The following is a 72,089-nucleotide window of genomic DNA, read 5'->3' on the forward strand; positions in this document are numbered from 1 at the left end:
TTTTTTTTTTTATGGTATTAAATAATGTTGTAAACATTGGTATAGAGATAAAATCATTAAGCATTTGGAGAACCCAAAAATCGTAAAAATTGATATTCATAATAAAAATCAGTGAACATCAACTAAATTAAGATGTCATTAAAATATTGGTAAATAAAATCCACCACACAGTTTCATCTGAAAAAAAATTTTTAATATGAATAATTGTGGATATCCGAGAAAAGTCTCAATATGAATAATTGTGGAAATATACACTTTCTCTAACATGCTGGGCCAAAAATTGTGATTTCATGATTTTTCTTCATGATAATGCTGGTGTTAATGCTTGGCCAAAACTTTTGGTCCTTGTAGGATGACTTGCAACTCGTCTTTAAAAAGATTCATCATTAAATCTAGTGTTTTAGTTTTACGTTTTCACATGGTATTAAATAATGTTGTAAGCATTGACATCGAGATAAAATTAGTAAGGATTTGGAGAACCAATAAATCATAAAAAATTGATATCAATCAAAATTGACAAACATCAACTAAAAATTAAGATACCACCAAAATATTAGTAAAAATCGACAAACGTTGGACATGATAAAACATCCTTCACATAGTTTCATCCAAAAAAAAATATCTCAATAAGAATAATTGTGGAAATATACACTATTGGTCCTTGTAGGATGACTCGCAACTTGTCTTTAAAAAGTATTTCCTTGTATGTCTCAGCGTTTGTTGGTTAGATTAGGGAGGAATGCTTGGGGGCACTCCAACATCAATGTACTCATGGAGTTGTTTTTGGTAAAATCAAATTTGGACATAAACCCAAATTTGAGGTCAAGCTACAAGTTTCTTGCAAATCTGTAGCAGATCTAGGTTGTATGTGTTTTGATTGAATATTTTTGTATGTTTTTGTGGGCCTTAGACTAATGCAAGAAGTCAACATGCTGCATAGACTTAATTTTTGACTTGGAACTCACCGCATCTAAATTATTTAGGTGTATATGTGTACCACTAGCTCAACGAGTGTTATATGTGTTCACTAGTACCATTGACTCGACAAGTTCTAAAAGGTCTTAGACATAATTGATGCACCTTGGAAGTTCATCACCCGACCTTGCAACTAAATGGAACTTATTTTTCCAATCAAGTCAGCTCTCATATTTTTAGCTAAAATAGAAGACACGTCATAGGCCTAGAGAACCATTTACCAAATTGGATTGTTAATCATTATTAAAGCAATTTTTTTTCTTTGAATGACATTTTAAACTTCAAAGGTCTATATATTTGTCCACAGTCCAATGCAGTTCTATTCTTTCTTTTGAGAGTTGATTATTTTTTAGGTCCATATATATTTACAAGATGTTACCAAATTTTAGATAGATAGTTGTCCTATATTTTTCCGAGGTGTGCCAAATTTTTATAATAAGGGTTATGCTAATGTGATACATATTGTCATTGGCATTTTGAAGTCATGATGAAAATGTTCAAAACTTTTATAGAAAATGATATGATATGCTAATGGGAGATATATTTTTCATTGGCATTTTGAAGTTTTGGTGATTTCACGATTTTTGTGTGATAACGCTAGTGTTAAAACTTTTGTTGGCCAAAATTTTTGGGAACATGTCCTTGTAGGATGACTTGCAACTTGTCTTTAAAAAGATTCATCATTAAATCTAATGTTTTAGTTTTACTTGTGCCTTTTTCACATGGTATTAAATAATGTTGTAAACATAGGCATCGAGATCAAATCAACAAGGGTTTGGAGAACCAAAAAATTGTAAAAATTGATATCGATAAAATTCGGAAAACATCAACTAAATTAAGATACCACCAAAATATCAATAAAAATCGACAAACGTTAGACAAGATTAAACATCCGTCACACAATTTCATCTTAAAAAAAGCCTCTCAATAAGAATAATTGTGGAAATACTCTCTCTAACATTGGCTAGGCCAAAAATTGTGATTTCGTGATTTTTTTCACGATATTTTTGTATGTTTTTGTGGGTCTTAGACCAATGCAAGAAGTCAACATGTTGTATAGGCTTATTTTTTGACTTGGAACTCACCACATTTAAATTGTTTAAGCGTATATGTGTACCATTGGCTCAACAAGTGTTAAGAGGTTATGTGTTCACTGGTACCATTGATGACAAGTTCTAAGAGGTCCTAGACATGGTTGATGCACCTTAGAAGCTCATCTCTTGACCTTGCAACTAAATGGAACTTATTTAGCTAAAATAGAGTTCTAGAAGACACATGATAAGCCTACAGAACCAATTACCAAATTGAATTGTTAACCATTGAAGCATTTTTTCTTTTCTTTGAAGGACATTTTAAACTTCAAAGGTCCATAAATTTATAATCCAAAGTCCAATGCAGTTATATTCTTTTGAAAATTGATTATTTTTTAGGTCCATATATATTCACGAGTTGTTACCAAATTTTATATAGATAGTTTTCCTATATTTTGCCTAAGTGTTCCAAATTTTTATAGCAAGGGTTATTCTAATGTGAGATATATTGTCATTGGAATTTTGAGGTCAGGATGAAAGTGTGCAAAACTTTTATAGAAAATGATATGATATGCTAATGGGATATATATTTTTCATTGGCATTTTGAAGTTTTGGTGTTTTCACAATTTTTATGCATTTTGTTGGCCAAAACTTTTGGGAACCTTATCCTTGTAGGATGACTTGCAATGTAGAATTTCCCACTATAGATCACCAGATAATGCAATATACTAAAGCAAAATACTTGATCTACTTCTACAAACAAACTTGCGGAAGCTTAATTGATTTTGAGCAAGATCAAATAGAACACATATAACAGAGAATGAGAAATCAATCACACATGAACACAGAATAATACTTTGGGGAAAGCCTCAACTAAAAACCCCAATCTTTGTATTATCATGCAAGTGGAAATATGTCCAGATTACACAAAGCTTTAGCTCACAAGCTATCCAACTCTCAGTACAATCCCTCAATGCTGCTCATAGACTGAATAGGCACAACATATGCCTTCCTCCAGTCCTCCAAGCCTCTTATTTTCTTGCGCAGTTTCCCTAGGTCCTCTGGCTGCCACCTGTGTGAATTTACCTCTCACACAACTCACCAAACTTAGAAGTAACTGCGCAATTTCCAAGGAATGAATCCCTTCTGCATGCAAGAGATATCCTCAATGAAATATTCCTGCAACTGATAGTACATTGTCCCGTCATCTGATCTCAATTGGGTCTCTGACTGAACTGACATGCATGAGTTATTTAGGAGAGAATATTCAGTTATCTGAAGTGCAGTAGTTACATGCATGCATGCATTAACTAACTGAAATCACAATCATTTCCACACACTGTTGGAACTAATCTAACTGGACTTAACTAAGTTAACTGAGCTAACTAATTACAACTCAAAGTACAACTCATCCTGATCTCCTTAATCATGGGATAACTTCCTTAATAAAAGGGGAAACTGTTGCATGTCTTCACATAGATTTCATGTCTGATTTTCTACAACTAATTAACTCAAGATGAATTAATTAATTATTTTTCAAATGGCTGCTAAGATCAAATTCGAATTTTAATTCTCAATTTTAGTTCAGGGACTAACTAAAATTGGAATGTATCCCGAAATGCTATTTATAGCAGTGCTATTTTTAGCATTTCTTGTTGCTATTTTCAACACTCCCTTTCAACAAGAAAGAGATTATCTGTCACCCCAATCCTATCTCTGTGGAACTCGAACTTGCATTTTGACAATGCCTTAGTCAAAATATCTGCATCATGTTCCTCAGTCGAAACATACAACAACAACATGATCCTCTTCACCACACAGTCTTGAAGATGATGATACCGGATATCGATGTGCTTGGACCTGTCATAAAATATTGGATTCTCAGAGAGTTTGATACAACTCTGATTATCGCAATAGATCACAGTTGGATCCATCCTCTTACCAAACAATCCAACTAGAATCTTTCGCATCCAAATGGCCTCACATGCTGCCTGACTGGCAGCCATGTATTCAACCTCTACTGAGCTAAGTTCAACTGACCTCTGTTTCTTGCTGTACCAAGAAACTGCAGCTGAACCAAGGTTGAAGATTCCTCCTGAAGTGCTCTTCCGGTCTGATGGAATCCCTGCCCAATCTGCATCTGTGAAGCCCTGAAGCTTCACTCCCTCTATCCATCTGTACCACAATCCATACTGAGATGTGCCTCTGAGGTATCTCAGTACATGCTTCACTGCTTTCCAAAATAGCTTGGTAGGCTGAACCATAGCTTGACTTAGCTGGTTCACCGCAAAGCACAAATCTGGTCGTGTGTTCACTAGATACATCAATGAACCCACAAGCTGCCAATAAACAGTAGCAACTACTACCTCACCTGAAGTAGCATCCTCCTTCCTCCAGTTACCAGTTAGAGGAGTCTGCATGGGCTTGCACTTCTCCATGTGGAATCGCCTGAGTATCTCATTGGCATACTTGCCTTGAGACACAAACACTTCCCCATCCTTCTGCCACACTTCCATGCCTAGAAAGTAGTGCATAAGAGCCATGTCTTTCATCTTGAACTCTCTTGCAAGGTCCTTCTTGCAATACTTGATGAACTAATCATCACCTATCAATATCAGATCAGCAACATAAAGAACAATGATCAATGGCTTGCCTTCTACCATGATGTGGTAAAGGTTCGCATCTGCTTCACTCTTGGTGAAGCCCAACCCAGTCAAATAGCTGTCGATCCTGGTGTACCAAGAACGAGGTGCTTGCTTCAGCCTGTACAAAGCCCTCTTGAGTCGGCACACATGCGACTCACGATCGAAGGTCTCAAAACCTTCCGGCTGCTCAATGTACACCTCTTCCTCAATCTTGCCATTGAGGAACGCAGTCTTCACATCCATCTGATGGATCTTCCAACCCATCTGAGCTGATAGTGCCAACATCGATTTGATAGATGAGTACCTTGCTACAGGAGCAAAATTCTCATTGTAGTCGATCCCCTGGACTTGTGAGAAACCACGGGCAACAAACCTTGCCTTACGTTTCTCAACACTGCCATCAGTTGCTTACTTTACCTTGTAAAGCCATTGGGAACTCACCACTGATTTGTCCTCCGGTCTTGGGACAACATCCCAAACACAGTTCCGAATGATGGATTCATACTCCTCCACCATAGCATCAACCTAGATTGGTTGCTGCATTGCTTCCTCGAATGAAGAAGGTTCGATCTCTACAGACTCCCCAACCAGGGCCATGTAACCAGTATATCGCTCGGGTGACCTCCTCTGTCTGCGTTGAGAAGATGGATGTCCCACATTCTCTCTCGCATCCAGCATCACCCTATCAGCTTCCCTTGAGCGTTTCCGCCCATCTCTGGAAGACTTTGCATGAGTGGATGTCTCCACTCCCGGATCCTCTGCATGCGGCTGCTCCGCATTAGTCTAAGGCTCCTCCTCCTTAGGAACTAAAAGTTCCTCCTCTACATGCAACTTGAGCTCCCTCTCAAGTGAAACTCGCATGGCTTTCTGCTCGTCAAACTTCAGATCTCTGCGTACCACTGTCCTCTGACTGGTAGGCAAGAACACCCGATAGTTGTGGGGTATATCAGTGTACCCCACAAGTATTCCCAACTCAACTGTTGGATCTAGCTTCTTCCAGGCATCTTTGGTCACATGGCAATAAATCGATGATCCAAAGATCCTGAAGTGACTCACATCTAGTCTCTTCCTGAAAAAAACCTCTATTGGTGTCTTCATTCCCAGTATACGATGCAAGCTTTTGTTCTACAAGTGTACTGCTGTATTGCATGCATCAACCCACAAATGAAGTGGTAGGCTTTGGTCATGCAACATCACCCGAGCTACTCCCACAATCGATCTGTTCTTCATTTCAGCCACCCCATTCTGTTGTGGGTTATGGGGTGCCGTCAACTCCCGTTTAATTCCTTCTGCTACGTAGAAGTATTTAAACTATTGGGAGACATACTCTCCACCATTGTCGCTTCACAAGGCCCTTATTTTATTTCTAGATTCTTTCTCTGCCAAGGCTTTGAACTCACAAAACCTTGAGAAGGTTTGATCCTTCTTCTGCATAAAGTAGATCCAACATCTACGAGAAAAATCATCAATAAAAATAACATAGTACCTTTGTTTGGCGGTGGAGGCTGTAGAGAATAGTCCACACACATCTGTATGAACTCGCTCCAGGATTTCTCCAGCTCTACTGTCTCGATCCTTAAAAGAAGATTTTGCATACTTACCCAAGGTACAACTTTTGCATGTATCCATTTGCTCTAGTTTTCCCTTGGGAAGTCTGGTAGGAATCTACTACATGATCTTCAAGGCCCCATGGTGCAAGTGTCCCAATATTCTATGCCATAGCTCGCCAACATCTTGGCTCTGTGCCAACTCTGCTTTGGAACTCAATGCAGCACAGTTGTCTACCTTCGGCTTGTAGAGATTCTTTACTCGAATCCCAATCCTCTTGGTTTGTCCAGTGCCGATATGCCTTAGGAATGCCTTTCCTTTGCTAAAGACTACATCATAGCCTTTGTCTTCTAGCATAGCGACAGACACAAGATTCTTCTTCAGACCCGACACATACTTTACATCAGTCAGGGTGAGAGGAGCTCCATTCTCCCTCTGAAACACAATCATACCTTCACCTGAAACACGGTACTTTCCATCATCGCCCCCTTGATGCGCATCTGGAGGTCCTTCTCCTCCAAGGTACTGAAAAGATTCTTGTTGCCGGTCATGTGGAATGAAGCTCCACACTCCAGGTACCAAACATACCCCACGATCGATGAAACCATACATGCTATGAGGGTGAAATCTAATTCGAACTGTGAGGCCAGTGCCTCACCATCTGATCCCTTTGAGGATCCCTTCTTGGATTTCCTCTGTGGACAGTTCGTAGCATAATGGCCCACCTCATGATAATGAAAGCATCTCACTTTCGATTTGTCAATCTTCTTCCCACCATGGGAAGAACTGGATTTGGAATGGGACGCCTTCCCTTTCCCTTTCCTCACCTTACTTGCTAAGACTAGATTTTTTTCATCATCTTGTTTTGTTGAAGATCCATCTCTGGTGCTTCTTCTTATCTCCTCCTGCATCAGATCCGACCAAAGTCATTCCCAATTTGGCAGTTTCTCTCTTCCATTTACCAAGCCTGGGTAGCCATGTCAGCTCTTAGGAAGACCGATGAGTGCAAGACTCACCATGTCATCATCGGCTATCGTGATCCCTACACTTCCAAGCTCATCCCTGCAGGTGGTGAGCTTGTTGAGATATGTAGAGATCGTGTCACCCTTTTCACACTTGATTTTCCGAAGCTTGTCTTTCAGTGCCAGCTTCCTCTGATCGTTGTTGTTCTGATATAGATCCTTCAATGTTTTCCACATTGAAAACGATGTCTCCTTCCCATGGAGACTCGAGACTATGTGGTCTCAAACTCCCTCCAGAAGGATTCTCCTCGCTCTAGCCACACATTTCTTCCATTCCTCCAATTCTTAGGCATTAGCAGCTGCTGGCTTCAGGACTTCTTGATCAATGAAGTCCTTCAAACCGTTGTCCTCAAATACCACTTCCATGTGATCCTTCCAGGCTATATAATTCAAGCTACCATGAAGGGCATACTCGAGTCTCAAACCGTTGAATGCCATTGGTGAAATTTTAGATGTGATAAGAATTTGAATTTTATAATCAGGAACTTCAAAATTCGAAATTCTCCCTTCTTTGTATACTGTTCTTTGCTTTGATCACCTTTGCTCTGATACCATGTAGAATTCCCCACTGTAGATCACGAGATAATGCAATATACTAAAGCAAAATACTTGATCTACTTCTACAAACAAACTTGCGGAAGCTTAATCGATTTTGAGCAAGATCAAATAGAACACATATAACAGAGAATGAGAAATCAATCACACATGAACACAAAAGAATACTCTGGGGAAAGCCTCAGCTAAAAACCCTGATCTCTGTATTATCATACAAGTGGAAATATGTCCAAATTACACAAATCTTTAGCTCACAAGCTATCCAACTCTCAGTACAATCCCTCAATGCTGCTCATAGACTGAATAGACACAACATATGCCTTCCTCCAGTCCTCCAAGCCTCCTATTTCCTTGCGCAGTTTCTCCTGGGTCCTCTGGCTGCCACCTGTGTGAATTTACCTCTCACACAACTCACCAAACTTAGAAGTAACTGCGCAATCTCCAAGGAATGAATTCCTTCTGCATGCAAGAGATATACTCAATGGAATATTCTTGCAATTGATAGTACACTGTCCCATCATCTGATCTCAACTGGGTCTTTGACTGAATTGACATGCATGAGTTATTTATGAGAGAATATTCAATTATCTGAAGTGCAGTAGTTACATGCATGCATGCATTAATTAACTGAACTCATAATCAGGTCCACAAACTGTTGGAACTAATCTAACTGGACTTAACTCAGTTAACTAAGCTAACTAATTACAACTCAAAGTACAACTCATCCTGATCTCCTTAATCAAGGGATAACTTCCACAATCAAAGGGGAAATTGTTGCATGTCTTCACATAGACTTCATGTTTGATTTTCTATAACTAATTAACCCAATATGAATTAATTAATCATTTTTCAAACAGTAGCTAAGATCAAATTCGAATTTTAATTCTCAATTTTAGTTCAGGGACTAACTAAAATTGGAATGTATCTCAAAATGCTATTTATAATAGCGCTATTTTTAGCACTTCTATTTTTAGCATTTCTTGTTGCTATTTTCAACATGAAACTTGTCTTTAAAAAAAATTCATCATTGAATCTAGTGTTTTAGTTTTACTTGTGTCTTTTTCACATGGTATTAAATAATGTTGTAAACATTGGCATCGAGATAAAATCAACAAGGGTTTGGAGAACCAAAAAATCGTAAAAATTTATATTGATAAAAATCAGCAAACATCAACTAAATTAAGATACCACCAAAATATCGATGAAAATCAATGCTGGACGGGATTAAACATCCTTTACATAGTTTCATCCGAAAAAAGTCTCTCAATAAGAATAATTGTGGAAAAATACACTCTCTCTAACACTGGCTAGGCCAAATATCATGATTTCATGATTTTTTTCACAATTTTTTCATATGTTTTCGCAATATATGTGTACCATTGGCTCAACAAGTGTTAAGCGGTTATATGTGTTCACTGGTAACATTGACTCAACAAGTTCTAAGAGGTCCTAGACATGGTTGATGCACCTTGGAAGCTCACCTCTTGACCTTGAAACTGAATGACACTTAATTTTCAAAACAATTGGGCTCTTATATTTTTAGCTAAAATAGAGTTCCAGAAGACACATGATAAGCCTAGAGAACCAATTACCAAATTGAATTTTTAATCATTAAAGCAATTTTTTTTCTTTGAATGACATTTTAAACTTAAAAGGTCCATATATTTGTCATCCAAAGTCCAATGTAGTTTTATTCTTTTGAAAGTTGATTAACTTTAGGTCCATATATATTTGCAAGTTGTTACCAAATTTTATGTAGATAGTTGTCCTATATTTTGCTCAAGCGTGCCAATTTTTTATATCAATGGTTATGTTAATGTAAGATATATTGTCATTGGAATTTTGAGGTCATGATGAAAGTGTGAAAACCTTTTATAGAAACTTATATGATATGATAATGGGAGATATATTTTTCATTGGCATTTTGAAGTTTAAAAAGTAAGACATATGGAGGTTTGGGTGGGCCTAATGGTTAGGAGCATGTGTTTCCTCGTAAGAGGCCACATGTTCAAAACCAGACGGGGGTAGAGTATGTATGCCTTCGTAGAATTTAGCTGTCAAATCATTACGTAGAGATGGGACCCTTGTCCCACAAACAAGGGGGTCTCATACACCAATTTGGTGTCTATCTTGGTTGTATCATATATCATATTAAAGAATATGCCAAATAACAAACAAATAATAAAAGGAAGCATGGTGGAGCAAACAAAAATAACTTGTGGCATATATAGGAGTATCGAAGCCCTCTCCTAACTACTTGTAAATCGAATAATAGACAAATAATGAAAAAGGGACAAATATACATGAAACTACCCTTATGCACAAGCATATAAAAAGAATCGAATAATGATTCAAAGGCTAAACAACATTCAAATAAAATATTTGGGAAAAAAGGAAAACGTGTTTCATTCCAATGGAAGGTGAATAAACCATGCCTCGTATCACTTGGTAAGAATACTTGCAGCAAGTGGGCTCCAACTTCCTCACCTTTGTGAATGCTGAATGGAAATCTTTGTTGTGTTTGGATAAAAATGCCTCCTTTGTGGATGCCATTTTGAAGGGAGAGCAAATTGAAAGAGGGTAGAAAAACCAAAATGGATGAGTAAGGATACTCTTCAATATTATTTCTTTAGAATAAATTTGCTTTAAATTCCTTATTTTCAATGCCTAGCCATGGCTTCTATCTATAAAGAAAAAATTAACTTTCATCTTGATGTGAATGTTTCATTCTATTATAGGCAAACATGTGCTTGATGAGACCTCAAGAAAGGCTAAATGATTAAGTGTTTATGAGATGGGAGGATCAACTTGGCCTATACATATCCATTATGTTGTTTTAGTAAGTCCTTGGCCATTTATGAACAATATGATGAGTCCCTCATTGATGAGTAAGGATACTCTTCAATATTATTACTTTATAGTAACTTTTCTTTGAATTCCTTATTTTCAATGCCTGGCCATGGCTTCTATCTATAAAGCAAAAATGAAATTTCATCTTGATGTGAATGTTTCATTCCATTATAGGCAAGCATGTGCTTGATGAGACCTCAAGAAAGGCTAAATGATTGAGTGTTTATGAGATGGGAGGCTCAACTTGGCCTATACATATCCACTATGTTGTTTTAGTAAGTCCTTGGCATTTATGAACAATGTGATGAGTTCCTCATTTGGCATCATTTTGCTCATTAAAACACCTATTTTTGCATACATATCCTTCTTTCTCCATGATCACTTATATCTCTCATTGTTCATGACTACAACAATACATAGATGCATTTGTTTAAGTACTTTATTTGTTGTAAAGAAGTATTTTGATGTGTATGGATAAATAGAAATATATATACATATTCCAAAGGAAAAATAGAACATTTTATTAAGAAAATAAACAGTTACATAAGTAGAAGCATTTACGCATTCCTGAAAAAAACTGTGAATCCACAATGACACAGAAAGAGAAATCACGGTCATCTGAAAAAAATGAAAAAAACCAACACTTGCTCAGAGAAAATAAGCACATATTGTCTAGAATCCATAAACCGATCCTCTCCATGAACAGAGAAAACGCCCACCCATTACAAAAAATAACATGTTTATAGAAAGCAGTCATAAATAACCATATACATAAGCCATGTGAACAAAAAACAAAAAAAATTCTGATGATCATGAGCAGCCAGGAAGGTAAAAGGTTGTAGTAGCATAAATAAAAGAGTATATTATCCATGGTATGGCGTTGATCTGACACACAGATCTGCTCCACCACTGATTCAATTATATGTTAGTTATCTAGAACTTGTTGCATACCCTTTTTAGAAAGGAGATCTGCTTCGACGTTTCGTTCCCTGTATATGTGACAAATAGTAATATCAAAAAAACCATATTTTAAGTAAGAAATTTCGTCTAATATAGGAACCAAAATAATATTTTGACATATTTGCACATTGTTTGTCCAATTTATAACATTCAAAGGGTCACCAAATATCTGAATTGAATCTATCCCCAACTGTCTCAACCAACACAGAAGAAGTTTCAGAGTTTGAAGTTCTGCATAATTGTTTGATCTTGTCCCAATATCCACTGAAGCTTCTAGGAATCTGTGTTCATTAACATGAATGATCAGGCCTTCCCCACATTTGTCCTGAGTATCTGAGGCTCCATCAAAGTATGCCCATGGAATGCAGGGTCTTACATGCTCTTCTCTAATGATCCTGGGAGTCATAGTGTGGGAGATTGAAGGAAGAATTGCATATATGGAGGCACATTCAACCGCAATAGGGTACAAAGTTGTGACAAAGTCCTAGAAGACTCCTTTATTCCTAGCCAACCAGATGCCCCAAGAGATGATCGGGGGAGTGTTCTTTAAATTTTCATCATTGGTAGAGGACCACCAATTTGGTCAGGCTTCCACTAAATTTGTGCCATTCCAATTTAATATGATACCCAAAAGGTTCAACAAAGCCTCCCAATTTTTAATGGTGAAAGGGAAACTTAAGAATAAGTGATATGTAGATTCTTCAGAGTTTTTGCGCAAAGTACACCAATCAAGCCCTTGTTTGTTCCTTTTTCTACAAGTTATCCCACATAGGCACTTTATTCTTTAGGATACAACAGAAGAATAGTCTGGATTTTATTGCACATTTTAATTTCCATAGTGGCTTATGCCACCATGAAAACTTCCCCTCTTTCCCGTTTAACCATTTGGAGATTGTAACCAAATTTTGGAGAATAATGACCACTAGGGGCATGGACCCACCAAAGTTCATCTGCCCTCTCCTTGATCCTAACATTTGATCTTTGTAAATCTTTGATGAAAACTTGCTAGACTTCTCCCAATGATGCTCAAGTTGAAGGTCCTCACACAATTTCCAACCTTGATTCGATATCGATGTAAGATCCTCATTTACAATTTGGTTGAGGAAGTAAATACCTTGTGCATTGAGATGCTCCAAAAGATCCTTTGGAAGAAACAAAACCTCATTACATCCCACCCATGGATCCACACCCACTCTGAGCCTTCTTCCATCCCTGACTTGCCATGAAATACCTTCTGTAGTAAGATCAAAAGAGTCTAACGCAGCCTTCCAAATGACACAAGAATTTTTGAATTTTTTATCAGGAGTTCGCAGCCAACCATCCATAGAAATAAGATCTATATATTTTATTTTATCACCGATGTCCAAAGATTATCCATGGTTAATAAGCGCCACCCTGATTTTTCTGCCAAAGAGTTTGCAAAAGATGGAAGATCCTTTATTCCCCACCCTCCCCAATCTGTTGGGCGAGCAATTTTCTCCCATGCAACCCATGGAAGAACATCATCCACCTTCGATCTAGCCCACAAGAAGCGCCCACATAATTTTCTGATCTAGGCCAGAATACCTTTTGGAATTTTGGTAAGAGAAATCTAGTAAAATGGGATTGCAATTAACACTGATTTGATAAGAACCAACATCCCATCTCTTGATAGCCACTTAAAGCTCTAGTGTTTGATTTGCTTTTCAATTTTTTCTACCATCCATTTCCAATTAATTTTCTTATAGGAATATGGCTTGAGATAGAAGCCCAAGTATTTAAAAATCTTCGTCATTGGTTTACTTTGAAGGGGAAAAAGGATAGGATTCTATTGACCTCCACACTTGAAAGACCATTGTGAACAAAAGTAGATTTTTGGCCATTGATACTCATCCCTGTAGCTTTTAGAATAAATCCAATACTAATTTCAGCTGATGTAAATCACCCCTTAATCCATCGCGGAACCTAAGAATATACTCAACAAAAAGGAGATGAGTAATAAAAATATTTATTTATACTTCAATTCCTTTGAACACTCCCCTTCTATTGGCTGCAAGAATCGGTTGGCTTAGCCCTTCTGCTGTGATGAGGAAAAGTAAGGGAGACAAAAGGCATCCCTGTCTTAGTCCTCGTTGACTATGAAAAAATGGGGAAGCAGCTTCGTTGATGAGAACAACAAAGCTCATGTTTGGTATACATCCCATAACCCAATTTATGAATCCAATGCCAAACCCTAAGTGAGTCAATAGTAAAATTAGATACATCCAGCTAATCTTGTCATAAGCCTTTGACAAATCAATTTTGACGATCATTCCCTTTTTTTTGAGTTTTTTTTATGTTGTGTAGAAATTCCTATGCCATCCCAATGGACTCATGGATCTACCTGCCATCAAGGAAGCCAAAATTTTCATTCAAAATATTTCTAGAGAGGATTGGTTTGAGACGATTTGCTATGATTTTGGTAATGGCTTTATAAGTAAAGTTGCAAACTGAGATAGGTCTGAAGTCATCAAAAATTTGAGGATCATCAATTTTTGGAATTAAATCCAAAAAAGTAGAATTGAGGGGCTCATGAACAAATCATCTAAGACGAGATTCCTCCACCACCCCAGTTAGGTCATCACCTAAAAGGTCAAAAAAGTGTTGAAAAAATTCCGTCGACCATCCATCAGGCCCAGGACTCTTATCTTTCTGCATATATTTGATTACCCCTTCCACTTCCCCTTTTGTGATGCGATCCATGAGTAGATCATTTTCTTCCTTCTCTACATATCTAGGGAAAAATTGGGCCACCCGGATCACTTCAGCTATTGAGGCTTCTGTCCGGGCTTTAAACAAGGTTTTGAAATGCAAGCTTCCTAGGGATGCGAAATCATCAAAGTATTTTTCCACACCACCATCTACTTGTTTAATTTCTCATATAGTATTTACATTCTTCCTTCCCTTAGCATAGTTTTGGAAGAATTTTGAGTTTTCGTCGCTGGCCTCAAGCTAGATTGCCTTACTCTCGAGCCTCCAATGTTTTCAATGCATTTTAGGATCCTTCTTCTATCCAATTCCATTTGTTTTATGATTTCTTTTTTCTCCTCCGTCTCATAACCACCCCCCTTTGGGATTTCCAAAGCTTCCAATTCTACCTCTATATTTTTTAAGACAACTTCATCCCTAATATTCTTTTCCCTTGCCCATAAAATTATTTCATGTTTCAATCTTTTTAAGTTTTCCATAAAGGACTGAGCAAGGGAGGATCCTTGGTTTTTGACATGAGGCCTCCATATATCTTTTAATAACCTATTAAAAATCATATCTTTGAGCCAAGAGGAGTTAAATTTAAGGGAAACTAGGTTTCCTATTGACCCCTTTTAGCTCCAAGAAAATAGGGAAATGATCAAAGTCCCCACCAGTACTGATCCACTGCCTGAAGAAAGGAATTTGGGCAGCAAGATCCTCCTTTAGCAGGAACCAGTCCAATCTCTTAGCCACCCTAGCCTCTCCAACTCGCCTATTCCTCCAGGTGGGCTTGACTTTTATCAAATCAACGTCAATGAACCTTCCCATCCGGATTTTGTTTAAGAAAAAATCAGCCAATGGGTCAGCCTGGGCCAAAGGTCCCCAAGACTCTAACAAACCTAAAGATAAATTGAGATCCCCACCTAGAACAAACTTTTAATTATTCAATGGTGATTTTGAGAATAGATTTTTCCAAAAAAGGGCCCTTTGTTGACACGACCCGTAAATATTGATGAGGGTGAGGTTTGAGCAAAGATCCAAGGAGTATACTTCAGCCCCTAAAACCAAATCTGAGCCCCATGAATTTAGAATTTCAATACTACTATCCCTTAGGCCCATCGCTAACCCCCCATATCTTCCATATGCATCAATAGACACAAAGGACCGTCCTGGCAACAAATTACTCAAATATTTTATCATGGTCTCTCCAAAACCAAGGGTTTCTTGGAACATGATTACATCACAACATACAAACTTGAATAAGTTTTTTAAGGCCACCTTCTTCTAAGTGCTGGAAAAACCTTTACAATTGAAAGTCATAATGATCATTTGGTAACCACCATCGGGGTCTACGCTGCTCTAAGCAACCCTTTTAGGGAGATTTTTTTTCCATCATCTATATCTAGTTTATCTTTTATCTGATCTTTTGAGATATTTGATTTCCTAACTCGGGTTTTGGGTGGAACAAAGGGTTCCTGGATGATCCCAGGGCCACCCACAACTTCATATGGGAAATCATTTTAGTCTCGAGGATGGAGGTTGTAGTGGGGCTTTTTAGAGGGTAAAGGGCACTCAAGACTTGAAGAGGTGAAATTGGCAATATTTAGTCCCGAGATAGAAGTAATTATATTGTCTAAAGTAAGAGAGACAATATTGCAAAGGGGATTTTCTACTAATTTTATCTTGGAGGGACCAGGACTGTGTAAAGCATCCAATAACGATTTCATCAAAATAGATTGAGAGGACAGAGGACGAGAGCATGTACCCGTGGAATGAGGTTTTGGTCTAATGAACTCCACCTCATTCTGCACTTCCCACATCTGATTTATCTTAGGGTGTTTTTGAATCCCAAGCCTCTATATTTGTTCATCTTGTATCTCCATCAACACCAGAATCTCTGCCTGTTGATCCCCTCCCTCCTCCGGTTGCGCGATTCCCTCCTCATCATCTAGCCTCCTCAAAATTTGGTGCCCAACCCACTTGATCAGGTTCACCCCTTTGTCTTCTCCACCTTCTAAACCCCAAAGGAACCTGTATCTGCATGATATTAGCGAAGTGTTCCCTCGGATCCAACCTTACAAGTTTACAAGCTACCTTCCTTCCTTTGTCGCAAGGAAAGACATGTCTGCTTCGAGAAAAGTACCCAATTTATTGCCATTAGCTTTGAATACATTCGCTGGCCAAAGCTGAGGTGATAATGTTGGAATTCGAACCCACAAAAGGATTTCTTCGAGTCTCTCTCTTTGGGCATAAAAAAGAGGGGTCCATTTTTTGAAAAAAATTGGAGCTTTCCCAAAACCCCACTCTAGTACCCAGTCCACTACTTCTCCATTTGAAAATCTAACCATAAACCAACGTTGTGCCAAAGTAATTACTTCAACCTATGAATTGGGTCCCTTTATCCAAGCCTTTTCTAACCACTATGAGATATATTTTTCTAAGTAACGTCTGCCCTTTGCTCTCCCAACCAAAATTAACTCTAAGGCTTCCATGACCTCATCCATCTGAAGGTTTACCCCAAGAATCAGATTGGGTCTTTCCGCCTTTTTCCAAATCACTTTCCCCTTCTTCCTCTTCGAGCTAGAGGACTGACCATTCTCAAATGGTAGATTAGTTGAAATCCATTCACTTTCATGGTTCTTAAGCTCAGGGTTTGGCCCTAGCAACTCCTATGGCACCTGGTTCCTTTGGATAAAAACCCCGATATCTATTGGCTGCCCCTTTGCTTCAAAAATGAGGTTTGGAACCGTCTACCCCGACCCCAGGGGGTTGGATCCCAGAGACCCCACATAATCGAAACCCTGTGATAAGGAGGAAAAAGCCCCTGTCCCTTCCTTTCTGGGTCAGCCCAATGATTATGGCCTACGACTTCCTTTAAAGCTGGAAAGCCTTTGAAAAAAAATCCTTGGGAACCTCTTCCTTCTTTTCTAATGGAAGAAGACATAGAGAAATCGATAACCCTTAGGGTTACAGGGATTTTGCAAGCCTGAGTTCTATTCAATCTATGGCCCGAAACTAGGTCTTCTACCTCCAGTTCCTTGAAGAACGGGTTTTAAGGCCCTCATTTCTACCAATACCATTTCTCTTTATGATGTCTTCTAAGACATCCATTAAGAATCTAGAAATAGGAACAACATGAGGTGTTTTTGGACTTACTAGTAGTTCCACCGACGACCCTACTGCTTGACCCGCCAAGACTGTTGAATTCACCTGTCTGTCTAGTGACCTGTTGTCAGATAACCAACAAACCGCCTTTAAGGAGAATGGTTTTTCCTCTTTCAACAGCCCTAAACTGCCCCCAGATTTCCATTCCAGCCCCGAAACTCCTCCTTTTCCAGGTGAATACCTAGCTAGCAATTTTACCTTCTCTAAATTATGTTGAGTGGGCTCAAAGCCCCAAATCGACAAAATATCTTTCGGTTCCAGCTCTAAATCAACATAGTCTTTTGGGCTAACCGTTTTTACTGTTTGTTGGTGAGAAAAAACGAGGTTGTAACCACTCTTGCCATAAAACTCCAGTAAGGGCACGTGCAACAAAGAGTAAGCAGTGAAAACTGAAATGTAACCTCCACTATTGAAACAAGAAAACCCAATGTTTTGTCGCGGGTAGAAAAATCCCGAAACACCTGCTCCTGTTCCTGAGAAAAGTTATGACTCTGCCTGGGTTAGTCGAAGTGTTGTCTGGTCTCTACATAGAAAGGCCATTTGTGCTACAGTTCTTGCTACCGCTCATCCTTCCCAATGCCATGGGATCGAAAACCTAAGCTCCCCATCGATATATATATATAAATAAAGGATGTTGTAACTTCATTGGATCATTGTTTTATAGTGCATATGGCATATCCTATATCCCAATCTAGTGCTAGCATCTGTGTCAGTTATGTCTATAAAATATATCTAGGACTCACTGTTACACTAACTTCTGAGATTTCACCAAATTGTTGGCTCAGTGTGCAGGTATTAGAAGCCATGAATAGAAAGAACCATTAATGCAATATTAGGATTGTTGTTTTGTTGTTAGTTTCATTTATATTTTCACCCTTGTTTAGTTTACGAGAAGAAGCATTGTTGTTATTCGTTCTAAGTTAAGACTCATATTTTTGTTTAAATATGTTAGTGCTTTGAAGCGCATGGACAATGAAGACCAGATACTATGTTATCATTTTGCCTGATTTAAATATATTTCTCTGTGTGTTGATTTGTGTTATTATATTGCATTGTGTCATTTCATATGAGTTTGGAAGCCTAATCTTTTGCCTGTGTTGAATGCTTAAGTGAATAGAGGCACAAGATGACCTTGAGCAGGGGCCCACTCAAGCTATGCATTTGGGCCGATAATTTTCATATTCAATCTATAAGTAGGCTTATGTTGTTCTGTAGCATTTTGAGTTTACTTGATTTTCATTTCTAGTAAAGGTGAACTTTTATTTTCAAGCAGGTGTGATGTTTTATTTTCAAGCAAGTGTGATATTTTATTTTCCAGCAAGTGTGATATTTTATTTCCAAGCACGTGTGGTTCCCTGATTTATGGTTTTCCTAATTTAGTAGTTTAGGGAATTTGGTAGCATGCTCTATGAGTAGTACTTGTAGAATTGCATGAAGTACACTTGATCACACTAAGCTCACGCCTAGAGAATGTTTGGGTGCTTTAGGTGCCATATAATCCTGTTGTGTATCATTCATAGGTTGATTCTTACATTTGGTGATAAATTCCCATTCATTTCCTTGCTTTGGCCATTCGAATAAGTGTGAGGGTTTATGTCTTGTGTATATAGGATGGAGAGTCTTGCAAGTTTACAAACCTTGGTCAAACAATTAAAATGGCCTATATAGTCTAAACATTTGTTGAAATTATCAATCACATAAATACACTATCATTTTTGGCACCGTTTCCAAGGAGGAACTCAAGAAATCAAGACTCCTCACATAATTAGTATAAAAGATATCAGGGCTAAAAGAAATTGAAGGGGTCGTTAATTACCCCTTTCAGTAACCTAGATTCCCACTATCTTTTTGTGTTAAGTCATGCATTAAAACATCATAGGTAGAAAGAGGAAATTGACTAAAACCCCATGTGGTGCAGTAGGAGCCACTCAAACTAAAATTTTAGCAAATGAAAAGGGAATGGAAAATCATTTAAAGGTCACGCTATTTCTAGATAATATGGTAGGGAAAAAACTAAAGGGAGAAACACCAAGAAGTGAATAGACTACATTTGAACAATGAAGGGGAAAGTTATGAAGATTCCAATAAGAACCCTGAGTTTCCAAGAAAGGAAAAGACGGGTGATGAAGAAGTAAATGGACCTAGACAATAGGGACCTTCACTTTTGTGTTCCCCATCAAAGACCCTAATGCGATGTTCCAAATGAAAAACATTCATCTTTCTTCCCTTCGAAATTTTCATGGCCTTTCAAAGGAGGATATGAATACCTTTTTGTTTGACTTTGATGTTTTTTTGTCATAGCTATGATTACTCTATGGATGGGAAAAAATTCAAACTATTTTATGCAACTTTGAAAGATGCAGCCCTTTGTTGGTCTATGGGACTTGGGAGAAACACCATCCTGACTTTGGATGATATAAAGAAAACAAGAAACAAAAGATATCAATACTATTATAAGGTTCTATATATTAAAGAGAAAATATTCAAAATGTCTAAGGCAAATGATGAAATCCTGAAGGATTAATGGAAAGGTTCCGGTATAATCTACATAAAAAAAGAAAAAAAAAAGAAAAAAAAAAAAAAAAAAAAAAGGAAAAAAAAACAAACTTGAACCCAGAAACCCTACATATCCTTTTTCTTCAAACATTAAAACTTATGGGAGTAGGAGAAGTTTCTACGTTATCTTATGAAGAGATCTATGAAATATGGAAAGATTTCTTGGGATGTGAAATCTAGGGTTCGTAGGTCAACTGAAGTAGGGGTAACTAAAACTAAGTTGGGGAAATTATTGAATAATTTTAAGACCTATATTCTCAGCGCACTTAGCTCTCAATTAGATGCCTTGCAAGCAAAAAAGAAGAAGAAAGAGGTTGATTTAGCCTTGGCCATATTTTAATCCAAATGTTAAAAGGAACATTCTCTTTGAGAATGTCCTTTAAACAATGTCCACTCAAGATTGTCCTTCTCTACTAGGGTTTAAGGCTATGTTTAAAGAAGTCAATGAGGAGACCAAGCAGATTTTCTTTGTGGCTCATAGGAAACCATGCCCCCCTCGATCATCTGGATCTACATCCTCTAATCCTTGCCAATATTTACTCCAAGGTTTGGATGGTACCTTCCTATGCCATGGCCACATTGGCCCCCTCAGATGCAAAGTCAAGGGTGGGCACTAGGTTGGAGAAGACCTTCCCCCCTTGGAAATATGGCACCACAGTATACACATCAAGCACATCTATAACAAATATAGCTACCCTCCAATCAACCTTCTCAAGCTTAGCAGATACCTCAACTGCCTATGCATCCTATCCCTAATTCAAATAATAAATTAGTCCAACCAACCTACAATGTTGAACTACCTCCTTTTCCTACCTACACCCTTTCATAAATGGATTACAATGGCATCCATCTGCATTCTGGAAAAGTAATCCAAAATCAAACTTCTCATATTGTTTAAGAACAATATGAAGGAGATAACTCTTCAGAACTAGAGTTAATTTCCCCAAAATCTCAAAATACTTCAAGAACTTTTTTTTCTAAGAATGAGTTAGATTTTTCTCCTTATCTAGAGATATAACCTCTTATACAACTTGAAATTGATTTCCTAGGAGAGTTAAGAAATGTATGTTTAAGGATTCCATTGTTTCAACCCATTAATGATGTCCATATCTATGCAAAAGTAGTCTAGGATCTTTTTTTAAAGAAACCGGGAAGGAAAAAGAGAGATCCCAAGATGATTCATGTGATTGGGAAATTAGTAGATTTAATGTTGAGTAAAGTGTTTATGGTAAAGTATTGGGACCCTAGAAACCCCATCATTACTGTTAACATTAATAATATCCCATAGTCAATACTTTGATAGATTTAAGGGAATCTATAAATGTCAAGACAAAGGAAACATGGAGAAAATTAAGTAACCTCGTCTTCGACCGACCCCAAATATCCTTCAAATGGTCGATAGATCCACCATAAAACTAGAAGGGGTGATGGAAGATATTTACCTTAAATTCCAGGACAAAGGAAAACATGGAGAAACTAAAGTTACCTAGTCTTCAACCGACCCCAAATATCCTTCAAATGGTTAATAGGTCCACCATAAAATTATAACGGGTGATGGAATATATTGTTGTTTCCATATATTATTGGGAATACCAAATTTCATTTATGATTCTTTAGCCTAAATCTAATCTTGGAGGTTACCCCTTAATATTAAGAAGATCTTGGATGGCCATAACAAATGCTTATATTGAATGTAGGTCTACGGATATGACTATTTCCCATAAAAATTATACTACGAAGCTTACTCTTTATCCTCTCGTTAAGCCTTCCTCATGTTAGTGTCAGTCTTTCCAGCCTTCCTCCAGTGATCAAACGTGCTCTTACAAAGTGGTCTCAGAGTGTCAAGGTCAAATTTTGTCATTTCAAAGAGTTTTCAAGCAAAATTTGGTCACTAGGCATTAGGTCTAGGGTTTGCTTTCACTCTTTTCAAAATTGTCCAAATTCCAATCTATGTCACTATTCAGCTGAGTATATCATCATTCATAGAGTTGTCATTATCATGTCAGTGTCTAATGAGTCATTTTACACCTTGTTCATGCTCCAGTTGCGCCCAGGCAAGGTCATTTCCCTCTCCTAGGGTTTTGAAAGCTAATTTCTCTTGAATGGTCAAATCATTAGCAAAACTTGTATCCAGATGTTCATAAACCTTCCCCTATCCTTAAATTACCTTACCAAATGTTTCCCATCACTGAGATTCCCCAAATTCCTCATTTTCGCACAAACCCTAGTTTCTAGCTACAACCTGGCAATTTTCTAGGTTGGGCCTGTGTTTTGTCCTTTTGGACCCCTTCCCCTCACTCAATCTCTGAGATTCCACTTTCCCCTGCTTCCTAACATCCCTCCCTACTTCCAAAAATTTCCCCAAGAATTTAGAAGCCCCTTATCCCCTTCATTTCGCTTCATTTCGACAAAATTCCTTGTTCCACACATCGGGATAAGTTTCACTCAAAAGCCGTTTCAGAGCAATCAAAGATGAATTTTGGAAAACTGAGAGAGGTTTTTGTCCACAACATGCCAAATAAGAAAAACCTCCTTCACTTTTTGCACAGGTGTCATGGTTTTAGAGAAATGTCAAAAATACAATCGCCAGATCCAAGGAGGTTGGCCAAGGCACTAAAACGACGGAAAAGGCCCGATCCACTCCAAATTTTGGCCAAAGCCTCTTTGACTGAGCATGGTACTTGATTGGGGACTCCCAGCCCAAATTTCAAGAAATTTGGAGAAAATTTTGTCAATTGTGAATTTTTTGTGCCAAACACAGGTTTTCCTCCTCAACACATCGCGCGCCGTGCGCGACCCTTTCGATGGGCAACTCTTTTTCAAGAAAAATCAGCATTTTTGGATTTTTCATGCAAAAATACACTTTCTCAGCAATTTCCAAGAGATTTCATCAAGTTTTGAGCCTCCAGAAGGTCAAAAAACAAGCAAAAAATGACTTTCTGCCACCTTTTTGACACACAGGAAGCAGTCTTGGGAGATTGCAATTTTGGAGGGGAAAATGGCCACCAAATTCAGAAATTCTACTTGGGTTGGAAAGTAGACATCCAGACCTTTCCAACAAGCCCACTTTTGCCTCATTTGGACACCTGGAAGTGCCTCAAAAGCAGCTCCAAAGGCGCGTGATGTGTTCAGGATCAGGGCGCGACGTGTTGGGCAGTTTTCACAGAAATTCACCTACAGCTCAGCAAAACGCAGTTTTGACTGGATTTGACTTTTTGGAGTAGATTTTGATCTTCCTTGTTGTAAATGATGTAATTTTGTGATACTTTGACACGCATTTATCTCTTCTAGAAGATTCATTCATGAGATAGGCAAAAATTTAATGAATGAATTGGTTTCCTAGCTTATAGAGGCAAGTTGTTTTGACTGCCTAGTTTTCAGTGCTCAGTTTAGAATTGGTTGAAACAGCTCCTAGGATAGTGAGCTCGACCCCTAGAGGCAAGGAAAGATGTTAGATTGCCTATATTATGTACTTTCTTGGTCATTTTCATGGTTGGACTCTTGAGGGAGAAAGCTCTATTGTATTACTCATTGTATCTCTGCAATTTTGGCAAAGGAAGAAAGACCAGGGTTTTGCAGTCCATTTTGGGATTCCTGTGGTTACATGTATTGATGGTGTGTTTCTATTTGTACTTGTAAGTTTGTTATGTGAATCATCTCCTTACTTTTCCTTCTGCAAATTAGGCAAATGAAGTGTTAAAGTAGAATTCATGATTGCCATGCTCTGCTTTTAAGTTTGCTTAATATTTATGTTTTCATCTGTCTAAAGAGAACTCTTGAAGGTTTCTTGCTCTCTTTAGCTCCTCACCAGTCATTCTCACCCATCTGACTCTTTCAAAGGCATCAATACAGTCTCCTACCTTGCCCCAAAGAACCCCCTGCAAAAACTGTGTTCAATCCCCGCACCCAAAATTGTCTTTCCCCGATTTTCCACCAAAATCCTAAAAATCTCAAATCAAACCTTTTATCAGTTTACTAGCCTAAAATCAGTGTTCTTTATTGGTTATCTCGCCCGTTGAAGATCTCTACCGAGATAGACCGGAGAGAGCCCTCTCCTGCCCCGTAGGGCTAGCTACGAGGCTAAGTGGTTTGATGTTGCCTTGGAGTTTACCTTTCTCAGCCTGAGGTGAAATTTCAAGCGCTAACATATTGGCGACCATACTGGGGAGAACAAACTTGTTTGTGGATTGATGTGTTTGTTTCTTAAGTCTTAGACGGAGCCTGAAGTTATGCCAGGTAGCCTTCGAAACGCTTTTGCTTTGCATAAGCAGAAGTAGATAAACGCTGCTTTAGTCCATCTCCGTGAGCTTGTGAATACAACACTTCATTTGCATTTAACCCCAGTACATGTATCAAGTTCAGATCTGATTGTTGATGGTGGACAACGATCAGACACTGGCAAGGCTGAAATCATTCACTTGGCGACTCTAAATCATTTTCGAGATCAGATCCAAAGACTCCACTGGAGGATGATCCTGACCAGAAGAAACATGAAAGGACAACATGGACAGATCAAGTATTCAAGTTGGAATTTCATCCAAGACATTTTGTCCTTTGTCATAAATTATTTCTTCTCTTTTCCCAAGAATGTTAAGAAGGCTTTGCAAAGTATATTGTATTTGAGAAGAGATCCTCGACCTGCAGTTGATTCTTTCCCTTTGAAAATTGTGAATACCAAAGATTTGCATGCCTTTGAGCTTGATCAAGATCCTTTTTCCGAATTTTGTGATGAACCTCAAGAGACCAAGACTAATTCTATACCTGCTATACATACCCATACACCTTGTAAAATTCCAGATCGGTATAAACCTCTTGTTTTACCTTCTGTTCTTCATGCTTTCCCCAAAAACTATGATCTATACTTGCCGAGGTTTGATGGTGAATGTAAGAATGTCAACGCTGAGCAACATGTGCAGAATTTTGAGTCTTTTCTAGACCTTTTTGAAGTTGATAGCGAAGATGTTAGTATAAGGCTTTTTGCTCTTTCTTTGCAAGCCAAAGTGAAGAGTTGGTTCAAAGCCCTGCCTGATGCAAGCATTTCAGATTTCCAGCAGTTTGTCAAAGTTTTTCTCGACAGGTGGATGATCGGACAGAACCTTCTCTTGATTGTAGAAGAATATAACCAGCGGAAAAGATTGCAAGGGGAGACAGTACAACAGTTTTCAGCCAGATTTAACCAAGTTTATTATTCGATGCCAGTTGATATAAGGCCTACTCCTAGATCTGCTCTCTTGCACTATCCGGGTGCCTTTGATCCGGAGATGGAGTTTCAGCTGAGAGAAAGGGTTATTGCAACGCTTCATGAGATGCAAAACAGTGCAGTAAATGTAGAGGCACATCTGCTGATCCAAAGGGCAAGGTTGAAAGAAGAAGAGATGAAAAACATAGATCCGGAAGAATCAACATCTCTAGAGGTGAAGCTTGACATTTTGGTAAGTGCAGTGGAAAAGACGATGGACAAGATCAACGCAAGGAATGATTATGATGTTCAAGCTCATGGCTCGCTGAATGAAGAAGAACAAATGGCTGATCCAAAAGATTTTGTTTCTTATCCTAGTTGTCATAGATCTGATAATGATTGTTTTGTAGATCACCTTGGCGAAGAAAGCACTGTTGATATGACCTGCATGCTTGATGATATGTTTTATACCGATGATTTGCCTCAGTTTGATCAGTATGATGATGATTATGTTCTCCAAACAGAAGCTAATCTTGCAGACAAATCAACAGCTAGTTTGTGGGAGGAGGAAGAAGTTCACTTACAGCAGCTCGAGTACAATGATCAAATGATGCATATCAGCTATGACAATGATGAGGAAAGTGCAGTAAAGTTTGAAGTAAGTGAAGGATCTTTGCCTTTTTGTTTTGATTCGTTTCAGTTCATCAGAGATACCTACCATGCAATCAGAAATCAAATGTCAACAAGTCTTGATTTGAAGCATCTTGAGAGCAAAGAAAATTTTGTTCAAGACTTCTCATATTCAGATTTGCAACCCCCAAAAGCCATTGATTTTCAAGTTGCAGCTGAAGACTTGGAAGTGGACACACATGATTTAATGATTCAAGGTGACTCCGTACCATTCTGTTTTGAATCATTTCAGTTTTTGAAGGGTAGATTGCATAGTAAATCTTCAAATGAACAGCCTATAACAAATCAGCAATCTCTCAGTGTTAATGTTGAGGATGAGACAGACAACAAAATTCTTGAGCAGCTTGTAGCATCAGATTTGCAGCCACCAAATGAAATTGAAGGGCAAATTACAGATGAAGCTGTGGAAGATGAAATACATGATTTGATGATGCAAGAAGATTCTATACCCTTTTGTTTCGAAGCATTTCAGTTTATAAGGAAGAATCTTCGTAAAATCTCTCAAGAAAAAGATGAACAGCTAGAAGGATGTCATACATTTTCAATGGATACATTACAACAGTCTTTTCAAGTTTTTCATGATCCAATAGCTGATGTTTTGGATGAGGTTTGCAGTCAAAGTCTTTCCCCATTAACTACATGTGAGCTTGAAACATGTGCTGATATGAATTTGATCCGGCAGCCAGTTTCTTTCTTATTTTCAGCAGAGGTCTCGTCACAAGGCTTAGATCAAAGTTTTCATTCATGGTATGAGGAAACAAGAAGTAATCCATTGGATGAGCTAAGTTTCAGTGTGCTTGAATTTCAAGATCCTTATGCAGTGTTTTTGGAGGCAGATAGAGAATTCATATCATTCAACGGATCTGTTTCTAAGTTATCATGGGAGTTGCCTTTCAGTAGTTCTCTCTTGTTGTTCATAAGCGAGCATTTGCGGAGAATTCGAACAGCAAACGTGATACTTACTTGTTTGCATTGGTTGTTTCATTTCACTTGATCAAGTGATGAATGAAACTGTTATAGTAGGTTTTGATGAATAAGCTCCACTTTGAGCATCATTTCTAGTTTGTCGGTTGTGTTTAAGTATTGAGTCAGTTTTTAGTTGAGTGAGAGTCAATTTGTGTTGTCAAGTCATCAGTTTTCAGTCATGCATTTCAGCTTGAGTTTTTGACTCCATTGCCCAATGGATGAAGGCACTGTCTAGCTCTTCCAGAGATCTGTCGTTCTTGGCACCTCCAAGGAGCTACCATCCCCATTGGAGCCAATGTTAGTGTCAGTCTTTCCAGCCTTCCTCCAGTGATCAAACGTGCTCTTACAAAGTGGTCTCAGAGTGTCAAGGTCAAATTTTGTCATTTCAAAGAGTTTTCAAGCAAAATTTGGTCACTAGGCATTAGGTCTAGGGTTTGCTTTCACTCTTTTCAAAATTGTCCAAATGCCAATCTATGTCACTATTCAGCTGAGTATATCATCATTCATAGAGTTGTCATTATCATGTCAGTGTCTAATGAGTCATTTTACACCTTGTTCATGCTCCAGTTGCGCCCAGGCAAGGTCATTTCCCTCTCCTAGGGTTTTGAAAGCTAATTTCTCTTGAATGGTCAAATCATTAGCAAAACTTGTATCCAGATGTTCATACACCTTCCCCTATCCTTAAAGTACCTTACCAAATGCTTCCCATCACTGAGATTCCCCAAATTCCTCATTTTCGCACAAACCCTAGTTTCTAGCTACAACCTGGCAATTTTCTAGGTTGGGCCTGTGTTTTGCCCTTTTGGACCCCTTCCCCTCACTCAATCTCTGAGATTCCACTTTCCCCTGCTTCCTAACATCCCTCCCTACTTCCAAAAATTTCCCCAAGAATTTAGAAGCCCCTTATCCCCTTCATTTCAACAAAATTCCTTGTTCCACACATCGGGATAAGTTTCACTCAAAAGACGTTTCAGAGCAATCAAAGATGAATTTTGGAAAACTGAGAGAGGTTTTTGTCCACAACATGCCAAAGAAGAAAAACCTCGTTCACTTTTTTCACAGGTGTCATGGTTTTAGAGAAATGTCAAAAATACAATCGCCAGATCCAAGGAGGCTGGCCAAGGCACTAAAACGACGGAAAAGGCCCGATCCACTCCAAATTTTGGCCAAAGCCTCTTTGACTGAGCATGGTACTTGATTGGGGACTCCCAACCCAAATTTCAATAAATTTGGAGAAAATTTTGTCAATTGTGAATTTTTTGTGCCAAACACAAGTTTTCCTCCCCAACACGTCGCGCGCCGCGTGCGACCCTTTCGATGGGAAACTCCTTTTCAAGAAAACTCAGAATTTTTGGATTTTTCATGCAAAAATACACTTGCTCAGCAATTTCCAAGAGATTTCATCAAGTTTTGAGCCTCCAGAAGGTCAAAAAACAAGCAAAAAATGACTTTCTGCCACCTTTTTGACACACAGGAAGCAGTCTTGGGAGATTGCAATTTTGGAGGGGCAAATGGCCACCAAATTCAGAAATTCCACTTGGGTTGGAAAGTATACATCCAGACCTTTCCAACAAGCCCACTTTTGCCTCATTTGGACACCTGGAAGTGCCTCAAAAGCAGCTCCAAAGGCGCGCGACGTGTTGGGCAGTTTTCATAGAAATTCACCTACAGCTCAGCAAAACGCAGTTTTGACTGGATTTGACTTTTTGGAGTAGATTTTGATCTTCCTTTTTGTAAAGGATGTAATTTTATGATACTTTGACACTCATTTATCTCTTCTAGAAGATTCATTCATGAGATAGGCAAAAATTTAATGAATGAATTGGCTTGCTAGCTTATAAAGGCAAGTTGTTTTGACTGCCTAGTTTTCAGTGCTCAGTTTAGAATTGGTTGAAACAGCTCCTAGGATAGTGAGCTCGACCCCTAGAGGCAAGGAAAGATGTTATATTGCCTATATTATGTACTTTCTTGGTCATTTTCATGGTTTGACTCTTGAGGGAGAAAGCTCTATTGTATTACTCATTGTATCTCTGCAATTTTGGCAAAGGAAGAAAGACCAGGGTTTTGCAGTCCATTTTGGGATTCCTGTGGTTACATGTATTGATGGTGTGTTTCTCTTTGTACTTGTAAGTTTGTTATGTGAATCATCTCCTTACTTTTCCTTCTGAAAATTAGGCAAATGAAGTGTTAAAGTAGAATTCATGATTGCCATGCTCTGCTTTTAAGTTTGCTTAATATTTATGTTTTCATCTGTCTAAAGAGAACTCTTGAAGGTTTATTGCTCTCTTTAGCTCCTCACCAGTCATTCTCGCCCATCTGACTCTTTCAAATGCATCAATACAGTCTCCTACCTTGCCCCAAAGAACCCCCTGCAAAAACTGTGTCCAATCCCCGCACCCAAAATTGCCTTTCCCCGATTTTCCACCAAAATCCTAAAAATCTCAAATCAAACCTTTTATCAGTTTACTAGCCTAAAATCAATGTTCTTTATTGGTTATCTCGCCAGTTGAAGATCTCTACCGAGATAGACCAAAGAGAGCCCTCTCCTGCCCCGTAGGGCTAGCTACGAGGCTAAGTGGTTTGATGTTGCCTTGGAGTTTACCTTTCTCAGCCTGAGGTGAAATTTCAAGCGCTAACACCTTAGACCATGAGAACTCTCTTTGGTTTGAATATAATGATGAAGAATATACCCAACCTCTCTTGACCCTTGATCAAGCCTCAACTTTTAAATAAAATACCGACAATGTTCTAATTTGTACCTTTATAGCACATCCCAATATTGAATATGATTCACCTCTTAGTTAGGTTTTAGGGAAACAATCCTAGGAAACATGTTCACACATTGAGTTAGCACAACAACTAGATACAATAGCTCCACCAGGTACTACCATATAAAATCACACTAAAGCTATTGAAATTTATCTTCGAAAAACTTTGAACATTAATGTTGTAGAGCCTCATGAACGCCTCATTTTGACACTCTCCCTTACCAATTTTTCCTCTCTTTGACTATCATCATCAACTTAAAAGACATAAAACTACAAGGTTTTTGGCATGGAAAGGTATGTAATTGTCTTATATTTAATATTTAATAATTTTCCTTATTATTGAATTAATGTTTGTATTAGCTACTGAATTCATGCAATTCTCCAGTTAATCTATGTTTCTGTAGTCGGTTCCAAGGTTTATTAGGATGTGAGGTGCCAGCTAAGAGGAGAAAGATATGAACAGGTGGATATTGATCTCTTTAATGATTTCCTCATATTCATCTAAACCAGATTATCAAATGATTGTTCGATTGTGTGGTCAAAGGGTAAAAGTTGACATGTTGCTAAACAAGCGAGCGAGAGTCCGAAATCCTTGCGCTTCAAGATTTGCTTTGCCAAATAGAAAATTGTGAGAAAATGATATTTTGATATCTGTTAGAAGCTAAAATTATAACTCTTTTAGCTAGGGTAGGCATAAAAGCCTTGAGTAGTTATTGACACGGCTTTTATAAATATTGTGTCGCAAACATGAATAGAAGGTTAATTTTTGTATGTCACAGTATTGTTTGAAACTCTGCTTTTACCTGTTAATAAATAATCAAGTTTTGATGTGTAGCTAACTGGTTGATTAAAGTTTTGTGACCACCTATTTGTGGAGGGCCCCTGCAAACAGTTAAGGTTCTGCATTTTCATATCTTTTCTTTATCATTTGTTACAATTATTTACATGTTTTAAAATCATTTTACAATGTTGCTTTCAATTAGATAGCAATAACAAGATTTCACTAATCATTCTTTTCAAGTTGATTTATAATCATGCTAATTGTATTGTAATCACTTTTCATAGATTTCGTTATAGTTTCATTTTAGAGCATGAGTGATTTCTTTACAGTATTTCATTTATAAACATGAGAGATTGATAATAAGAAAATGTGTAGTTTTCGTTTTAACTAGAAGTCAAATTCATTTTGGTTTTTATGCAAAGGATTACTAGAACATTAGATGAATAATTTTTCTTTTAGAGATTAAATTTATGTTGCAATAGATTGGTTAAGTTCTCTTAATTTAATGAGATAGTATGAGTTTGCTTTAGTTTCATTTTGCAGGTGTGAAAAGCATTTTTTATTTCATTAGAAAGGAGTGAGAAAGAATGTAATTGAGATTGAATATGTTAATTTTATTTTTATTTAAAAAGTAAAATAGGAACACAAAACATCCTTAGAAATAATTTTTCAATAACTCAATCATACACATTAATAATATTAAGGCTTCTAGCATATATAGTGCACTTGCACTTCACAAGTCTACCAACTCCGATCAATAATTTATATAGCAATTCAAGACAATTAAATTGACAAACATTTTGGCACCTTTGTCGGGGAAGTGTAAATAGAAGTCTTTATCTTTTTTCAATTTGATTTAAAAAAAAAAAAACCCATGTTATGCACAAGGAAAGAGACTCTAGGGGTAGTTTTGTAGGTAGAGGTAAGAGTTTAATTCCAACAACATCACTCACCCCCAATGACCTTGTAGTGCGACACCACCCACAAAAACTCGAATTCCATCCATATCAGGCAAACACAAACTCCTTGAGGCATTAAGATCTGAAATCCAACCTAGAGATTCACCAGCGTCATCAATAAAAGCCATAATAGAAGAGGAAGATCCCATATCTCTAACAATAGGAGTAATTTTCCTATCTTCAATTGGAGAACAACTTCTAGCTCAAGATCTGGATGTTCCTGATGAAGAAGAGGAAGAAGAAACCTATTTTAACAAACCATTGATAGAAGAACCAGAGGAACTAGAGGAAGCTGAAAACCCAATTTTGGAACCAGAACCCTATATTAGTTCTAAAGAATCTACAATGGTTGGAGAAGGGGAAGGAGAGGTACATAATGTGAATGGTGAACAACCTAGGATTGGATGAGGAAGAGGAGGAAATAGGGGAGGTAGAATAGGTGGAGGAAGAGGAGGAAATAGGGGAGGTAGAAGACGTGGAGGAAGCGAAAGAGGGAGAGGAGAAGATATAAATCCAGAACTCTTTGGATTTCCTATCCTCGATGAAGATACAACTGTGACAATGAAAAATATCTCACCCTCTATCCTTCCAAACTTTCATGGACTAAGGAGTGAAGATCTTGAAACATTTCTCTTTGAATTTTAAGTCTTGTGTAGATCATATGATTATTTGCATGATGATCAAAAGTTGAAATTATTCCCTACAACCCTTAAAGAAGAAACATTAAAATGGTTTATGGGTTTAGGAATAAATTCCATCAAATCATGGGAACAAATGAAAACTACATTCTTAGAGAAATATAAGGACTATTGTATGCCTCATAATATTAAGGATGGAGTCTTTAAAATGGTACAGAAAGCAGATGAAAATCTTGAAGACTTCGATGAAAGATTTGCTTATAATTTTAAAATGGAAAAAATGAATAATCTAGTTGAGGAAACATTGAAAACTCTCTTATTGAAATCCATTAGAGATTAATGGATTGATCTTCTCAATCTAATGGTTAAAGGAGACATTTCTCAGTTATCACCTGGAGAAATTTGTGAGTTACACATACACATTTCAAGAGGCAAAGAAAGAACTGGGAAAAATCCAAGAGATCCTCTTTTATCAAGGATTAATAAAACTGCAACTGAGATAGTAAGTAGAGCAGAATTAGGTAATTTGCTTGATAGTTTTAAAACAGATATTTTAGGGAGTCTTAGTTGACAAATTGACACCCTTAAAATACAAAATAAGAAAAAAGTTGAAAATGTTGCATTGTCCACTTTTTTCCCTAAGTGCAGAAAAAAACATGCCTCGAGAGAATGTGCTCTTGATTTAAAGAGTGTAGAAACTTGTGTTATATGTGTAGAAAACCATGATACAAAAGAATGTCCCTCAATACCAGGTCTTAAAGTTTTCTATCAAGAAGAAGAAATACCAAATCAGGTAGACCCTCTTTGTTTTATTGCTAAAATACCATGGTAGAATCCACAACCAAATACAACTCAGTGTTTTAACACTCAACCATTTGCACATTCATCACAAAGTAATTGGACTGCCCCAATGCCTTGGAAATCTTGGCAACAACCTTGGTCACAAGGATGGAAAAACCCTTATGGAAAGTACCCTCAATGTCCTCAATTTCCACAAATTCAACAAGCATATCCTACTTTTCCTCCACAATATCATCTTCAACATGTTCAAAAAACTCAACCCCACAATTTGAATCCACAACTTTCATTACCATTTCCTCAAAGACCAAACCAATTGCCTGCCCAACCACTTTAAAATCCAAATAATAATAAAAATTCACAACCTGTTTACAATATGGAAGGACAAAATTTCCAAACTTACATGATAACTCCGTTAGATCTAAACAATGTTCAACTTAGATCTGGTAGAATATTAGAGAAAAAGTCCCGATCAATTATTATTTAGGAAAGTGAAAAAGAAAAGATCTCTAAAGAAGATAAGTCTCTTAATGAAAAAGAAAAACCTCAAAAACAAGTTACTCCAGCACATTCAAATAACTAAACTCCTATTATGGAACAACCTTCAGTATATGTTTCAAAACCACCTTTTCCTGAGAGATTAAAAATTGATGAAGGGGTAGAAAAACAAATTTTATTGCCTAATTATGACATGTTAGATGAACTGAAGAATGTTTGCATAAAAATCCCTTTTCTACAAGCCATTAAGGAAATACCAATTTTTGTAAAGACAATTAGGGAATTGAGCATAAAAAGACTAGGAAGAAAAAGAAAAGAAGTCAAAAGAATCCAACTAGTTGGAAAAATTGCAAATATCATGATGGGTAAAACAACAATTCAAAAATATCTTGATCTAGGAAGTCCCATTGTGAAAACACAAATCAATGGTGTAGAGATCCCAAATACATTGATTGATCTAGGAGCAATTATAAACATCATGAGTAAACAAACTATGAATCAATTAAAACTTTCTAATCTTCAATATACACCTACACTGTTACAATTGGCAGATAGATCTGTAATCAAACCCGGTGGTGTATTAGAAGATATATGTATCCTTAGATTCTTGGGAATACCCTGTCGATTTTATGATTTTAACACCCAAGAATAACTTAGGAGGACATCCATTGATTCTAGGAAGACCATGGCTAGCTAGAGTCGATGATTTTATAAGTTTTAGATCCAATGATATGTTTATTTCTTATGGGAGCTCAACAAAGAAATTCACACTGTATCCACTTGCAAAAACAACAATAGAAGTTGAAAATGAAGAATGAATAGATGATGATATTGATATAAGACCAATCTTTGTGGCTTCACAAATAGATGAAGAAGACCAAATTTTGAATTTAATGGAAACTAATGAATCTTCATCGTATTGTGAATCTAGTTAGAGTTTTCAAGTACAATGAAATATTGAATATTTATCATCTCGTCAACTATCCTTGCATTCTATGGAAAAATGTGACAATTCCATAATTGAAATCTTTCCAGGAGAAACTTTGAATATCAATAATAATTTGGAAGAATTTCAAAAGAAAGAACTAATAAATATGTTACAAGAACATTCCTCTACTTATGCATGGGAATATACTGACATGAAAGGAATTGATCCTAGTACTTGTATACATCATATTTACACTAAAGAAAATTCCAAACCAATTCGAAAAGCTCAAAGGAGAATGAATCCAAATATAAGGGAAATTGTTAAAGAGGAACTACAAAAACTGTTGAATGTAAATTTCATCTATCCAATATCAGACAGTCAGTGGGTTTCACCTTTAGTAATTGTTCCTAAGAAGAATGGAAAATGGAGAGTATGCATTGACTATAGGGAATTGAATAAAGCCACTTTAAAAGATCATTTTCCACTTCCTTTTATAGATCAAGTTTTAGATACATTGGCAGGAAATAAATATTTTTCATTCTTGGATGGTTTTAGCGGGTATAATCAAATCCAAGTAGCCCCAGAAGACCAAGATAAAACTACCTTTACCTGCCCATGGGGAACTTATGATTACCGAGTACTTCCTTTTGAATTATGTAATGCATCTGCAACATTCCAAAGAGCAATATTAGGAATATTTTCTGATCTAATTCATGATTGTGTGGAAGTATATATGGACGATTTTAAAGTTTATGGAAATAATTTTAAAGAAGCTCTTAAAAATTTGGAAAATTTTCTTATTACATGTAAAGAGGAAAATCTCTCATTAAGCCATGATTTTTTTTATGATGTTTACTGAGGGAATTGTTTTAGGGCACCATATTTCAGGAAATGGAATTAGAGTGGAGACATCTAAAGTAGAAGTTGTTTCTAAATCATCAATTCCAACTTGTCAACGAGACGTTAGAAGTTTTCTTGGCTTCATTGGTTACTATAGAAGATTCATAGAAAACTTTACAAAAATTGCATCCCCACTTTTCAAACTGCTTACAAAAGACTCTGAATTCAATTAGAATTATGATTCCAAAAGGCCTTTAAAACATTAAAGGAGAAAATATCCGAAGCACCCATTCTTAGAGGACCAAACTAGAAACTACATTTTCACATTTCAACTGATGCTTTAGAAACAACTTTAGGATCTATACTAGGACAAAAGGATTTAAATCCTTATGCCATTTATTACACTAGTAAAATTTTGAGTCCTGTAGAGTTAAATTACGCTATAACAGAAAAGGAGTTTTTATTTGTTGTCCATTCTATCAATAAATTTAGACATTACATTACTGGCTACGAAACTTTTGTACATACATATCATTTTGCAATTAGGTACTTAATGAATAAACCGCAAAATGAGATGTATGTACAAAATTTTTGTAGCCAATAATGTAATGCCTAAATTTATTGATGGCATGGACAATAAATAAAAACTCCTTTTCTGTTACATTGTAATTTAACTCTATGGGACTCAAATTTTACTGGTGTAATAAATGGCAAAATTACAAGATGGTTTCTGTTGTTGCAAGAGTTTAACATCACCAATTTGGATCGACCTGGGAAACAAAATATAGTTGTTGATTTTTTGTCTAGGATTCAAAATGATAATAATGATGTACTTGTAGAAGACAATTTCCCTAATGAATATATTTTTTTAGTATCTATTAAATCTCCATTATTTACATATTTTACTAACTATTTGGCTACATGGAAGTTACCATCATATTTGTCTCCTAGAGAAAAAAGAAAGGTAATTCAAATTAGTGCATTTTACTCATGGATAAATTAAGAATTGTATAAAATGGGGTCAAATATAATCATTCAAAGGTGTGTAAGAGAGGATGAAGTACCATAAATATTGAAAGCTTGTGATGATGAGCCATGTGGAGGAAACTTTGTTGATAAAATAAATTCTTACAAAGTCTTTCTCTTGGGATATTATTGGCCTTCCCTTTTTAAGGATGCCAAAGAATATGTTAAGAGATGTGATAGTTGCCAAAGAATGGGGAAACATGTTCCATCTGATGAAATGCCTCTACAGACTTAGGTATTTATTGAGCCTTTTGAAAAATGTGCTCTGGATTTTGTTGGTACAATCAATCCACCATCAAGACAGAAAAGGTACATTCTCGTTTGCACTGATTATGTTACAAAATGGGTAGAAACTAAAATACTTCCTTTTTCGACTGAAAATGTTGTAGTTTCATTTTTTTCAAGGATTTTTTAAATTGTTTTGGTGTCCCAAGGGAAATTGTAACAGATCAAGGTACTCAATTCACATCCAAGTTGGTACAAAATATAATGGAGGAATACAAAATCAAACATCGGAAGTCCACTCCATACCATCCACAAGAAAATGGACAAGTGGAGTCCACCAATAAAGTAATTGAAGAAATTCTCACCAAAATTGTGCATCTACATAGAAGAGATTGGGCAGAAAAGCTTCCAGAAGCTTTATGGGCATACAGTACCACATGGAAAAACACTATAGGGCATACTTAACTTGTTTATGGGAAGCAAGTCCTTTTGCCTATTTAATTTCAAGTGAAAAATTTCAAGACAAAAATTAAATTGGGTCTTGATCTTTCAGAGGCACAAAAACAAAGAATGGAGCAGCTAAATGAACTTGATGAGATAAGACAAGATGTTATCCAAAGAACCAACCTAGTTCAACAACAAAGATCCAGGTGGCATGACAAATACATAAAAGAAAGAAAATTTCAGCCAAGAGATTGGGCATTACTTTTTGACTCAAAGTTCAAAGATTTCCAAGGGAAATTTCAAACTCATTGGCTTGGGCCCTATGAGATTGAAACAATATTTGATAATGGTGTAGTTAGGATCAAAACTATTGATGAAGAAAGGATCACCTTTCTTTTGAATGGTCATTGATTGAGAATCTATCATAAGCCATTGACAAAGGAGGAGTTTATCAAACATTTGCAAGACAACACTGATTTCCAGGTGATTAAGAAGGATTTTCCTTCTCCTCCAACTTGACTCGCAAACTTTTTTCTTTTCTAATATATATGTATATGTACACAGACACACACACACACACACATATATATATAAATAAAATTTGTATAAACATGAAAACCAACATTGTTGGCATGTTTATACAGAAGATTCAGGGTGAAAACCAAGTGATTTTGGCATCCTAAATTTTCTTTCACATTCCTATTTTATTTTTATCCCTCTTCTTGTTTTTAGAATAATTAGTGACATAATTAGTGAGATTCTGCAGCTGATGTTTGACAGGAACCACTAATTGGATCAATTGGAGAAATGATCAAATCCACCCTTCGAAGCACCTGAAGACAATGCAAAAAGGAGCAATCAAATGTTAGAATTAATTTAATAATAAGGGTCAAAACATTAGTATATGAATTATATGGACATTATACCACCAATTCAAAACCATCATTACCGAAAGTGAGATGAAAATATCTTATCATATCAAATAAAAAGTCATAAACTGCCCATTCATACCTCATAATTACACAACACTAGTCTCAAATTTCAAATTCATTGTTGAAATCGCCCAACCTAAATTCATTCATACCCTAACGGTCACTTCATTTGTTTTTCCTCTCGCTCTTGTTCATACTCTCACCTAGGCCATTATCCCGAAAACCTGACTCATACCCTGTCAAGAAGTGAATTTTGAGTTAAAACTTCTCAACAATGGGTGTCATAGTGAGAACAAAACCAAATGGAAGAAAATTCATGGAAGGATATCCGCAAGTGAAGGAAATGCTGCAAAAAGCACAGTGACTAGAGTTTGTGGAAAAGTTTGATGGTTTTAACAAAGAAGTAACCAAATCATTTACCAGATCTTTTAATGGCATAGAGGTTGAAATCAGAGACATCAAGTTTGCAGTGAAAAAATCTCTTATTGTTGAAGCCACTAGATTGTTAAGAAACAGAGAGAGATGGTTTAAGAATGGGGGCACTGAAGGACAAGAATGGAAGACTTTCTTGAAAAACCCAGGTATGGATATCACTATTTTTAAGAAAGGAATTCCCGGTACAACACTTAAGGGTAAATGGAGGAATTTTTTGCTAATAATTAGAAATTTATCACCTTTGAAGGAAGATTTGGTTGTATGTTCTTTTACCACATTTGTTTGATGATGCATCTTCTCAAACGGAATGAAATCAATCTTCCTTATTTTTTGTTAAATAGCTTAAGGAAAATGTCTGGGAATGTTCACAAAAGGATCCAATTCATAGAAAACACCATGTATCACCACGACCTTATAGAAATATTCATTGAATTTCATCTTGAAAGACTAGGAGATAATTGGGATCGCTTCCTAGTTAGAAATCACTTTAAGGAGGAGGATCAAGTGAAACCTAGCAACAACAAAGAAAAAAGAGGAAGGAAGAGAATATTTGAGAATCCTATTAAAACCTCTCAACAACATATACAATAACAGTTAGAAGACGAAACTCCTATTGCAAAATTTTTAGGAAGCATTAAAATTCAATCTGTTAGAAGAAAGAAATTCAGAAATAAGGAAGAAAGCACATCCAACAAAACAGAGGAAGCTAAAATATAGAAGAAAAGATATAAAACAAAAAACCCTCTTCCATCAAATGTAAAAATAAGCGCCAGGCTTAATCAAAAACCATCTCAACAGTCTACATATGTTGTTAATTTGGAGAAAGAAGAGAAAATGAAAGTTCTATCACCTACTGCCATCTCACCTATTCATAGCCTAGGCCGAAAAACACCAGAAATAGATCTAGTACAACAAGAAATCTATGATTACATTGAGTCTTTAGAGAAGAGAGCTGTAGAAAAGGCATCTTGTTCTACAATCCATGAAAAAGAAATCTAGGCTAACAGTTCACCAAAACCTCCACTCGTGAAAACTCTGAAACAAGAAGTCTTTGAGTTGGAGACACTTAATAGACATCTGAAGAAGGAACATGAGACATTAAAGATGCAGAATGAGATACAAAGGATTGAGAATGATTACATTCTTTTACATATGGGTTTATGGTATGAAAAGAACAAGAAGTTAAAGAAAAAGAATGAATCTCTAAAAAGGAAGGTCATGAGTCTAAAATGCAGGATTTTGATGAAGAAACCCAAAATGATAGTTGCAAGAAAAAAGGTAAGAAGGACAAACTTGGATGTTCTGGCCCAAGTTTCTGAGAGAGAGCAGTGACAGAGAAAGACTTCCAATTTTGAATTTTTGCATGAGGACATGCAATGGCCTCCGTGTGGGGGAATGTAGAGCCTCATGAATGCTTCATTTTGACACTCTCCCTTACCAATTTTTCCTCTCTTTGACCATCATCATCAACTTAAAAGGCATCAAACTACAAGGTTTTTGGCATGGTAAGGTATTTAATTGTCTTATCTTTCATATTTAATAATGTTCCTTATTATTGAATTAATGTTTGTATTAGCTACCAAATTCATGCAATTCTGCAGCTAATCTATGTTTCTATAGCCGATTCCAAGGTTTATCAGGATCTGAGGTGCCAACTAAGAGGAGAAAGATATGAACAGGTGGAGATTTATCCCTTTAATGATTTCCTCATATTCATCTGAACTAGATCATCAAAGGATTGTTCGATTGTGTGGTCAAAGAGTGAAATTCAACATGTTGTTGAACAGGCGAGAAAGAGTTTGAAATCCTCACGCTTCACAAAATGCTTTTCCAAATAGAAAATCCTGAGAAAAAGATATTTTGATATCTGTTAGAAGCTAAAATTAGAACTTTGTTAGCTAGAGTAGGCATAAAATCCTCGAAAAGTTATTGACACGGGCTTTTATAAATACCGTTCAACAAAAATGAACAAAAGGTTAAAATTTATATGCGGCAATATTGTTTTAAACTTTGTTTTTACCTGTTAATGAAGAATGAAGTTTTGATGCATAGCTAACAGTTCGATTAAAGTTCTGTTACCAATTGTTTGTGGAGGGCCCCTACAAATAGTGAAGGTTCTTCATTTTTGCATCTTTTCTTTATCATTTGTTACAGTTATTTACATGTTTTAGAATTGTTTTGCAGTGTTGATTTCAATTAGATAGTGATAACAAGATTTCACTTATCATTCTTTTCAAGTTGATTCATAATGATGCTAATTGTAGTGTAATTGATTTTCATAGATTTCGTTATAGTTTCATTTCAGAGCATGAGTGATTTCTTTACAATATTTCATTTCAAAGCATAAGTGATTTCTTTACAGTATTTCATTTCAAAACATGAGTGATTGATAATGAGAAAAGGTGTAGTTTTCATTTTAACTAGAAGTCAAATTCATTTTGGTTTTTATGCAAAGGATTGCTAGAATATTAGATGAATAACTCTGATTTTAGAGATTAAATTTGTGTTGCAATAGATTGGTTAAGTTCTCTTAATTTAATGAGATAGTATGATTTTTCTTTAGTTTCATTTTGCAAGTGTGAAGAGCATTTTGGATTTCATTAGAAAGGAGTGAGAAGGAATGTAATTGAGATTGAATATGTTAATTTTATTTTTCTTTAAAGAGTAAAATAGGAACACAAAACATCCTTAGAAATAATTTTTCAATAACTCAATTATACACATTAATAATATGAAGGCTTCTAGCATATATTGTGCACTTTCACCTCACAAGTTTACCTACTTCAGTCGATAATTTATGTAAAAATTTAAGACAAACAAATGCCCAGCTAGAACCCTCATAGAAAAAAAAAACTTGTAGAAATGCTTAGGAGAAATAGCAGGGCTTTGTCTGGGATTATACTAACATGAATGGAGTTCCTCCAAATTTGTGTACCCATCATAATTATATAAAGGAGGACTCCCAACCTATTAGGAAGCTAGAAAGGAGGATGAATCTAGCACTAAAGGACATAGTAAAAGAGGAATTACAAAAGTTGTTGAATGTGGGTTTTATTTAGCCTATTTCTAGTAGTAAATGTGTCTCATCCCCAGTCATTTTCCCTAAAAAGAACGGTAAGTGGAAAGTGTGTGTTGATTATCAAGAACTAAATAACGCTATGCTAAAAGATTATTTTCCCCTACCTTTTATTGACCAAGTCTTAGGCACCCTACCGGGGAAGAAATTATTCTCTTTTCTTGATGGATTAGGTGGCTACAATAAAATTTAAGTAGCCCATAAAGATCAAGAAAAAACCACTTTCACTGTCCATGGGGAATTTATGCATACAGAGTGCTTCCATTTAGATAATGCTCTAGCGACTTTTCAATGGGTTGTTCTCAGGATAATTTTTTACTTGACCAATGAATGTGTCGAGATATGTATGGATGATTTTACTGTATATGGGGAAATTTTTTAAGAAGCCTTGAAAATATTGAAAAGGTATTAATTTGATGTTAAGGGATAAACCCTCTCTCAACAATGAAAATTGTCAAATGCTTCTCATTGAGGGAATTGTGCTTTGACACCATATCTCACCTTAAGGAATTAGGGTGGAAACTACCAAAATAGAAGTAATTCTTAAATTATCAGCTCCAGTCACATAGAAGGATGTTCATAGATTTCTAGGATATGTAGGATATTATCAAATATTTATAGAAATTTTTACAAAGGTAGCTTCCCCGTTATTTCATCTCATGACAAATGTTGCAAAATTTTGTTGGAATGATCAATGTGAGTCGGAATTTTATACCATCAAAGAAAAATGATCCACTACTCTTATTTTGCGAGGTCCCAAATTGTCCTTGTCTTTTCATATTCATATTGTTGCCTCGTATATGGCTATCGGGGTTGTACTGGGCCAAAAGGAATAACGAAAACCATACACCATTTAACTATTAAAAAATCCTTGTTTTGCTCCACACCATAAACAAATTTCGTGATTATATTACTAGATATCCTATATTTGTACACACCAACCACTCTACCATTTGGTATCTCATGAAAAAAACCTATTACTCACAGTAGAGTAACTAGGTGGCTTCTTCCTATGCAAGAATTTGATATAACGATCATTGATAATCCAAGAAAGGAAAATGTCATTGTTGATTTCCTATCATGGCTTCATAATAAATATGAATTTAATCCTACAAAAGATGTATTTCCCAATGAACATTTTTTTCTTTGTCTACTAATACACCTTGGTTTGCAAATATTGCTAACTACTTGGTTGTAGGTGTTGAGAAATCTATTAGAAGGGTGATTTTTCTTTACTTTGATAATTTCTTGTGATTATTATTAAAATTATTCTTATTATCATTATGTTATGTTCATCAAACAATTATCAAACTATAAATAATGAATATCACAAGGGAAAAAATAGACACAAGTTATAGGCTCCATTCTAGGGGAAAACCCAGAAATAATTCTTCTCTTCTTATAGAATCAGATCAAATGAGACATCCAAGACCCTTGACCAAGACCCAAGACTTTCTCCAAGCACCAAGCCATCCCTCCAACAAATCCCTTCCAAAATATCAAAGTCAATAAGAGTCAAACCCTTTATCCAACATAATTTTGGCCCTCTACAACTTTGTATTTCGACCTTTAAATTTTGTAAATGTCCCTACAACTCTGGTCCAGAATTTCAATTCTGCAACTTCCCCAGAAATCATAATTTTCATGCATGTGAGAGAGAGAGATCACCAAGAGACAAAATTTTGTCCTTCTTCCTATTTTTCTTTCCTTCATTGTCCTTTTCTAGCTCTTCTTTTCTCTCCTTATTACTGATCGAACTTATGTGTGAATGTGTCATCAAATGTGGTCGAATGCTTTTCTATTTATACACTTTTCTAGAGTTTGAATATGTAACAAACCCTAGTTGATTTCCTATGTAAATAAAAATATGACCAAGGTCATGGGACACGTATTCCAAGTTGAATGTTGGGTAAAACATAGTGATGGGTATCATTGATGATTAATTAATGGATATGGAAATTGGAAAATGCATTGACAAAGGTAAAGAGGCATTAATTGGCATTTAGTTATGAAAATAAAGGAAAATAGAAGAAAAGGGAGATGAAGGGTCACATATTTGCATGAGGAGTAAATTGAAGTGAAAAAAAAGGAAAATGAAGAAAATAGAGGCCTCAATGATAAAAAGGCTTATGAGGATCAATTCACAGCTTTGTTGGTTAACCTTTGGGCTGTTTAGTTTTCGAGCTCTCTTCTATTCTCTCATTCTCTCATACTCTTGCACACTTAGAGCATTCTTGGATCATGCTTGGAGAACTCTATTTTTCACTTAGATTGGAGAAAGAAGGAAAATGAAAGTAGGAAAGCGCAGGGGAACAGTTGGATTAGCAGCTACAATTGGGTTTCTTTGTAGGCAACAAGTTGCATGTGTGATTTCCCTATTGATTAATGGATGCATGGTATATGCATGTGATTTTTTGGTTATTTGTTTTCATTGAAATGGAGGATTTCCTAGATTGATAATGGTTTTAGCTTTGCCTTGCCATTTCCTGGATAGCCATGGTGTTGTGGGTTTTTCCACTTGATTGTTTTCTGATTGGTGCTCATAATTCCTTATGGATGTAGGTTGGAACAAATGCTTTGGAACCTCTGGAACAACTTGTGTTGAGTTACTAATCATGGAGCCTAATTTGGGAGAAACTCTTTAGAGCCCTTGGTGGTTTGAGGTACTAGTCCTTAGAGCCAGGTTGGAAAAACACTCTGGAGCCATGGAAGGTTGTGGGTTGAGTTACTAGTTCCTGGAGCCCTGGATGAAGGTTGAGGTGGTTTTGCCTCTGGAAGGCCTGGTTTGGTTTTGTTTTGGTTATTCCATGACATCACATGTTCATTCTTGTAATGTGGCGCATGGGTGATTGGATGAAAGAGAGATTTGGTTAGTATTTTCATATGTTAATATGAGAAATTTTCTTATTGTGATATATGAGCATTTGCAGTAATTTTGTTCACAATATTATGGCTAATTTTCCATTATCTCTATGCTTGTTATTTTCTAGTCATATGTTGGTTATATGATGTGTACAATTTATGGCTTTTGTCATGAATTGTTTAGTTATTGATTGGTTGATGAATGCATGGACTTATAAGCATTGATGAATGCATGGACATAGAGCCTTCTTGGTGATTCTTAGATGAATCTCAGACTATTATGATCATATATGCATTCATGACATGTAGCTTACATGTTTTCCATGTGTTGAAATGTTTAATGTGTTTTAGGTAGTATAGGTCAAGTTCTTGATTCGAGTTTGGATGTTTATCTTTGACCTAATGTAAATAATGATTATTAAAAGTCTCAAGTAGTTATGGGTAGTGGTTTGGAGGCTGGCCTAGAATTGTGGCTCAGATCTCAGGATCACACCCTCTGAATTGGGAAAGTTGGGACATAACTGCATGGAGGAAATGTTATGCATGCGGTTGCAGGCCTATAACCACACCCAAGCCTTATCATGCATGTGGTTGGGAGTCTAGGTCATTGAAAAATATCCCTAACTCAAGGTTCAATCACCTGGGGTGGTCCATTGGCCCCTGAGTGTCCTGCAACCCTGAGGGTTGTTGTGAGTTGTCAATTTGTGTTCAATTTGTAGGCCCCACTTCCTTAACTGGAGCTTGGAGGTCATGTCATGTCATATTAACTCTTTTTCTCATGTTTACCCTGGTAGCTCAGTGAAATTGGGTAAATGCGGGAGGAGGGTGTTACAGAATGGCCACAATTGGGTCGAATTTGATTGGCTAGTCCAACTTATTCTTGAAGGCCTCTAGATAATATTAAACATAAAAATAATCTTCAAGTTACAAATTTTCCAGAAGGGTATTTTACATATGACTACGACCATCTTGACAAAAATAAATATTTTCTTGACTTTGAAAACCATAGAAGCATCAAATGGATGTTTGACCTATATAACCATATAAATGGAACATGAAACCCATGCTTAAAATAATTTTCTTTTTCTTCTTTTTACAATTTATAATAAGTATACAATGACATATGTATAATGACAATATGAAGACTGAAATTAGTCACATACTTCAACAATGGGGAGACTCCCACAACATTTATCACCCATAAAAAACAAAAGGTTGTCAAAAATAGTTTTATGCACTCTTGGATTCAAGGGTACTTGTTCCAAACTAGGCCCAATCATGTGATCATGTGATGTGTTTGGAAAGACAAAATTTATGCCATCCTAAAAGCATGACATGACAAACCTTCTAGGGGGGCACTTTGTTGATAAGAAAATTGCGAACAACAATCTACTTACAAGAATATTACTAGCCACCTATATTTAGGGATGCCAAGAAATATGTAAAGGGTTGTGACAAATGTCAAAGGATGGGAAAACCAACACATTCCAATGAAATGCCTCTACAACCACAAGTAATGATAGATCATTTTGAAAAGTGGGATCTTAACTTTGTAGGTTCAATTAACCCACCATGAAAACAGAAGGCATATATTCTAGTGTGTATTGATTATGTAACTAAGTGGTTTAAGGCGAAGGCCCTACCTAAGGCAATAGAACAAGAAGTGGTTAGTTTCCTATATGAACAAATTTGTGTTCATTTTGGCATCCCACCAGATATTTTTACAGATTAAGGAACTCAATTCACTTCTAAGCTAATCCAATCTATTACTGAGAAGTTCAAAATTAAGCACAGTAAGCCCACTCTATATCACCCTCAGGAAAATGGACAAGTAGAAGTTACTAAAAAGGTTATGGAAGCTATCCTGACCAAGGCAGTACAACATCATCATAAATGTTGGACCAAGAAACTCCCAAAGGCCTTATGGGCCTATAGCGTCACTTGTAAGAATATCATTGGTTTCACTCCTTATGAGCTTATGTATGGGAAGCAGGTTGTCCTTCCTATTGAATTTGAGAGAGAGAGAGAGAGAGAGAGAGAGACCTAGTCTTGGGCACTTATGACAGCTAGTAGAGAGAGAGAGAGAGAGAGAGAGAGAGAGAGAGAGAGAGAGACCTAGTCTCGGGCACTTATGACAGCTAGTAGTATTGGAAAACAACCTCTCTGAGGCTCAACAACATTGATTAAATCAACTTAATGAACTCAACGAAATCTATCAGGATGACATATATCAAACTATTATTTTCCAACAACAACGAGCAAAGTGGCATGACAAATTCATAAAAAAGAAGAAATTTAAAGAAGGATATTGAGATCTCTTGTTCGGTTCAAGATACAAAGAAGAGAGAGAGAGAGAGAGAGAGAGAGAGAGAAACCTAGTCTCGGGCACTTATGACAGCTAGTAGAGAGAGAGAGAGAGAGAGAAACCTAGTCTCGGGCACTTATGACAGCTAGTAGAGAGAGAGAGAGAGAGAGAGAGAGACCTAGTCTCGGGCACTTATGACAGCTAGTAGTATTGGAAAACTAGATTTTGGTCAAACTAATAGGGTGAAAATCCTTCATGCTACATCGCAGAGAGAGAGAGAGAGAGAGAGAGAGAGAGAGAAACCTAGTCTCGGGCACTTATGACAGCTAGTAGAGAGAGAGAGAGAGAGAGAAACCTAGTCTCGGGCACTTATGACAACTAGTAGTATTGGAAAACTAGATTTTGGTCAAACTAATAGGGTGAAAATCCTTCCGAATGTGAAAACCTTCTGGAAAAATAAGAGACTGGTTCGTAGAGTATAGAAAAAAAAATACTTATGAAATAAATTTTTACTGAGTTATTTATGTCTATCTTTTCCATAAAGGCACCTAGTGACATAGAAATTATTTTTCAAGAGGGGTTGTGGAATCACATTCATAGCATGAACAAGATATTAAGTGAACACGGTGATGCCATAATTCAGCCTGTTATCTAGGATTAACCATAATGCACATTATTATATCATGATGGGTTATATATGTTAGTTTGAATGTGGGATATTGCCCTGACCATTCTTTGCCACCTAAGTGACTCGTTAATCCCCTAAATGTCAACTCAACAATGTATGGCTTGACAGGTAAAGTAGGCATGCCAAGTAGGCATGTTCATGTGATGGTGGTCATGTATATATCCAATTAGCAAAGCAAGGCGCATACATCATGCACAACTGTGGAATTTTTCCACCTTACAGTAGTATCATTCCACAACAGGCGAATTTAATGTTTCAGTAGCTCAATAAAGTTGTTGAATATTTGATTCACTTGAACATTCACCATCCAGGATATGGTTATCCATTCAAACAAGTTGTGGTTACAGAGTGACTTATGGTGTGGGAACTAATTCATAGTGTAGGGATTACAGGAGAGAAGGCTATGGGGGAAACCATAAACTACATAGAGCCAGAGAATATCAATGTGATGTAGCAACTACAACACCCTCCGAAATTTTGGCCTGCATCCAATTTCAGAGCCTCCCTTGGATTTTTACTTGATGTTTGCAAGCACACGACTCACCCCATGAGCTCATGTTGAGTCTTTGCACTCTCCTTGGTTGACCATTCAACGAACATCTTTTGCATGTTGGTCACCATGTCACGCTTGCAGCCATGTTCTGGTCACACACAAGGTCCCACTTCGTGTGTACAAGTTGTATTCTCTATGTAAACATTCGTCACACTCACACATGAAGTTGTATTTACTATCACACAAGCGTCGTATTGGTCATTCAACGATCTGTCACAAGCGTCGCACTTATCACTTGCACCGTCAATTAGTCATGTTGAGTATATGTTGTCTTGAGGTTTGAGGTGTCTTTTCGTCAAGTCATGTTGAGTGTGTGTTTGCAAGGTCATGTATGCACAAATTCACTCACTCACACACTTAGTAATTTTGTTGAAGTTATGACGACCAGATCACCCTCTAATGGTCGGACCTCCACCCTGTAATCAACTTGACCGACTGTCACCCAGAACAACACAGAAGTGTCCAACAAGCCATTTCAATCTGCGATGCCCGCAAGCTGATCAACCAACCGTCCTATTGGTCAACTGAAGAGTTTGACTGGGCAGTAACCCTGATACTCACTCCCCTCAAAAATTGCACAAAAGCTGCAGACCTTCCCTGATCCGTTGATTGAGAAAACCTCTTAGACATGCCGGAAAGACACCCAATGTCCATCCATATCTCCCTCAAAAAATTGCGCAGTTTTTCCAGCCACCCACCTAGCTAGTCGACCGGTTGCTCACCCAGAAAATTGTGCATATTTCGTGAGAAAACCCCTCAGTTTCCCAGCATTCCGCTCAGCTCAGAAACTACGCAGAGGTGTTCAGAAAGTCAACCTCCCATCAATTGTGTAGTTTTTGTCTCCAACAACCCCGCAACCCGCTGCCAGCTTCCTCTAGGAATTGCGCAGTTTTTGTTGCCAAGCCTCTTGAAGCCCGCAAACAGCTCCTTCTAGGAATTGCGTAGTTTTTTCTCCCAATCCCCTCAGCTGCTCACACTGCCTCCCTCTAGAAATTGCGTAGATCTACCCTCCAACTGAGCCAGATCCCGTGAACAGTGACTGCTGATCCAGATTGCCCATCTTAGTCTCCCAGTGACTTCTGCGCAATTTTCACCAACAGTGCCCAGAGCCCACATCCCAGCTCAAAACTTTCCTTGCGTAGTTTCATAGCCTTGTCCTCTCTGCTAGTCACCTGCATCTGAAAGTGAATAATAATGCATCATGGTAGACTAGGAGGTTTATGGATTTGATGTTGTCTCATCATGCGTGATTGCAGATACAGATATATGGATTAGACATGACACTATGACAGATGGGATGAATAAGGAGAGAACATGTAAGGAGATTTGTTGGAAAACGGACGAACGAATGATGCATGAGAGGATAATTTTTTTGTGAATAGATGAACATGCGAGGAGAATTTTTCACGAACGGATGAACATGCGAGGAGAATTTTTTGCGAACAGACGAACATGTCAAGCATGCCAAAGTACAAGAAAAGGAGCAATGTGCACATGCAACATCAAGAAAACACCAAGGCCATCGTAGACCTCGCACACCTTGCCATGCAGAGGTGAATTTGTGATACACCAAGAGCACACCCATCACTCAGCTGCACTACAGCTTGACATGAACACCAGCAGCAACATGAACATACCAACACTGTCATGTCGAGTTGTGTCATGAGTCATGAAGGCCACATCACTAACGTGGGCCATACAATGTAAATCAATGTAATGTAACGTGGAAGTCTAAGAGACCCACATGTCATACAAAGAGTCATGTAAAGCTGAATAGTTAAAGAAGTCAAATAGTCATGAGGGAAGTCGAACAGTCACAAGGGCCAATTTCACCCTTGGCTATAAATACCCCTCATTTGTACATGCAATAGACTTTTTCACCTTGGCTTCTCCCACATAGCCTTGAGAGTTTGTAGTCTTTTCTTTGAGGAGCGAGCAGTGGCTCCAATGCCCCTTTCACGGGGTTAGTGATGTATGGTGTATCGATGTGTCTTGGAACTTTTCTTAATTCAGAATCTTTATCACATTCCAACACGTTTCCTCACATGTGTTGTAACTGTTTGTAATATTGATATTGAACACTTGTAATACATGTTGCTTTAACCTGTGTTAAACAATTGAACTCATTCATTTGCTATAATACATATAATTATGAAAATGTGATGTATAAGTTGTTAGCGTTGTCCTGCCCGTGTTGGTTACCTCCCCAGACATCAGACATAAGCTTTCACATAAACTTGTTATAATGACCATAACACTCATACAGGTTGCTCTGCTGGGTGTTGTACGTGCTATCTTCCCGTGTGTGTTGTGACTATCACATCCATGTGGACTCCTCCTCCGGAAGCTGTGCATATCCTGTTGTGTTTTTTGTCTCTAACAGAGTTAGAACTCTTTCCCCATCGACTAGAGACTCACTTGCATCTTCTCCCTCTTTTTTGAAAGAACCTTGAAACAAGTAACACTATTATTCACCAGGCACCTAAACCTCGAAGGCAAAGCAGACCACTCTCTCGTGATGACAAGTAAGAGCTAAGGAAAACATTTAAGATAATGGTAACCAGGTCATCATACCGGATGGGACTGCTACACCAAACAGTGTGAGGTCTATTTGGGACTTCATAGTGGGGAGATCCCTTGAATGTTGGAAAGTCCAGCACCATCAACAAATTGCTATCCAAATTAAACCCGAAGTATCAAATGTCTTTGTAGAAGATGGGTGGGATGAATAACTTGGTCGGTTCCAAGGACATGATGCATCGATTGTGCTAGAGTTTTCCCAAAATTTTAATGGAGCATGGGAATTTTTTCAGACAACTCACTATAATGATCAATGAGCATATGATTTGTGCTATGGCCAAGCTTTCTTGGGACTAGTCCAAAAACTTTAAAATTGATGGATAATGTTGGTGTCCTTTTCTACAGAGACCATCCACAATTCCAGATTTGAGAAAATGTATTCACAAAGAGGCCTTACTTCCTTTATGGCATGATGTTGTTTTTTTATTCATAAGTTTGTGACATGTAAGGGAAGATATAGTCTGGAGAGTATTTGTGACATGTAAGTATTTTGAGTAGATTGGTGTTTGGAGAGTATCTTGATGTTTTGAAAATATTGGTGCTTGTCTTGATGTTATTTACAGGTTGATGTGACCAAACACCAAGTGTGATGCCATCAAGGACAACACATGCATCATAATGCCAACAATATGCCCCTTTTGACTTGATGGCAACTAATTTGGTATTTAGTCACCACAACTTGTAAATAACATCGAGACAAGAACCAAGCTTTTCAAAACATCAAGCTACTTTCCAAACACCAAGCTAATCTCCCCCTTTGACATCAAGGGAAAAGGGCTGACCAATGTTATATTAAGGCTTCCATATCTGAACTGCTAAATATAAACACTAATCATGCTCCCCCTAGGCACATATTGAATTCTCAAATAAAACTCCCCCTTAGTACATGTTGAGATGCACTATACTATCCATGCTCCACCTGAGCACATGCAGAGTCTATAAAAATATTTTTCAAAAGAATAACATGACTCTATAACTCAACTATGTGAGTATGACCTTCCTATCACCAATGACTCATACATACATCAATCTCCCAACCAAGTGGGGATACATATTTGACTCATCCACCCAACCAAGTGGGATTACATATTTGACATGATCTCAAAAGTACATACATGATTGAATATGAAAATTATTACATCATAGTTCTTTTCATGACATTTACATCAAGTGATATACATGATATTTATAACAAATACCAAAGACCTAAACACGATCATGATAATTATCAACAACTATCATACAACATATATAATCTACACCATAAACATATGTCAGCAACATCAAGAGTAATAGCGTGTATATGTCCATCATCAGTTTGCAAGATCAGTCAATGTAGCTTTAATATCATCAACCTGTGACTAAGTATGCTGCATATAGATATCAACTCATCCTCTTGACCTTATCAAGACCAACTTTTTCCTTTTCTCTATTAGAAAAGGCCTTTATCTATAGCCTTTCATGAATCAACTAAGCATATGCCATATCTCCAAGCAGTGACACAAAAACCATTCACATCATATCATATGTATGTGAAACCACCATAGTCATCATCCATGACCATAACATCATCATCGTAGCAAGAACTGCATGATATTTCCACAAGAACCCTCAATATATCAACCATGTATCATCACTAGGGAGTTTTCTAACATCCCACATCTGATAAGCATCAACCATGATAATCAACATATGTGAGTATCAAACCTATCATCATAAAGTAAGAAGTCATCATCATTATGTGACTAAGTAAGCCATGTCTCCAAATAGCCATGTCTTCATGAAACCTGCAATAACACCATTCTCTTGGCCAATTTTCTTCATACAAGAGGATCTTTTATACCAACATCACAACTTAAGTAATCATCCATGTATCCAACATAGCGATAGAAATATGTATCTAACTTCTCATTAATGTGAAAGGAAAACCATGAGCTCACAGTCATTTTGTCAAACTTTCTTGATACCATCAAGTGAAACAATCCTCAAACAATATACCATGTGAGATCCAAGAACTATAGGAATCCTCATTCATAATTGCACCATATGAAATTTATGCATCTTTGAAGCCATGATGGTAGCAACATAATAGAAATGAGTCACACTTAACATCATAAAATAATGAAGATGTGTACTCAATCTTTTTTCTTCTCCTTGGACTTATGAATATCACCATGTAAGCAAAATAATTATATGCATCATCAAAAGAGTCATCCACAAATCTGATTAGAAGCATCAAAACAACTAAGTGGCTCAAGAAAAGTATAATCTATGATTTCATCATAGGAAATTTATGACCGCAACATAGTATGATGCATCATTTAAACACTTCAACAACATAAGCATCCTCACCATTGATAGGAATCATTAGGTACAAAATACTTCTAAACATAATGCCAACAATGCATTATTAGAAGCATAACACATTCTCCCCATGAACCTGTGCCAACTGTTCACTGTCAGGTTTGATCATTGCATATATCAGTAAGAATCATCAATGCATCATCATAAACTAGTTATACATCAAGTCATCAACAGTTTATGAGGGTCAAAAGCACTTCTAAATAAAATCCACAGATTGTAATCATCAACTGTTATAGCTCCAAATCTCACTCTTATGGTTTGTGATGTTGTACTCATGGCCTAGGGCAACCCCTCCTTCCAGACCTGGTCCTAAAATTTAAAAAACAGTGTTTTATCCCTTATACGTGACATTGCCCTGAGTTAAACGCGTGTATACGCGGGTCTGTGTATAGCCAACCTGCGTGTATGTATTAAAACACTTAAAAAAATATAAAACTCCTCATTTTTGGGCGGAGATCGCGGGTTTTACCTGCTGATCACCTGTTAGTGCCCGTGGCCCAACTGTTACCAACCAACTCCTAACTAAAAAACTACTTTGGAGATGGTATAAAATGACCTCAAAGGGAATGCCTAAGAGAGGAGAGAATAGAGAGAAAGGTTATTATGCTGAGATTTTTCCCTTGACCAGGTCTGAAGTCCCTTGTGCCTTCTGCACTTCCCCCATTTTGTACAGGAAACCTTTGTTTCCTTGTGTGTTGATGTTCATCCACCATTTATGACATCATGGAGAGAGTCATGGAAGGAGTTTTGTTAGAGGCTTGAGGCTGGAACGGATCCGGAAGGAAGCTTTGCTTGGAGCCTGCTGAAGGTGATTCAGGTGAACATATTCCTTTTTATATACTTGATTTGTCTATAATAAAAGAAACACATGTCTTGGTTCCCGAAATGAATCTTCTTTATGTTAATGATAGTCATGTTTAGAATTCATATGTAAATGGTTGTTTGAATTTCATAACTAACTACCTTTCTTTATAACATGAAGATGGTTTCTTTATAAGTTTTTGTCCATGTACTGTTGTGTTCTTTGAATTGGTTGTTTTGCAGGACAAAAGAGAAGAAGGGAACTCCAAGAAGGGTTTGGACCCTAAAGGCCTTCTCAAATGTAGGACCAAAGGTACGTACCCTTATCATAGAATTTGCTTACAATAGCATAATGGCTATATGAATGCATGTTTCTTTGAATAGATAACTTTCAGTCTACTAGGGTTTCAACCCAAAAAGCCCTAGGGGAGTAATTCCCTCTATCAGAATTGGCGACTCCACTGGGGACAACACTCTTGTTGTTCCTAGTTTGGGTATTTTTCAAGCCAATCAGGGCTCAGCTGCCTTGTCAGCTTGCTGTTACTGTCTGGTCTGTTCTTGAACTTTAAGCTTTGCCAGTTTCTTCAGTTTCTTTTTTATTTTTCTTGAAGCTTTTCATACACGCTGTTTTTCTTAGATACAGAGGCATATATACGCTTGTTTCTTTGAGTGAACCTGCGTATACGCAGGTTTCCTCAAACACAATCGCGTATACACGCAATCTGTACTTAAGTACAGTCGCGTATATATTGCAATTTTCAAGATTTATAAATCTTTTTAGCCTCTGAAGGTTTGTATGGTGGTTTGAGTCAGTCTGAAACAATCATTTCCCAGTATCAGTTATTTGTTTTACAGCGAGCATCTCGTTCTGAATTCTCTCTGATTATAAGGAGTATTGCTCTTGTTTTTTGTTGATTGCAAGCGTCATCGTTTTTGGCTAAAGCACGCAAGATTTCTTGTTTGGAATCTTGACTGCTTTGTTTCAGCAGGGTGGGGAGATTGAATTCAATCTTTGTGTTAATCTTGCTTTTGGTGACTTTTTGTTTGCTTGACAAGATCGCTTTTTGTGACCATCCACTTCTTTGTTTCATGAAAGTTGTTGTTTGACACTTTCTTGGAATTTGTCTTTTTGATCTTTTTGGTTTTCATTGCCAAGGCTTTCATTGCTGCTTGTGATTGTTAAGAGCGATTTCAAACACATTTATTTTTGTTGGGTTTTCGTCCATTAAGTGGTGTTGATTCACAAAAGTGTTTAATTGCCTATTCTTCAATCACAAGTTTCAGTGTTGTTGAGAGCATTTTTTGAAAAGACTTTTTTGTTTGTTGCTTTGAAGAAAATCTTTTGAAAATCTTAGTTTTGCTTTCTTGAACTTGCTTTTCATTTGATTTCCTTTTAGTGAAGTGAAAGTGCTTTATGTTTGTCTTAGAACTTGTTTTTAGTGTTTAGACGAAATGAATGGTAACATCTCATATTCCATCTAGGCATTGTAAGTGGCAAGATAAATATTGATAAGCAAGCAACTTTCATTTTTGGTTTTTAGAGTAGTTTTAGATCTTGCATCCACATATAGTTGTTGCATTAGGATAGATTTGCATCCCCTTTCAGACACATATAGCTTTGTTAACTTTTGTGAGTGTGAAGTGTGAATTAACGAAAAGAAAAGGAAAATTTGTTTTATTAGAAGTACCTCTGAACCCTATAGAAATTGCTCTTCATCGAAAAACGAAAAAGTGCATGTGCATGTAGTTAAGTTTTTATTAATTTCTTTTGCGTCAAAAAACACCACTAGTTTCACTTCCGTTACCTTGTGACTTAAAGAACAGCCTAATAAAATCAAGCGCTAACTAAAATTCACTAGAAATTTTTGTTTTAGTCAGTTACACCAACAAGATCAGGATTTTAGGGCCTTGGACTAGGCGAGTGGAGAGTTAACTCTCCAAGGCCATATAAACGTCAAACATAGGAGTCTGAATAACGAGAGAAAATCCAATAGCGTTAGGAAGACCAGGAAAGCTCCGGATCTGGGAGTTAAGCACGAGGGTCTGTGAAGACAGGGAAGAGAGATACCCCCTCTCCTACTTGTCCGAACTTACCTCATGACTGTTCCGCCTGGCTTCTGCGACGAGTTGGTATCCATAGTTGCTACTCCTAGGGAACTACACAGGTGGCTACGGAGGGGAATCCCGTGGCACCTGAGGTTGACGTTGCATCACTCTCGACAGTACTACTGGAGGGCACCCTTGCAAAGCTTGGGGGCTTGCACCGGCGCAGGCTGTTGTTAGGAGGTCAGCGTAACTTCCTCTGATACCTTCGCTGATAGGACTGGGCCCTCATCATCCCAGACTATCTTCGGAAGGCCCCTTATTTCACTTTCTCGTATTTTGGTGTCCGGTCTTAATCACCCGGAGCGGAAATACTTGGAAGTTGTTTGACTGGCTGTATCTTTAGGGACTTTATAGTGTGTGCTCTATGCTCCTAGTTGGCCTAGCTTTCAATTTTTTGAGTCTTTAGTTAGATCATAACAAAAAATTCAAAGTGGCTGACCGATCTCCAAGACGGTCTCGAAGACTTCGTGGTCTCTCGCCACCGAGTTTAGAGCCTTCTCCTAGAAGGCGCAGAGGCAATACTACCGGTGGGTTCCGTCCCACACCAGTTGACGCATCGGGGATTGATCCTCCTCTCGGGGGCATTAGCGGCCAAGCAAGGCATGGCACTTCTGAACAAGAGAGGGACACTCCAGTCCTTTCTCGAGTTCTCTTTCAAGCGGAGAATAACATAGAGGTAGAAGAACTTTCAGAGTCGTTAGCGGCTCCAAATTCTCCACTACCATCTAGTCATCCAGACGTACTGAAATATGTTGGGACTCCGACGCATAGACCGTCAAGTCCAGGTTACGCTACGCGCTTGCCATCGATGACCACTACTGGAAGCATGACTTCTACGAGTGCTACGACTATGCGAACCCCAACATCAGTGCAAGGGGGAGGAACCATTTCCATCTCCTCTGCTTCCTTGTTTGGATCTTTTGCTAGCACATCTATAGTTGGGTCTACCTCCATTCCGTCCACGAGTGGAAATGCCCAAACCAATGCTTTTGGTACTGGTTTCTTCCCATTTGGCACCCATTCACAGGGTATTCCATCGGTTCCGCTTAGTGCCGCTACGTCCATGATGGGCGGATCGGCTTTATTCCAGGGTTTTCCTTTTGGAAGTGGTCATATACCACATTCCAACCCAACGGTAGGATCCATGCCTTTTTCTTCTATGGGACAAAGCAGCAATCCTTTCCAAGGTTGGAATAACCTTGGGGTTAGTAGCGCGGGAACTGGGAATCTGTTTATCGGCCAACAAGGGAATAGGTTGTACTCCACAGTTAGTATGTTTCAAAGTATTCCTCCCCTTGCTTCGGCTTGGAATCTGTATCAGGGGTTATCAACTCCCTACAATCCTTTAGGAGGGAACTTTGCTGGTTATGGAGGTCATACGGCCGGAGTTGGTCAAACTCCAAATTTTGCTGGACCACAAGGCTTTCCTTTTGGTTCAGCCAGTTCTACTGGTTACTTCGGGCAGCCTGGTGCCTCCCAAATTCCAGGACAATCTTTTCAGAGCTTTGGGAGTTCTACCCAGTTTGGGTGGAATCCCCAAGGTCCTCCTAGGCTTCCGTTTCTGGCAATGTTGAATTTGCCAGATCTCACTAAGTTAACAAATGACCCAACCAAGTACAATCCGACATGGCCTCCGGTCCCAACCAAACTCCCTTCGGACATTCCAAAATTCGAAGGGAAGAGTGGCGAAGACCCAGGCGACCATGTAACCACATTCCATTTGTGGTGCTCATCTAACTCCCTTATCGATGACTCGATTAGGTTGAGACTCTTTCAGCGCACCTTGATTGGTAATGCGGCCAAATGGTATATAGAGTTGCCAGGGGGCAGCTTTACATCGTTCACTGACTTAGCCAATATTTTCTTAAATCACTTCCAGTTGCCTGTCCGCTATGATGCCGGAACTGAACTTCTGGCCATCTTTCGTCAGGATAAGGCAACCCACATTTCCGACCATATTCAGGAATGGAGACGGAGAAAGAGGTTCATTAAAGCCGAAATCCCTCCGGAGTACCGTCTCGAGTGGTTTTTGAAGTCTTTACAACCCGAGATCTCCAAAGATGTCTCCATGTCTGGGGTCTATTCTGAGGAGCAAGACATTTTTAGGGCCCAGCAATTAGAATTGATCTATTCTCAATCTGGGATCCTACAAAAGTACTTTCCAGATGCTCCTGGATCTAAGGTTGATGTAGCTAAGTCGAAGCCAGGTCCGTACGCGGATGGTATCGTCGGGTCAGTAGACACAACTACCGTGAACTTGTTGAATCAATTGCAGCAGTTGTCCTTGCAAACTGCTTCTAACAACCAAGTCACATCGTCTAATCCCCCCGCTTCCCAAAATTCTTCAATAAATTCCGTCCAATCTGATAATCCCAAAGGAAATCAAAATTCCAATGGGAAAAAGAAAGGACGAGGTAAGAAAAAGAACCAGGATGGGAAGCCTGATGCAAATAAATCCGGCAACAACGCCGGTGGTGGTAGAAATGAGTCGAGAAAGAAAGTCAAGTTTCCCTGCAAATTGTGCAGTGGAGACCATCTAACTCATCTTTGTCCTAAGATTGAAGACGCTCAGCGCTTGTTAGGACAGCAAGGGACTTCTAGTTCTCAAGCTGTGTTAACCAACCCGTTTCCCCAAGGGCAGCAACTTCTTGCTGGCGCGAGTTCAAATCCTGGAACCTCCGCTGGGGGCAACCAGGAAGGGGAAAAATCATCAAATGTTTTCATGATGGGTTCTAACGTCCATGTGGCTACTCGATCACATGATTATGGTGAAGCCGAAACTTCCAAGGACAAGACTGTTCCCGGAAGTACTGACCTTCATATTGAGCGACCCCCTGTCGAGACTATACCACGGATACCGAAAGGTTTCGCTAAACGCGCGACGATTAATCCTAATGCTAGGGCCGCCTAGAATTACTCCATAGTGGAGGATCTGGCTCAAAGTCCGTGCGCCATGTCCGCTTTAGAGGTTCTCCAGTCGTGTCCGGCTCAGAGAAGTGCTTTACTCTCCGCAATTGGAGCAGTCGATCCAGCTAACTCTTTAGTGCTCACTTTTGACATGTTAAATGTCAAAAAGTGACTCCCTCATCATATGGCTTTCCAAATAAAGTCTACATACCGAAAAATCAATATTTTTCGCACTGTGATAGATGAAGGAGCTTCCACATGCATTATGTCGATGTCATGCTGGAAGGCTATTGGATCACCCTTGGCTGTTCCTTCACCCACCATTTTGACTGCATTTGATGGTCATTCTCATAAGCCGCATGGGATTATCCCGGCCTTTCCTATATGTGTTGGGGGAAAGGTTGTCAATATTGAAGTAGAGGTCGTAGACGCTAACCTGGACTATAATCTCCTATTAGGAAGGAACTGGGTATACGAGATGGATGCCGTTGTTTCGACTCTGTTTCGTGTCATTTGCTTTCCTCATGAGGGGAAAATCGTTAAGGTTGATCGATTGGACTATTGTCCAGTCGATCCTCAAGCAAGATCTGACTCTACTGTCCCTTTAGTGGATAACCCTCGCCCGCCAACTGAGAATTTAGGAGTAGGGATGTATTCCTCATTGATGGGTACATTTGATCTTCCCTCTCCTTTCGCTAAAATTAATGTTATTTCATCATCTAAGGAGTCTCCTCGAGAAGAGTTCTTTCGAACTTGTTATTTTTCAGACCCTTGGACCTTGCCTTCACCTATGACCACATTAGTTGAAGGACAAGTAAATGGAATGGCATTTCCTATATCTGCAGCTGAGCTTAGATATCAGTCTATCGTAGACTCTGCAGACAACCACTCTACTCCTTTCTCCGAAGAGGAGTTAGATGGTCATGTGGCCCTGGCTTGGAGCCTTGATTCTACCTCTGCCTTGGACTGCTTAGATTCGGTTCTACCTTCTGAAGAAGCAATCCTTGAAGTAATGATGGGTATAGATCGACCTTGGGAAGACTTACACCATCGTTCATACTTTCTTCCTCCATTGCAGGAAGTAGAATCTAGATTCTCCGAGCTCTTCACTAGTGATGTTTGTACGGTGTCAAACCCTTTGGCTCCAGCACACATTCGTGCTGAAGGTAATATGTCGGTAATTTCAAAAACGATACCTATAAACATCTCTAGGGACCCTAACGTCATCGAGAATATCTTCATCGGAATTGAGTGTTCCCCTGAAGAAATTCAAATCTACACCGACCTTTTTAAGGAATATCATGATGTATTTGCTTGGTCTTATGAGGAAATGCTTGGCATTGATCCTTCTATTGTTCAACATGAGATCAAGACGTATGAAAACGCGAAACCGGTTCGTCAAAGGCTTCGGCTGGTTAACCCTAGGAAAGCAACAACTATCAAAGCTGTGGTTGAGAAGCTGCTAAGGGCGGGTTTTATATACCCTGTTCCTCTTACTGACTGGGTTTATAATCCAGTCCCTATGGACAAAAAGCAAGGAACAATCCGAGTATGCATTGATTTTAGGGACCTAAACAAGGCTTGTCCAAAAGATAATTACCCCACGCCATTCATTGATCAGATTATCGACGAGTGTGCGGGTAATGAAATTTTTTCCTTCATGGATGGTTTTTCAGGTTATAATCAAATCTCTATCCGTCCTGAAGATCAACATAAGACAACTTTTATATGTCCCTGGGGTACCTTTGCATATAGAAAGATGCCTTTTGGTCTTAAAAATGCTGGAGCCACTTTTCAGCGGGCCATGTCATATGATTTCCACGACATCAAACAGGTCATCGAGGCATACTTGGATGATCTCGCTGCTCGTTCTCGAAAGAGAACTGATCATCCTAGTCATCTTCGATTGGTTTTTGAACGTTGTCGTTTTTATAAAATCCGGTTGAATCCCAACAAGTGCGTTTTCGCGGTTACATCCGGTCGGTTGTTAGGGTTAATTGTGTCTAATGAAGGGATTCGGATTGATCCCTTCAAGGTTGAGGCAATAGTTCAGTTGCCTCCCCCGTCCTCAATTCGACAACTTCAAAGTCTTCAAGGGAAGGCTAATTTCTTAAGACGGTTTATAGCAAACTATGCCGAGATCACTAAAGGGTTCATGCGTTTGCTACGAAAAGGAGTTCCATTTGTGTGGGACAACTTTGCGCAGCGGTCGTTTGATGCTTTGAAAAAGGCATTAGTCTCTGCCCCGCTTTTGAGTCCACCGGATTATGGTAGAGAGTTCCTTTTATATCTCGCCACAGCAGAATCAACCATTGGTATGGTTCTAGTTCAGGAGGATGATGCTCTTGCCGAGCACGTGATTTATTATTTGAGTCGAGGCTTAATAGGTCCTGACCTTCGCTATTCTCTGGTTGAGAAGTTGGCCTTGGCAGCTGTCCATGCTGTCCAGAGGCTCCGTCATTATATTTTGCTACGCAAAACTTTTGTCTTAGCGGCAGTCAATCCATTTCAATTTGTCCTTAGTAGGCGAGTGATTGGGGGTAAATATAATAGATGGATAGTCATTTTGCAAGAATTCAATCTCGAGTTCTTGTCTGCCAAGTCTAAGAAATCCATGGTTTTTGTGGAACTAATTTCTGAGCTTCCTTGTGGAGAGGATACTGTTTATGAGGAAATTTTTCCCGACGAACATTTATTCCTCATCTCTTCACTCGACCCTTGGTATGGAGATATCATTGTCTATCTCCAGACTTCGAAGTTTCCCTCTACTTTCTCCAAGGATGAACGTCGAAAATTACGTCACCTGGCTAAAAACTATGTTATCAATGGTGACACATTATACCGTCGAGGGGTTGATTCAATCCTTCGGCGCTGTTTAACCTTAGAGAAAGTAGAGTCTGTGCTCAATGACTGCCACAGTGGAGCTTGTGGTGGTCATTTATCAGGGCTTGCTACAGCCCAGCACATCTTACGTGCCAGCTATTTTTGGCCTTCACTCTTTAAAGACTGTGTGGAAGCAGTCAAACACTGTCACTTGTGTCAAATTTTTACTCGGAAGATGCGCGCGCATCCAGCTCCCCATTTTCCCGTTGTCACCATCGGTCCCTTTACCAAGTGGGGTATTGATTTTACAACTTGTAATCCGCCTTCAGCAGCGAATCACAAGTACATTATCGTGGCCGTAGACTACTTTACGAAGTGGGCTGAGGCCATGCCCACTTATAAGAATGATAGTGACACGGCAGCTTTGTTTCGTTTCAATCAGGTTATCTCAAGATTCGGTATCCCAAGAGAGATTGTCACTGACCATGGTAGTCATTTCCAGAATCAACTAATGTCTGAATTGGCTCTTAAATTAGGTTTCCGTCAGGAGCATTCGTCCCCTTATTGTCCTCAGGCCAATGGACAGGTCGAGGCAGTCAATAAAACTCTTAAGACGATACTCCAATGGACAATCGATAAAAATCGGTCCAATTGGCACATCATGTTGTATTCGGCTCTTTGGGCATACCGAACCTCCGTCAAAATGGCTACTGGGTTTACTCCTTTTCAGTTGGTTTATGGGATGGAATCTATCTTTCCGGTCGAATGTGAAATTCCATCTCTTAAGTTGGCTGTTGAGATTCTTCCTGAGACTTCGAGTCTCGAAGAGCGCCTAGTTCACCTGGAACATCTCGATGAGCAGCGTCGAGATGCCGCCACGATGAATGAGGCCCATAAGAAAAGGGTTAAAACGTAGTATGATAAGTCTGTCCGTCCTTGAGTCTTTTCTGAAGGTGACCTTGTCTTGGTCTATGACCAAGATAAGGACGCCTTGGGGGCAGGCAAATTTAAGCCTATGTGGTACGGTCCTTTCATTATTAAACGAGTTTTAGAAAAAGGATCGTATGAGTTAATTGATTTCGAGGGAAACAAGCTAGCGGAGCCCCGAAACGGGCTCTACCTAAAGAAGTACTTTGCTTAGTTTTGACCAGGCAATGGCTTCTTTGTATTTTATGTATATTTGTACATATATCATCGAGAGTTTTCTGATATCAGCACTTTTTGGTCTGCTGTGGCAGGTGTTGATGGATGATTTGGTCTATTTTGGGTTCGCCGATGGTGCTAGTCGGCACACTCGGAATCTTGCTTCCCCAGCTTGGGTACTCTATTATCCAACGGGTCAATTGATTGTATCAAGAGGCGTGTGCATCGGTCCTGCTTCAAACAATATGGCCGAGTATACTGCTGTTATTAATTTATTATCCGAGGCAATCTCTCATGGGATCGACTCGTTGGTAGTATATCTTGATTCTCAATTGATAGTGTCTCAATTAAATAACATTTATCGGGTATGGGATCCATCTTTATATCGCCAGTATTTAAGGGTGAGGTTGTTGCAAAGATCATTTACTTATATTAATTATTTTCATATTCCAAGATCTCATAATTGGTTAGCTAATTCTATCGCTAATCAAGCATTAGACTGGCATATTAATCATTCATCACAATAAAATCAAGCATCAAAAAGTCAAACTGTATATATATATATATATATATATATATATATATATATATCGTAAAACGTCTCGAGTGTACATATGTGTGTCCAAAAAATATACAAAATTGGGACTCAAATGCCCATAATCATGTCCGGCATATCTAATGCCTCGGCTCAGGATGAGCGTCTAAGTATGTCACTATAGCATTGGCCACGTGCCGAAAAATGCGAACCCAGTCACGTGGCATGCCAACCACATGACGCTGCATATCCTCAGGAAGGTCCTCTATGATGGCCATTGGTACTCGGCAGCTCAACCTCGCCAAGTGTCGCTGGACGTTGTTCAGAGTCCGTTCTGTATCAGCAGCCGCCTCTTCGGCTCCTCGGTCGCGCCGTCCATGCCGCGGGAATCCATCTGGTCGTACCGGCCCGATGTTTGGAACATGATCACCATATCAGTCATTTGAATCTCATCAAAAATATTTTTCAAACTTCATTATTATATTTGAAAAATCCAAAAAAAAAATCATAAAACCAAAAAATCTTACCAATCTCGCCCCATGCTGCATTCGGTGGTAACACTAGATCAGGATCTCCTCGAAAATCCAGCCCAGCATAGGGGTAGTCATCCACGGCGATGATCTGTTGATCCCACCAGGTGAAGAAGTCATCATCGAAAGCAGTCCTTAGGACCTCCCCACCCCCCAGACGTTTCATCAGATCAGCCCACCGGCGCATGCGTGGATCATGTGGGGTGCTGATGGAAACTGCTACCCTGGGGCGGAGTGCGGGAACCTTCTCGAAAAAGAAAGTACACAAGATGCTCCCATATCCAAAGTTTTTAGTCTGACCCCTCCTGATATAAGTGAGCTGGCTCTTCATGTTGGCCAGAAGAGGAGTACACCAGTCGAACACAGTAGTGAGATAGTCAACTGCCACGCTCATGTTTTGCTGTGACGCCTGATGCAGAGAGGATGATCCATTCACCCGAGCCATGGTAAACAAGATTATCCTAAGTGATAAACTCGCCACATGTGTGATTGAAATTTGGCTCCCAACCTTCTTGGGATGTCTCGGGCAGTATATCTGTACATAGTCCTCTATTGAGAGGGCACTCCGTGACCTGCCCCGGGACTGTACTACCTCTCCCCTTCGGGAAAGGCCCGTGATAAAATAGATATCCTCCACTTCTACCCTGAGCGGCATCTGATCGATCATAAAAGCTTCCTCATCGACATCCCAATAATCAATGAGCATCTCAAGCAGACGCGTGTTCGCTTTCATATTTGGCAATTTGAAAAATTTAAGCAAACCGCATCCCCGTAGGGCATCTAATGCTTCTGGACTGTTCATAACTTCATTGTCTACCGCTGCATGCTCTCTTTCACGCCACGTGACAGGCATCCTGAGAAAAATTGATTCAAAGCCGTTTGTTTTCGTTTAAAATGGTTCGCGGCGTATACGCGGGTCCCTGTGCACACAGTCGCGTATAGGGCCCGCGTGTACACGGGTTCGATATTACCAACCCGCGTATACGCCGCGAGGAAATTTTGGACAAAAGTTCAACGGTGAAACCTCAATCAAAAATCCTAAAACTTGTCACAATCAATTGCAAGCTAAGTATAAGAGTTACCTGGAGGTTTTCGACGAGTTTGAACGGTTGAATCTGGCTGTGGGAAGTTTGCTCCTTTTGCTCCAAATCTTTTGCTCTCGAACTCAAATGGTAAAAATGGTGAGTCCAAAATGCTTTTTATAAGTTTTGAAAATGCAAATTTTTTTCAAAATTTTATTTTGTTTGACCTCATGTGACTTTTAACGTGGGAGCTTGGAATGTCGAGATTGGTCTGTTTTTCAGGACATTTTGGACGATTTTCAGTTTCGAGACGGTTCCATGACTGCTGACCCGTCATGGCAGGTATCGTGTTCTCACTGGCATATAGGTTAGGGACACCATTTTTCCGTTGCATTATGCATACTAGCCTCCATTTGACCGATACGTCTGCCATAGGGTCGATCCCATCATGTTATGGTTCATAAGCCATCTTCACTCGCCGATTCTTTAAATCATGACACGATGGTAGAGCCATCCTTTACATGGGCATCCTAGTTAGCACCTCACTGACATTTGTTGCCCATGCTGCTCCGTTTTGAGTAGGCTCGGGAGTCCTCTATAGTCCCGCCATGACTTATGCGTTGAAGACTCATTCCTCTTAGCTTCTCCGCTTTTTTCTGGCCATATACCCTAGAGGCTCCTTTGTGTTGAGTTGTACTACTGCATTGCATGTTGACCACTTGCACCTTTTGGCCTAGAGCCAGCTTCACTTGGACTCGTGTTTAAGCCAACTTTTGACCATGACATCTGCAAAATCAACCTTGCATACCCTTGACTTCTGCAGCTTGACACACCTTGACCCGTGGAAGGAACATACCTTTGAGTGTCACTGACCAGTTTTCACCTCCCTGCATTGAGCATAGGAACATTCCTTTCTCAGGAACTAGATCATCTGTTTCACCGACACTCGTTCTTTCCACTGTACCATAGCATTCTTTTATTCTTTTTCCGGCTTAACATAAAAAGACAAAAAAATTAAATATTCCAAAAAGAGCGGGAACGGGACATTATTTCCATTTATTGTTGGCAGCTAGAGTCAGTCGTGTCGCCCTTGAACAAAGCACTCAAAACGAAGTCTCCTCCGTATGGGTGGGATTTAGTTTGACTTAGGTATGCCATAACCTTGTTATTGAGTCAGTTCTCCCCCGATTGGTTATCTCTTCCAATCATATGGAGGGTTCGTTCGTGCCTCCTGCATGGCGAACTTATACAGAGTCATCATATGCTGCCACATAGTCACATTGAGTCGTGCTTTTGTTCAAGGGAAGTTAGCCTGAGTTGGCCTCTCTGCGGTGTCTCTTGACTCATTTTTCAGTTGGCCATCCCTGGATTGTCAGTGTCATGTCTATCATCACATCAGTTATATTGGTCCTTTACTCGTGCCAGTTTGAGAAGGTCCCCATTGACTTCTTGCTGGCGGGTCTTGTCCTTATCGACGACGACATCTTGCTCTGAGGACAGGCCTAGAGCTACGCCCTGGCCCTATTTTCATTATTGATAGGTTACCTTGTGCTCAGCATCGATCAGTCTCATGGGTCTTTGACTGAGTGGTTTCCCTTGTGTTCGACATCAGCATACATTATCACACATTGGGATTCGTGCAGTACCTTGGTTTCCATTTGACCCTATTGGTGGATACCTCACCTCTGTGTGAGCTTTCAGTATTGGTTGGTTCAGAGGGTTTCTGCCGTGCGCTAGCCACATCTTGTGTACGCCGGAAACGTACTTCGGTTGGGTTACTACATCTTGTTTCGTCCGATTCCTTCCACATTATTGGCCTACAGGTTACACTCGCGCTAGATTGATGAAGGATGCCTTAATGCCTTCCTTCTAACGGATCTTTCCCTATCGACTCCGACTCATTGCTCTAGGGCAAAGATCTAGAGTCCATTTGGCAGTACCTTGGGGTTTGCAGTCATTAGTGGCAGATCCTTCGCTATCGACAGTGGGAAACCATCATTGTCTCCTGATCGATAGATTCTTACAGGTGTTCGACTCCAGCTCATCTATTCACACTTGTTAGATTGTACTGGGTACCTTGACGCTCATTATCATTATCGGTGAGTAGTCTCGCGTTTGTTAACGGTATACATTAATGACCGGTAATCAAACGATTTCTCACATGGTCGACTTCAGATCATTTATTCCCATGGTGTAGAAATGTACCACGGCAGTCGGTGAAGACCTCAGGTTGTATCAGCATTCATTGGTTCACTTGCCGGTTGCTCCTGTTGCTGCTAGTTGACACCACTCCACTTTATATGTTGCAGTCAGTCATGGCGACATTCTATATGCTGGCACCTGAGTTTGCAGTGTAGTACCATCCTATTCCATCATGTTCAGTTGGTACCTTTTGGGATCAGTCTTTGATATCAGTGATCCCTTGCATCTTTCAGCATCATTGACAGTCTTATATGTGATATTCCGACATGTACTTGTTCATTATGATCAGATGATCCATTATGTATCTTTCAGTCATTTATACTTATATAATTAGTGCCTTCTGAAGTCTGAAGTCCCTTGTGCCTTCTGCACTTCCCCCATTTTGTACAGGAAACCTTTGTTTCCTTGTGTGTTGATGTTCATCCACCATTTATGACATCATGGAGAGAGTCATGGAAGGAGTTTTGTTAGAGGCTTGAGGCTGGAACAGATCCAGAAGGAAGCTTTGCTTGGAGCCTGCTGAAGGTGATTCAGGTGAACATATTCCTTTTTATGTACTTTATTTGTCTATAATAAAAGAAACACATGTCTTGGTTCCCAAAATGAATCTTCTTTATGTTAATGATAGTCATGTTTAGAATTCATATGTAAATGGTTGTTTGAATTTCATAACTAACTACCTTTCTTTATAACATGAAGATGGTTTCTTTATAAGTTTTTGTCCATGTACTGCTATGTTCTTTGAATTGGTTGTTTTGCAGGACAAAAGAGAAGAAGGGAACTCCAAGAAGGGTTTGGACCCTAAAGGCCTTCTCAAACGTAGGACCAAATGTACGTACCCTTATCATAGAATTTGCTTACAATAGCATAATGGCTGTATGAATGCATGTTTCTTTGAATAGATAACTTTCAGTCTGCTAGGGTTTCAACCCAAAAAAACCTAGGGGAGTAATTCCCTCTATCATCAACCATCAAATCAGAAAAGACAATTGATAATTGTTTGAACCATATCAGACCCTTTTTCTGAGTCTGTCCCACTGCTTCTTCATCAAACCAACATATACACGACTGTGCAATTTCGAACTCGCGTATATACACAATTTTTCTTCATCAGGTCTACGTATGAAAATTGGAATACTGAAATTTCATACTTTCAGTTCCCCCTGAGTTCGTTCTAATTGTACCTGGTCCTAGAACTTTTTTGAAGCATTAGTTCCAAGAATATCATTACCATGATGGTTCTTCATCAGAGACTCCATTTTTCTTTTGTCTCCAGTCATATGATGAGCACATCCACTATCATCTTCATCTTTGAATGAGCAGAGAGCAAGATCACACCTTATCTGATCTTCCTTTTCTTGATTCTTGGTGGATTCATCTTTTTCATATTTTTTGATATAAATGTGCTTATTTTATTGCTTACCATATTGTCTATGGTGATCCATAGAATTGTTCCTTCATTCTTTTGCTATATGCCCAAACTTGTTACAAGCATAACATCTTATATGTTTCATATTCCTTCTATATCAATCAATGGCTTTGTGACCAAACATATTGCAAGAAAAAAAATATCCCTTAAAGTACCTGGAAGTTGATGATCTTTCTGTGAGACGATTATTAGCTTGAAACATTCTACTTTTGCACCTAGCTGCAACATGTCCAAAATTATGACAGATAGAACATTCAAAATTATTCATCAGAGGAAAGAATCAATTAACACTTCCATAGTTAGGAGTAAATTATTTATTTGAAGACTTTCTTTCCTTGGTTGTTGATGAGGTTGACCTCTTATCTCCTTGTTGAGAATTTCAGATTCTGTGTTAGAATTCCTTGCCTCAGTTTGTGAGCTAGATTCACCTTTAACAGTTTCATGAAAACCAAGACTAGATTTGATGGCAGGATACCTTTGACTACTAATAATATTATTACCCAAAATCTAAGTACTATCTTGAAATCATAAAAGTTTATCCTTTTCTTCTAATTTACTTTTTAGGATATTTACCTCAACCTGATATTTCTCTTCCTTTTCCAGATATTGCTTCTTCGTGATTTCTTCAACTTTTATTTCTTCTTCCACTTGTTGTCTTAATTTGAGAGCCTCATTTTCTTGTTCTTCAAATGCTTGAAGTAGTTCCTCATTATGCTTATTTGAATTTTCAATATCTTTTTTTAGAGAGACGACCTCAGCTTCAAGACCTTCACAGTAACTGGTTCTTTCTTTGCATTCCTTGGTTGTTGTGTCATTTTCATTCACTTGATTTCTTAATGATGTCACTTCATCCTACAACGTTTGAAATTGATCTTCCTTTTCTTTGTACTTCCTCTTTATTTTGTTTCCTTCCTCCAACTGAGTTTTTAACTTAGTAACCTCTTCTTTGTAGGTACAATCCCTTTTGTCGAATAGATACTGTTGATCTCTAATTTTATCTGTGAGCCTTTTAAATTCTGCCTCTATTAACTTTCTTTCACTTTCACCCATAAGAGAAAATTTAGTTGTTTCACTATCACATTCATTATCTTCAATATTGCATGAATAGAGAAATGTATCACTAGAGGACAAAAAATTAGTACCTAATAATTATTTTACTTGTTCATCCTCAATCTAAGGTGATTCTGAATTTGAATAGTTTCTTCCACCTAGTAGCCAATTGTCTTTCCTGCTGTCACTGTTCCTTTGAGATGTCTTCTTCTTTTGAGGTGATTTCTTCTTTTGCTTCTTTCCCATTGTTACAACCGATCTCTTTCAAGCAATCAAGCTTCTGCCAAATGACCTGCTCTGATACCAATTGTTGGGAAAAATACTGAGAGTGGAGGTGGGGGGGGGGGGGGGGAATCAATATTTTCAAATCAATAACTTTTTACATTTCATATTCAGTTTTCTATACGTGACTTTACTAAAAGGAACCTTCATGTGTACACGATTGTTCTTAAGACAATTAGTGTATATCCAATGAAATTATGATTCAGTTAATTCATCATATCTCTGTCTTTAGCCAGTGCATCGGTACTTTATTAAACAATAGATAAACATTAACCATGTGTTGTAATAAATAAACCATCACACATAAGAAACACACATGAACACCAAGATTTAAGGTGGAAACCCAATGCGGGAGAAAACCACCTGTTGTTGTTGTCTTTGTCTTCTTTTTAATATAAATAAAAAGTTGTTTACAATCTTGTACTGGCGCAGACTCATACTAGTATGTAGGTACCCACCTAGAGAAGGCTACAATCTTCACTTGTTCTCAAGTTCTACTGGAAGGGAGCTACAACCCCTAGCTCTTGTACTGGGTGATATGATTACCAGTTCTTAGGCATCGACCTAAAGAAGGCTACAACCTTCACTAATTCTCTAGCTTCTACTAGAAGGGATCTCCAACCCTCAGCATCCTCCATGGACCACGTTTCAACAACTTTTGAGACTAAATCCACATGCTTCAACACATCATAACTTGTAGGCCACGTTTCATGAAATTTTCATACATGACGCATTATCAACACTTAAGTTCAATATAAAAAATAAAACTGTAAGTCATCGATGTAACACATTCATCCCTCCTTGATACATCTGAATCATTCAAGCATTGAAACCCAATCATCAATCTTTGACATAACTGAAACCCAATCATCACTTTTTGAATCAACCAATCATTGAAACCTCTGACACAACTGAATCACCCAATCATGAATTTTGAAACAACTGAATCAACCATTTGCTCAAAACCCAATCAACCAACACTTAATTAAAATTCAACCAATTAGCTAGAACAATCAGATCACTGTAACCAGTACATAGAAATGAACTCAAAACATTGCATCAACAACCAGAAATAACTCCAAACTCAAAAATCATATGTCAAAATGTATACATTGCTTCAATGAGGACAACCTACATGTATAAGCTAATGTCTATAACCCAACCTGTGTATACCTCTAAATATATTAAATCATTAAACTTCTGAACCAAAATTTGTACTAACCAAAGACATTCTAAAGATCTACTGTAATATTACAGAGTTATAAACAGATAGCAGTAACAAGTCACGCTTATTATTCAATCAATCAGTCATCTAGACTCAATCTCCTTATACAATCAGTTTAAATTCAGATCTAATGAAGACATCATTGGCAAACAACAATGAAACAGTAGCACTAATCAGATATATTAGTCATTTCTGAACAGTAAGCCCTTCCTTTGCATACGCTACTTGGAAGTGTGGAATCCGCGTGTATATGAGCCTTCACCGAGACAAACCTGTGTATAGATCTAAAAATAATGACTTATAACTTCGCAGCTTTTCAAGACTTCAGATATACCCAGATCATAGCATTTAAAGGATAAAACATGTGTTAGCATTTAGATTTATCCTATCCATTATCAGATCATACAATGATAAGTCATTTCAGGTCTCATGATCCTGATCCAACATGTATCCAAGGGTGCACATGATGTTTCAAATCTATATCATAATCATAGCCCTTATAACACAAAATATACTTCAGATAGAAGTATTCATGAAAAACCCTTTCACTTTCACTCTTAGCCCTTTGATTTTTTCCTCCTTATATACTAGTGCCTTTGTCAATACCATGCACCAAAACAACACTTATAACTTATGGTATTCTTAGACGGGATCAAGTAATCGTTATTCTGCTCAATATTGTTGGCTAATACCATGGTATGGACCCTTGGTATTCTTTAACCTTAATTTTCCATCCCATGCACATTTTTCCTTCTATGAAATTGCGTGCATACATATACATGCCTTTTATTCTGTGTACCTGTGTGTATACGTGACTTTGACTAGGTTAAACAATGTATACAACTTAAAACATTCTCTTTCATCAATTTATTGATTATGATCTATATTCCTTTGTCTCATCATCCTATTCTTCTGTTCCATTACTCTGTTACTTTGAAATTGACTTATTACAATGTGAGTTTCCATCATGCATCACTTCTGAATTGATTCCTCTGAACTGCCCTACATTTTGTCACATTTGTAAACACAACTGCCATGCATTTTGTCACATATTTTTTATACATTTATCAAGTAGTCCATTCATCAAATAGGTTTTCATCAAGGACAACTCATCAGGTAGGCTTCCATCAAGCACAACACCTAATTTACCGTATCAAGCTTTTGATTCTGATCCGTAAACCTTTGACCCATTATTTTGTTCCATCATTCTGTCACCTATGATCTGACCTGTAGATTCATCTAGTTACCATATATTTTTTCTGTTACAAGTAAGTTTCCATCAAGGACAACACATGCATCATAATGCCAACACATCCGCAATTCCAGATTTGAGTAAATGTATTCGCAAAGAGGCATTACTTCCTTTATGGTATGATGTTGTTTTTTTATTCATAAGTTTGTGAGATGTAAGGGCAGATATAGTTTGGCCTACCATTACCACATTCAAATTTTGATGCATTTGACAAGGTGTAAACCCCTTAA

The sequence above is a fragment of the Pinus tabuliformis genome, chromosome 9, assembly GCF_031772625.1.
Source record: "Pinus tabuliformis cultivar Carrire ecotype Pingquan chromosome 9, CPIR1, whole genome shotgun sequence".
NCBI lineage: Eukaryota > Viridiplantae > Streptophyta > Pinopsida > Pinales > Pinaceae > Pinus > Pinus tabuliformis.